This window comes from Notamacropus eugenii, chromosome 3, assembly GCF_028372415.1.
Source record: "Notamacropus eugenii isolate mMacEug1 chromosome 3, mMacEug1.pri_v2, whole genome shotgun sequence".
Lineage (NCBI taxonomy): Eukaryota > Metazoa > Chordata > Mammalia > Diprotodontia > Macropodidae > Notamacropus > Notamacropus eugenii.
In genome coordinates, this window is record NC_092874.1 from 106940775 (window position 1) to 107004112 (window position 63338).

The 63338-nt window shown below is 39.8% G+C and overlaps 2 protein-coding genes across 4 annotated transcripts; both read left to right on the forward strand.

Annotated features, from left to right (window-relative positions):
* The first annotated feature begins 19117 nt into the window (after positions 1–19117).
* Positions 19118–20085, forward strand: TAS2R38 (taste 2 receptor member 38). The gene is given in 2 exon segments (XM_072650298.1): positions 19118–19880; positions 19883–20085. Coding segments are annotated over 2 exon segments (966 nt in total).
* Positions 20086–29732: 9647 nt separating this feature from the next.
* CLEC5A (C-type lectin domain containing 5A) lies at positions 29733–46468 on the forward strand. Of its 3 annotated transcripts, XM_072652517.1 has the most exons (8): positions 29733–29863; positions 30666–30772; positions 35077–35145; positions 35645–35713; positions 37432–37491; positions 40907–41043; positions 43728–43834; positions 46001–46468. In XM_072652517.1, the coding sequence occupies exons 2-8, from the start codon at positions 30685–30687 to the stop codon at positions 46113–46115; spliced, it is 645 nt and encodes a 214-aa protein (XP_072508618.1). In that variant the 5' UTR covers positions 29733–29863; positions 30666–30684; the 3' UTR covers positions 46116–46468. The 3 variants fall into 3 exon arrangements, with proteins under 3 accessions (XP_072508618.1, XP_072508619.1, XP_072508621.1); XM_072652518.1 differs by lacking the exon at positions 37432–37491; XM_072652520.1 differs by lacking the exon at positions 35645–35713.
* The last annotated feature ends 16870 nt before the right edge of the window (positions 46469–63338 follow it).

Consider the following 63338-nt stretch of genomic DNA (forward strand, 5'->3'; position numbering starts at 1 on the left):
CTATAACTGATGGGTCTGACCATCACACCATTTCCTCACCAGCCAATATGCCTCCTCACCAGAAACTTGACGGGGGTCGGTCCTAGGCGCCTGGGCGGATAGGGGCCTCCCCGGGAGTGGCAGCCCACCAATCCGAGGGAGACACGGCTCCCATAGAGGAGTTGTGAGCCCACGGGATTGGTCGGGTGGGCTGGATCCAATCGGGTGGTAGGCCTCGCCCTCGGGGCGGGTTAGGATGGCAGCCCGGAAGAACCTCCCTATATAAGACAACGCCCTGAAGTGCTCGTGGGACTCCTCCATGCAATAAAGCTATGAACCTCCTGCGCATTGCCTGATTATTGCCTGCCGCCGTGTCCCCCGGGGTAGGTCCGGAGACGTCCGAAGCGGTGCCCACCGAAGGGAGATTTTCACTCGAAGGTCCCGGGGACAGACCCGGGACAGCTGGTGCCCGAACAGGGACTGCAGCCCCCGCCGAGTGAGGTGAGTATAACCCTACCCAGTTAAGGGTAGAAGAGTCAGGCAACCTAGATAGTCGGGGCTATCTAGAGGAAACATGGGCTCTCAGATTTCCAAGGGAATGGAACCGGAGGATGCAGGAGTTCTCGCCTGCCAAGTGTACAAGATATGTAAGCAGGTGGGAATAAAAATACACATAAAGGATTGTAGACAGTGGGTGCAGAAAATTCTAACAGTCTCCCCGTGGTTGGCTCACACAGGCTTGGATCATGATAAGTGGAGGGTAGTAGGACAGCAGATGGCTTCCTACCAAAAAGAGGATCCTCAATTCCTGAGCTCCAGAGATTTTGTTATATATGCCACGGTTAGCTCTGCACTCCAGCCTTCACCTCCTCCTTTAGAACAAGCCATAAGTACACAGATTGGCCCCTCTCTATGTGGGTCCGAGGCGGGGGAGAAGGAGCCCCCTTGGGGGGAGGAGGGTGCGCTACCGCTCCCGCTCTACCCCTGGGAGGACATGAGACATTGTAGCGCTGCCCCCCCAAAAGAGACAGATAAGGAGCAATTAGCACCCTGGAATGCTCCTGTGTTTGTTATAAAGAAAAAATCTGGAAAAGTCAGGTTCCTTACAGATGTTAATGAAGCATTTGTAAGCACCTGGCAGCAGCTATACCTAAGTAAAGAGCCAGTATGCATTCTTATCAATCTTACCTTGAAGGCGATCCTCGCTAAACAAAGAAGGGGAAAAGGTCGCCTAATACAATCAGAGCTAAGATCAAGAGGCCTAATACAATCAGAGCTAAGATCAAGAGGCCTAATACAATCAGAGCTAAGATCAAGAGGCCTAATACAATCAGAGCTAAGATCAAGAGGCCTAATACAATCAGAGCTAAGATCAAGAGGCCTAATACAATCAGAGCTAAGATCAAGAGGCCTAATACAATCAGAGCTAAGATCAAGAGGCCTAATACAATCAGAGCTTGATACAGCTGTCTCAAAAAGCGCACATACTACTCCAGCTATGAGACATTTTGTGACTTTTCCAAGACAACCCCGCAAGGAAAGTAATACCCAGGCTGGATATAAAGACACATGGGCCATGGTAAAGGATATGGCCTCAGGGAAATGGAAAGGTCCGTATAAGATACTAATATGGGGTCCAGGGTATGTTTGTGTCTCCATAGGAAAAGGTCATGCGTGGATTCCCATTAGAAGGATCCGTAAGTGGGAACCGATGTCGGAGAGCCCGGAGACCCCGGAGAAGGATCATACACCACCTGAGCCTGCTGCTGACAGCTTTAACCTTGCTGCCCAGAGAGGAAGCAGCCCTCATCACAACCGCAGACACTGCTGCTGACAGCTTCAATCTAGCTTTCTACCCAGTGGAAAGATCCCCTACTCCCCTCTACCCCCCTGCGTGCCTACACCCAATATGTTCATTGGTATGCAAGTTTGTTCCACAGGGCATGCAGTAATGGGACAGCAGTGGAACGACACCCAGCAGATCTACTTCATGGATGGAGCGCCAGGACCGTATTATGCAGCTCCAGTGCCCCACGTCCTGGCGAGAAATGGGAGCGTAGTCATCCAAAGCCATCTCTGGAAAATGGCAGCGGCCTTTGGAAACATCACCCACATGACAGACAATAGTGGGCCGCTGACGGACAATGACACCATCCGCTCCCAATGGTGGGACCTCATCATGAAGAAAGGATTTACCTGCCACGAGTGTCAGGTCTCTGGACACTGCAATCGTTTCTCCCTTGCAGTCCAGACCCTGAAAAGGACTGATATGTTTCTAATCTGTAGGGAAGGGAACATTACTCAGACAGGGGGCAAATACAATGTATCCTGCTCCAATGGGACCCTCTCTAACACCTTGACGCCCAATGATGTACATTCCAATACTACCTTTGTCATACTTCTATCCATTCCCCCAGTTACCTTTCTCCCTGTTGGGTCCGATGAGGCATTTGCCGACTCTGATTTCCTTAGGGCTGTGATGGTCAGGGAGAAGAGGGGCTTGGAAATATCCGCCATAGATATGGTAGGGTTAGTGGCTAGCCTTTTAGAGCAGGTGGAAATCTCTGCCATGCAGCGGCAGGTCCACATGATGGCTGCCGACCTGTCAGATTTCATGGCAACGTCCGCTCGGGCATGGGCACTGCAACAGCAAATTAACAGGCGGGTAGCCCTAGAGCTCAGTGTGCTGACTGATGCTGTACAGGCGATCTCGACACTCCTCCGAGTAAACGCCATATTGGAGGGACTCCCATGTCACGTCGGGCTGGCACGGCCCCTGTGCATGACGGCGCTCAGACTGAACGCCAGCCAGGAGCTGGACGATGCGATCCGGCGATTGCAGGACCACAGAAATCTAGAGGTCTATATAGAGCACCTAGATGACATTGTAAGACAGATTAGGAATGTAACTGAGATATATAAGAGGGACTTGGAGAAACAACATGGGACATTTCCTGACTGGATTTCCAGATTAGATTTTACCACATTTCTGCATACCATTGGGGTTGCTGCTGGAATGGTTGTGATAGTAATACTCTTGTGTGTGCTGCTTCCCTGCCTTATTTCTTGCACGATAAAACTTTGGAAGAGGGTCCTAGAGCAGGTAAAGGCGGATGTCCTTATAATAAAACAAAAAGGGGGAGTTGACGGGGGTCGGTCCTAGGCGCCTGGGCGGATAGGGGCCTCCCCGGGAGTGGCAGCCCACCAATCCGAGGGAGACACGGCTCCCATAGAGGAGTTGTGAGCCCACGGGATTGGTCGGGTGGGCTGGATCCAATCGGGTGGTAGGCCTCGCCCTCGGGGCGGGTTAGGATGGCAGCCCGGAAGAACCTCCCTATATAAGACAACGCCCTGAAGTGCTCGTGGGACTCCTCCATGCAATAAAGCTATGAACCTCCTGCGCATTGCCTGATTATTGCCTGCCGCCGTGTCCCCCGGGGTAGGTCCGGAGTCGTCCGAAGCGGTGCCCACCGAAGGGAGATTTTCACTCGAAGGTCCCGGGGACAGACCCGGGACAGAAACCAAGCTTCATAGTACTTTAATAAGCCTTTTAGGTCCCCAGGAGGTAGTTCCTCAGTTGCCCACTACATCTAGACTAATGCACCTGATTTTCTAGTCATTTCCTCACTAGTATACTCTGCCTCCATCTCTTCAGCTTTCCATTTCTGAAACCACAATCGAATCAACTGTCTTTGCTTGTGGAATTGAGTGTATCAACCTTTCCCTATGATTTTTCTCACCATTCCTGTAACTTTCCTAACCAAAATATCACACCCTTGCCTCCAGGTTTCCATGTGTGTTATCTCCCATAAGAACATAAATATCCCCAGAACTTAGCATAATACTTGGTGCACAATAAGTTTTTTCATTCATTCATTCACTCATTCATTCATTTTCCTACTTTGTTCCCACTTCTGTTGTTCAAGTTCCCCATCTCTCTCCTTGAGGCATTTCTAACCTAACCACTACCTGAGCATGCAGCAGCAGGTGTTCAGACCCCTTTGGGAAAAATATACACACACACACAAACACATATCCACCCCCTGCCTCTCCTGGTCTCACCTCCTGGTCTCAGTAGTTGTGCTTTACTTGGTGCTATTATGATCACCTCCTAACTGGTATTCCTACCTTAAGTATCTCCCTTCTCTATTCCATTCCCCACTTAGCTACCAAATGATATCCCTAAAGCACAGGTTTGACTAATCAATAAATACAACCAATGACTCCCTACTGACTCTAGCAGCAAATATTGGTCCATCTTCAACAATATCTATTTTAGGTAAATTTGAAAATATAATTATTATGGTTATACACATATAACATGAAAATAAATAAATATGCATATATTGGGATTATACAATTAAATTTCTTTTTTTTTACTGATAGGGTATAAGATCAAAAAGTTTGGAGAACACTGCTCTAAAAGGTAACAGCATATACCCCACTTCTTTGTAAAATGTCTCTGACTCAGGAAGTATGTGCTAGATGTATACTTGAAACTATATCTCTCCATACCCTGTTTTCTACAGCTTACAGAGAAGCAAGCAGGCTGCCACTTTTATTATTCAATCAATTTATCCATCATTTAATCAGATAGAGGGTTCTTTGGCCACCGTGTATTGCTACCCTAAGCCACCAACCCACTGGCTACATCAGAGAGTGCTCAGTTCACCAGGTGGTTTTTGTTCAATCATTCAGTTATCTGACTCTTTTCTAGGCAAAGATACTGGAGTGGTTTGTCATTTCCATCTCCTTCTCATTTTACAGATAAGGAAACTGTAGTAGCAAGCACCTTAGCACACCCAGGATGGCCTGATATCACAGGCTTTTATCTAATTTATAAAGGAAAGACAGGGTCAATGGGGCTAACAATCCTTCTTTAATTGAACGTATATACGTCATTCACTAGTTCAGGGGAATGGTTAACATCCTGAAAGTGGAGAAAATACAAACAGAAAATACAAGCAGAGAAATTAGCACAAAGATCAACAGATAAAGCTCCAAATGTCCAATAAAGTAATACAACCACCTACATACACCATGGGATGGGGAAGCACCAACAATATCTGAGTAGTGGGGTGAGGGGGGACTTTTAACAAACAGCTACTCAGACTCCCAAACAGGAAATTATTAGGTCCTTCTCATAAGCAAAACCCCCTAAAACAAAACACCAACCTCCCAGTATTTATAATTTTCAACTAATAGGCTCAGAGCCAGAAGACATCACAACCCACACAACTCAGCGCAGCTGTGAACTACCGGGGTTCAAAGGAGATTGAGCTATCAGATGTTCACAATTTAGCCTGAGTCTGGGAAACTGAATTCCAAAAAGAAAAAACAACAAAAAATCCCACTTTGTTTCTGCTTACAGAAACTGAGGCAAACAGGGTTAAGTGACTTGCCACAGATTCCAACTCAGGAACAATGAGTTTTCCTGACTCCAAAAGCCACCCACCCATCCCTCTATTCGCTGCACCACCTAGCTGCCCTTGAGTTTGCTAGGTAGGCCTGCCAACAGTTACAGTTTCCCATTGTTTACCAACCAGTGCTTGCTTACAAGCTCTTAACAAACTCTCCCTCTCCTCTTCTGTCTCCTGAGCAGTGCATTGGCCTATCCTAGATTCAGGAATATGAACTGAAACATGCTCAAAAAAGTAATTAAAACAGGAAAATTTCTCACCTCCACTGAAGCCCAACTGAAACTCCTCCTTGGGGAAACTTCCTTTTAACCCAGAACTTTATTCGAAGGACTTAGATGATGCCCCTTTAGTCCTCTAGCAGACTACCCCTTCCCTACTCTCCCTAACTGCCCCAGGGAAAAAAGGATAAAGGTAAGGAGCTAAGGTTTTAGAACTTACCCAGACTGTCTGCAAGAACTTGAACAAAACACAGGAAGAGTGACCAGGTTTTAGAACCCTCTCCCACTGATCTGATGATGACTGAGGGATTTCATGACAGCAGCCAATCTCTTCCAACCTTTCTGCTTCAGCATCTGCTGATTCCATCCTGCTGATCTAGTGTTGCTTTAGGGCCCACAGAACAACCAGCATAGTTTTTCATGATCAGTCCCAGCTCCTTTGCTGACTCACAGAGGAGGGAGAGGTTGGCCTATGTGTAGGGTCTGGGTCAGCAGCAGCCCAGGTGGTGGTGAGCCTTATTCTACTGGGAGTTCTCGTGCTGTCAGAAGCCTCTCTGCTCTTGGCCCTGTGACACAAGTTATATGGAATGACAGATTAGAGTTTCTAGCCCTAATGCTCCTGCTAATTTTTTTTGAAGGGAAGTAGAATGTCAGACTGGGAAGGTTTTCTTCAGGTCAATCCCATAAAAATAAGTCTGGAGGCAACCAGGCTCAAGGGCCTGAAAATTAAAATTTGCCCTGATTCTGAGCTGTTTGGAGGATATTAAATCAGTCCGGAACTCAGACCTGAATTGGGTGAAAACCTTGCCACCATACCTTCATGCATGCAATGAAATCCCTATGTGTGTGCGATTAGTCTTAGCTTTATAAGTTTAAAACTGCACAAAGACTATTGTGACACCTACCCTGTATTCAAACATACACACCACATTAACATATTCTCAAATAGGTTGAGTTATCTGAGTAAAAGAAATGGGCAACCTGTTCGGGAATATAGGTGTGCCTAGAGGGTGTGCCCAGAGGGCCACAGATAAGTCTAAAAAGGGTTGTTCTGTATTTTGAGATAAGGGGGAGAATTTGATTAAAAGAAGGCATTTGGAAAGATTATATTTTTAAGATAAAATTTAGTTGTTATTTTTGTTATTTCGTTAGATTGTAGTTCTTTTAGTTTATTTGAGGAATTCAATAAGTTTTCACCTTTTTTTTAATTCCCTGTGTTCATAACCTAATGAAATGTGTCTCCCTTCCATTGCTTAATGCCATTTTTCCTGTATATGTTTTAGTTGGTTGCATGTTTTCTCCCCCATTAAATGGTAAGCTTCATAAGCAGGGACTATCTTTTGCCTTACTTTGTATTCTCAGCACATAACAATGTGCCTGGCCATTGTAGGCATTTAGTAACATTCAATCATTTTTCAGTTATGACTGAGTCTTCATGACCCCATCTAAATTTTCTTGTCAAAGATACTGGAGTGGTTTGCCATTTCCTTCTCCAGTTCATTTCACAGATGAGGAAACTGAAGCAAACAGGGTGAAGTGACTCTCCCAGGGTTACACAGCCAGTAAGTGTCTGAAGCCAGATTTTAACTGAGGAAGATGACTCTTCCTGACTCCAGGCCCATCGCTCTATCCACTACTCCATCTAGCTGCCCCACTTAATAAATAATAATTTACTAACTGGTTGTGCTGCCATGAAGTAGATTGAGAATGAAGAGAAAGCCTGGTTGGAGGATAGACCAGCTCAAAAAAAAATGAGTGTGTATACATATTATACATATATGTGCATATATACCTATATGTTTATTATATATACATATGTGTATATAGGTATGCAAGTGTATATATACATATATGTGTGTTTAAATGTATCTGTATATATATATGTATTCATGTGTATATAAAACAACATATACTGCTTTACTTTTCAGAAATTTAATCTGACTTGTAATATTATTGGTGTCTCTACCCATGCATGTCAGCAACAAAGTCTTAGAGAGTTGTTTAGAATCCTGACAGGTTATACCCAGAATTACACAGCCAGGGCACGTGAGAGGGAAAACCTGAGCCCAGGTTTTCCAGACATTGAGGCTAGATCCCTGATCACTATGCTACAGTGCCCCTCAGTGCAATAGATAGATAGGTAGAAAGATAGATGATAAATATAGATTGATGGATCATGAAAGAGACAGAGAGTGATGAATGGAGAGATAGATGATAGATATTGATAGATGACAGATAGATGATAGGTCATGAGAGATGGAGAAAGAGAGGGATGGCTGTATACATGATAGATAGACAGATGAATGGATGACTAGATAGATATAGATGATAGAAAGATGGATTGATAGATCATGAGAGAGAGAAAATGACAGAAAGAGATATGATCATGTAGAGAGAGTAAGAAGAAAGGAAAGAACCTCATTTGATTCTAGAAACAGTCCTATGAGGTAGGAAGTGCCTCCTTTCCATTTATAGATGATTAAACAGGCTCAAAGCAATTGTGACTTGTTTAAGGCCACAGAGTTTGCCCCAGAAGGCAGAATCCATGCCCAGGCCATCTCACTCCAGTCATCACTCTGCATTAGGCTACTACTCATGATAATACTCATGATAATAATTTACCAGAAGGAGTTGTAGAAAGAACTATCTCTTGCTGAAGAAGATAGTAAGGCTAGAAGCTGAGGGATAAGTTACCAAGAGAGTTTCAACTCCAATTAAAATTCAGAACAAATTCCAAAGGTCAATGTATGCCATGCCGGTAAAAGCAAGTTGTAATAAGACAAGTAATGACAAACCAGATAGTTACCTATCCACACCTCTTTTTTGTTATCTTAAAGCTGCTTTTGAAATATGCCTTGACCTGAGCACACACTTTCACCCTTTACAACTGAGGGTTGGCATGTTACTATCACCTGGGAACCGTTGGCCTAAAGTACAGGGCTATCAACTAAGAGGCAAAATTAGCCTCAGATGCTGAAAATGCCCGTGAAAATTCACATGGTGGAATCTTCCATATATTTAGATATGGGACACTACATGAACATTCAACAGGAAGCAGAGATACCTGGAGGAATTACAAAGATGATCTCTCTACTACTGAAATGAATAGATTGCCAAATATGACATTTATAGGAATGTAGAGTTATTGAGGGGAAAACCACTTTGTAAACCATAAAATGCTACAGAAATATGGCATACTAGTATTAGTTGCAGTAGTAGTAGTCCTTGGCAGTACACACAGGCAGTTAGGTAGAACTGTAAGACATGAGTTCAAATCCAGCCATAAGTACTGACTAGCTTTGTGACCCTGAGCAAGTCACTTAACCTCTGTCTGCTTCAGTTTCCTCATCTGAAAACCAGAACCCTAATAGCATCTACCTCCCAGGATGGTTGTGAGAATCAAATGAGACACAGTATATGAGGCACTTAGCAAACCTTAAAGCAGTATAGTTAGATAGACAGATAGATGGATAGATATAGATAGATAAGTATGCTAGCTCTTATAACTGTTAATAATAATAAAAGTTTCTAGTGGAGATAACTTGGTCCAGAATTGCCATCCTAAGCCCTTCTATTCAAGGAACAAATCTGCATGACTCTGCTATTTGCCCCATGCTTATTTGTTGAGCCAATACTTTGCTGGCTGAGTTTCTGAAGATGTTGCCCATGTGGGGTCGTTTGATTCCACTTGTTACAGTCGAAATTAAGGTAAACTGAGACACAAAGTTCCAAGTGAGATCAATTTATTAATAAAATGCAAATTTACCAATCAAAGGGACTCAGTTTCCTCAACCAAAGCTAAGACCCCCAGTGAGGAGGATGGTTCTTTTTTTCTTGGTTTTGGGGAATAAAGAACAAAGAACAGGACTTCATAGGTGGGGAACAAGTTAGGATTGGTTAAAAGAGTTCAATATGATTGGTTACAAAGCTAAGGTGGAGATGACAATACACTTGGTTGGAAATTGGGAATGAGGGTCTAGTAACAATTCCCCCCTTCCCGTATGACTAAGAAGTATTCATTGTTTAAGTCTACCTGCGAGATTAGAGATGTTAGACCAGACTTCTTTGGATAAGAAACCAGGCATCCTTGAAAGGTAACTTGGTGGTATATAGATACTAGACTAGACTCTCCAATGTCCACCCACATCCCTCAAGGACAGCAGATTTCTTTGAGGCAAGAATAGAACAGTAATTAATCAGCAGGAGAACTAGATTTCTAAACTTAACTTATTTTGGGTTAGTTGAAATTTTGTACTAAGTTCAGACAAAGAACCATGATTTAGGCAGTTACAGGACAAGATCAATTAACTGTAAATAGGATCAATTAAAATATGATACAGAATCAAGAGTATCATTTCAAACTCTTGGATTTTTGTCATTCCATAAGTTCCATCCAATGATGAGTTATAGGCAGTTATATTTGACAAATCCAATACATTTGTCTATTATCATCCTTTACTCACTGAAGTGGTATACTTATTCTATGAGTATTTTTATAGATTTGTGATGTGCTAATTACATGTATAATAATACTAGAAATATCAAAACATCACTAAGTAGAGAATAGGGAGTGAAGAAGACTTAGGTCAAAATCAGACCTCTGCCACTTATACAAATGATGTGATCCTGAGCAATTCACTTAACTTCACACATCTCAAAAAATTCCCTAGGTCCCATCTAGACAGGGTGTAGTTTGTGCTGATGAAGGAAATTCTCTATTTTGACATAAATCATAGGCTCATAGATTTGTTTCTAGTTAAAACCTTAGGGGTGATCTAATTCAACCTCCTTAATTTATAAATGTAGAAATTCAAACTCAGAGGAATAAATTACTTATCTTATAGCCTTAAATTAGTAAATGGAAGAGCCAGGACTTGAAACCAGGTCCTCCAACTACAAATCCAGCATGGTACAAATACAGACACAAATACAGATAAATTGAAACAGGGTGCAGTTGAGGTTATGCAACATAAATTTGTAGTAGGTCCAATCAGTACAATTTCATGATTTTCATTTAGCAGCAGGTATGTAGGAGCAAAGGCAGTAGATAATGGGAGTGATATAAGTCTGAGGTTTGGCAGAGCAAGACTGGCAAAAATGATGAGGGGTAAGAGAGTCAAGAAAAGAGAACAGTGTAGAGTTGAAATGGTTCACCAAAGAGTCAGGATGGGTAAGGGAGGGGAGTGTAGCTGGTGCAGGGATGACGGTCTGGCTGATAATTGAAGGGTCAAGGGATTGGAGGTCACAGTGCTGATGAAGAATAAGACTTGGAGTTGAAGGGGAGAAAGTAGAATGCCAATAGATTGTAATCAAATATGGGAATTTCTGAGCTCATGCACATGAAAGTGGTATATTTGTGGGTAATGGCAAGAAGGGTATGCCTGTCTTTTGTGCATGGCTGAGGTAAAGTGGAGAAGTAGGTCATGCAAAATGAGTAAGTTGAGGAACTGTGATGTTAGTGTGTTTAGGAAGTTATCAATATGTATGTTGAAGTCCCCTAGTATGAAGGCAGGAGCTGGGGAGGAGAGGAAGATTATAAACCAGGCACTGAACTCAATGAGGAAAGAAGAAGAGTTTCCTAGAGATCAGTAGAAAACACCTACCAGAATTTTGATTATGTAGTAGATATAGAGTGAACCTCAAAGAACAAGATGTTACTTGGTGATGGTGATAGAGTGAGAACCTGCAAGTGGTAATGGGGAATCAGTAGTATTTCAAGTCCCTGATCTTGACCAGTGAATTGGGGGGAATGGGTGAAAGTATAGCCAGTGATAGAAAGGGTGACCAGGGAGGTTGTATCATCAGGAGGGAGCCAGATCTCAGTGAGAGCCAGAAGATGGAAAGAGTGGCAAAGGAAAACAATCTAAGATGAAAAGTTTGTTGCCTAAAAAGCAGGCATTCCAGAGAGTAAAATGGAAGGGATGAGTAGCTTTGCTTTGCATCCTACAAGCTCCAATGGGGATTCATAGTGGAACATTGTCCAGGTTGGGTTGAGGACAATGGGAATAAAGAATCAGGCAGCAGGAGATGGAGAATAGAGTTTTCATGAAGACAACCAAGGGGTCAGCATCACTAGGATGCCAAGGATATGAGCAGAGCGGTAATTTGTTAATCTCTGAGGAATCATTTCAGGTACATGTTCATTGTCCATAGAGGTCTGGCCTCAGGACGGTGATCTCTCGAGGCTATAGGCACTTCAGGGGAGGTGACAAGTGCTTAAAGTTGAAGAAGTGGTGTTATTCCACCTCCCCCAAGGCAGAAGACCATGCTTGAGACTTGGTGGGATAGCCTTTCCTCCTCTTCCCTAGAAGAGAAGAGTCCGGTTTTGGTTGCAACATGTTGTTCCTCTTTCCAAGAAAGGCAGGAAACAACATGATGGATTGATGTTTCTCCTCTTCCCCTGCAAAGCTGGAAACTAGGCAGGAGAAATTACATGATGGAATGGCATTTTTTTCTCCTTACCTCAAAGGCAGGAGACAAGTGTTTCAACTCTTCCCCTGGGAGGCTAGAGACTAGGCAACTTGGCATGGTGGAACAGCATTCCTCCTCTTTCCAAAGGGACCAGAGACAAGGTAGAAGACCCAGCACAATGGAATGTAGCTCTTTAAATTTTACCAGGGATTTGCTCACAATAACTCTGTCAAGCAGGGATGGCCGGAGCTATTATTCTCACTTAACAGATGAAAAAATTAGGGCACATAAAAGTTAAGTGACTTGACCTGGTCACACAACAAGTGTCAGGCCCAGATCTCCTTTTAGTTATTCTTTACCTTTAAATCTGTGGCCTGTTCATCATGGACTATCCCTCTGAAAGGCCTGTCTCCCTTCTCCCATTGATGAGCTACTCTGGGACCTCTGTTTGGCAAAGAAGCTCAAGGGCTGACCTTCCTCCATTGCTGTCATGGCCCTGTTCCTGACTTTCTGGACTTCATAATCATGTCCCTATGCCAAGTACCTTCATTCCACACTCTACATTCCACACACAGTCATGTGCACACACACATGCACACACATACACATACACACACACACATATACACACAGAGCTTTTCCCTTTTGTGTATCTTCCCCCAGTAAGCTCTAGGAGGGCAAGAACTATCTTTCTTTTTTGCTTCTATTTGTATCCCAAGCACTTAGCATAGTTTCTGGCTCATTTTAAGCATTTAACAAATATTCATTTCCTGACTTCCTCCCTCCCATAATTTGTTTGGCCATTCACTAATAGGGAGGTATTCTTTCACTACTACCAATGAGCTAGTACATATATTTTTATATATCTGAGTTCTCCTCATCTTTCTTTGATCCCTGCGTAGGTTTTTAAAAATAAATTGTATTAATAAATGAAAACACATTTATATAGTGTAAACTAAACTACCGTATATTTATATGACAGTTGGTGCTTAATAATTATAATAATAGGACTTAGAACTGCAAGGGAACTTAAACATCATCTAACCTAAATCAATTTTTTATAGGTGAGAAAACCAAGACTCAAAGAGAAGAAATAAATTGCTTTATAAGGTCACAGAGCAAGTCACTAGCTGACTCGGGGCTAGAATTTGATTCTAGAGGTCTTTTCTTTTTATTATATATTCTATGACATATCCTATCTCATTTGACACAACCTGATGAAATAAGTAGGACAAATATTATAATATCTATCATATAGATTAGGAAACTGAGGCTCAAAGAGGTAAATTCATGAAAGGAAGTACTTTACCCAAGAAAATAGGCTTGTCTTCTAAATCCACCTCCAGTGTCTATTACCTTCCTTCTTTCCTTTTCCTTCCTTCCTCTCCACCTTTCCATCCTTCTTTCATTCTTTGTTACTCTCTCTTTCTCTCTATTCTCTCTCTCTCTCTCTGTCTCTCTGTCTCTCTGTCTCTCTGTCTCTCTCTGTCTCTCTGTCTCTCTGTCTCTCTCTCTCTCTCTCTCTCTCTCTCTGTCTCTCTGTCTCTCTGTCTCTCTCTCTCTGTCTCTTTCCCCACCCCAAACATTAAGAAGCAAGAGAGGGTTGGGAAATATCATAAGATTATGGTTTTACAGCTTGAAAGGTCATGAGAGATCATTTGGTCCATCCCCTTTATTTTTAGTCAAGGAAACTGAGACTCAGAGGTAAGGGATCTTCCTAAGATCATGCAGATAGTAAGTGGCAGAACCTGAATTTGAAGGCCCGGGCCTTCTGACCTCCTCTTAGCATTGTTGTTAGTAATGCCATGAAAACTTTCAATAAAATTCTTTTGTGCTTTATCAATAGCATATAGAGTGATAAAAATAATACTTCATTTATCTTCCTTATCATGTTTATGACTCCTTAAATGACCTTTGGTTTCTTAATCAAGTTAGGCCAAAAACTAATTAGCCTACAATCTTGACATCTGTATATGTTGCATGTCCCTATTTTCTTTACTCAAAGAGAAGTTTCCAGGAAGATCATTCATTATCATCATCATCATCATCATCATCATCATCATCTCAAGAGTTTTGATAAACATATAGGCACGTTAGGGTTAAAATCAGTCCAGAGGAAATAGGCATGAAATGAATTTCAGAAAGGGAGAGTGAGAACAGCATCTAGAACAAGTGACAGGTTCCATATAATGTACATCTATAAAATCATAAAGCTTAGGAAGGAGCTCCAAAGTCCTCAGAGGATAGCACTAGAAACCACAGGAAAGCAGAGACTGCTGCCATGTTTCATCACAACAGTGAACAAGAACTTTTGAACAAGAACAAGTTTTATTTTGGGCTTGGATCTACTCTGTGATGATAACAGGTAAGAAATACACCTGTGCCTTGAATAAATAAGATAATATCTCCATACTTTTTTGAAAAAGAGGCCTTCATGTTAATGACTCCTTTTAGTGAAAATAAAGGGGAGAAGTAATTATTTTAAATATAATAAGCACTGAGTAAATGTTTGTTGAAATGCACTATATGAAAAAGTTATTTAGAGGCAAAGCCAAGATGGCAAAGTAAAAGCCGAGACTTGCTTGAACTCTCCCCTACACTCCTCCAAATACCAGTAAAAAATGACGCTAAATAAATTCTAGAGCAGCAGAACCCACAAAATGACAGAGTGAAACAAATTTCCAGGCCAAGACAACCTGGAAAGTTGACAGGAAAGGTCTGTTTCATCAGTCTGAGAGAGGAGCATAGTCCAGCATAGGCTGGGCTGACACAGATGGGGCCAGAGCAAGCTTCAGAGGACTGAATCACTGGCAACTGTGTCATTTTCTAGACTACTCAACCCACAAACATCAAAGATAACTTAGAAAGTCAGTAGGAAAGATCTGTTGGACCTGGTGAAAGAGGAGTTCTGTCCATCCCCAGTCTTGGGGTGGTGGAGGAGGCAGCAAAGGTAATGACTTCTCCCAAAGCCCTCAGTCCACAGAGAGTGTAGGGTTCAAGCAGCTGATCAGAGGGAGATTTCAGCGATCATTTTGCTGGTGTTGAGGCAGGATTCTCTTGCTTTGCCCTGCTTAGATCTGAGTTGTAGTGTTGGGTGGCAGTTCTGGAATAAGGGGGAGTGCTGGCATGACAGAACTTGTGGTGGTAGTGGAGAGAGAATTCTCTTCCCAGTTCCAAGGCAGAAAAAAGTACTTGTGATCTCTCACAGACCACAGCACAGACAAGGAGAGGAGCAAACACCTCTCCTTTGATCATACCAGCTTGGAAAAGCTGAAAATTTACAGGTCCTAAGGTCCCAAGGTTACAGATCTCTGAAAACAGCTGCACAAAACCCCTGATGCTTAGGACAGTACACGCTCCACACTGGAAGCAGAGTGTGACCTTGACAAAGAGCTAAAAAGTCATGTAATTGGCTGGAAAAATGAGCAAACAGCATAAAAAATCAGACTCCAGAATCTTACTTTGGCAACAAGGAAGATCAAAACATACAACCAGAAGAAGACAACAAAGTCAAAGCTCCTACATCCAAAGCCTCCAAGAAAAATATGAGAGCTCAATGGGAGCTCTCATGGGAGAGCTCAATAAAAGATTCTGAAAATCAAGCAAGAGAATTAGAGGAAAAATTAGAAAGAGAAATGAGAGTGATGCAAGAAAATCATGAAAAATGAGTCAACCACTTCCTAAAGGAGACCCAAAAAATACTGAAGAAAATAACATCTTAAAAAATAGAAACACCCAAGTGGCAAAAGAGGGCCAAAAAGCCAATGAGAAGAAAAATGCCTTAAAAAGCAGAATTGACCAAATGGAAAAGGAAGTCCAAAATCTCACTGAAGAAAATAATTCCTTGAAAATGAGAATACAGTAAATGGAAGCTAATGATTCCATGAGAAATCAAAACATTATAAAACAAAAGCAAAAGAATGAAAAAGTAAAAGACAATGTAAAATATCTCACTGGAAAAACAACTGACTTGGAAAATAGATCCCCAGGAGAGATAATTTAAAAATTAGACTACCTGAAAGGTATGATCAAAAAAAAGAGCCTAGACATTATCTTTCAAGAAATTATCAAGGAAAACTGCCCTGATACTCTAGAACCAGAGGGGGAAATAGAAATTTAAAGAATCCACCAATCACCTCATGAAAGAGATCCCAAAATGAAAACTCCTAGGAATATTGTAGCCGAGAGTTTCCAGGTCAAAGAGAAAATATTGAAGGTTATCAGAAAGAAACAATTCCAGCATTATGGAAACACAATCAAGATAATACATGATTATATCAAGGGATCAGAGGGTTTGGAATATGATATTCTGTAGGTCAAAGGAGGTAGGATTAAAACTAAGAAGAATTGAGTATAATACTTCAGAGAAAATGGACATTCAATGAAATAGAACACTCTGAAGCATTCTTGATGAATAGAAAATTTGACTTCCAAATACAAGACTCAAGAGAAGCATGAAAAGGTAAATAGGAAAGAGAAATCATAAGGGACTTGTTAGATTTGAACTGTTTACACTCCTACATGGAAAGATGATATTTGTAACTCATGAGATCTTTCTCAGTATTAGGGTAGTTGGAGGGACTATACATATACCTATACATGTATATATATATTTATACACACACATATATATATATATATATATATATATATATATATATATATATATATATACAGACAGAAGGCACAGGGTGAGTTGAATATGAAGGAATGATATCTAAAAAATAAAATTGTGGGGTGAGAGATGAATGTACTTGGAGAAAGAAAAAGGGAGAGCTAGAATGGGGTAAACTATCTCACATAAAAGAGGCAAGAAAAAGTTTTTACAATCGAGGTGAAGAGGGAGGAGGTGAGAGAGAATGAATGAACCTTACTCTCATAAGATTTGGCTTAAAGAGGGAATAACATGTACTCTCAGTTGGGTATGAAAATATATCTTGCCCTACAGGAAAGTAGGGGAGCAGAGGATGAGAGAGGGAGAGGGTGACAGAAGGGAGGGCAAATGGGAGGAGGGGATAATCAGAAACAAATACATTTGAGGAGGGACAGGGTCAAAGGAGAGAATAGAATAAATGGGAGCGGAGATAGGATGGAGGGAAATAGAGTTAGTCTTTCACAACATGACTATTATGGAAATGTTTTGCATTACTACACATGTATAATCTATATCGAATTGCTTGCCTTCTCAATGAGAGTGGGTAAGGCGGGAGGAAGAGAAAAGAATGTGGAACTCAGAGTTTTAAAAACAAATGTTAAAAATTATTTTTACATGCAACTGGGAAATAAGATATACAGGCAATAGGATATAGAAATCTATCATGCCCTACAGGAAAATAGAAGGGAAGGGGATAAGAGAAGAGGGGGTGATATAAGGGAGAGCAGGTTGGGGGAAGGGACAATCAGAATGTAAGCTGTCTTGGGGTGGGGAAGGGGAGAGATGGGGAGAAAATTTGGAACTCAAAGTCTTGTGGAAATGAATGTTGAAAATTAGAAATTAATTAATAAAAATTTCTTTTAAAAGAAAGAAATGCACTATATGGAAAAAGAAGGCACATTCAGATCTGGAAAGAAGCAAATGGACAATTAGAGGAAGGTAAGAAAATTTATTCAGAAAAAAACTGGAACTATAAAGAAGAAAGACTTCTTTGTGACAACCAGAGAGTGATCTCAGTTAAATCAACAGGAAAAGAATATCAGTTTGCCAAGGAGCTAGGCAAACAATATAATCTACCAAAAATAGATTGAATTCAAGTTGCTGAACCTTCTTTAGAACTGAAAGATTTCTTAAGAATTGTTTACATAAATTGGTATATAAAAGTGGATACATAAAGCTGAATGTCATCTATCCTGAGGTCTTGTGCTTGCTTGTCTCTGTGTAATAAGTCTCCACATTTAGGATTACAAACTTAGAATTATGAGGGCCCCCAGAAGTCATCTAGTGTAATTTCCTCACTTTACAGGTGAGGAAATTGAGGCTTAGAGAGGTTAAGTAATTTGCCCAAAGTATGTAGCAGAGATCACATTTTAATGCAGATCATCTGACTTCAAATCTTTTGGTTGCAACCAACATTGCACTGCACCACTTAAAATGTACTCAAGAACACTGTCCTTGGAGTAGCTTTTAATCTTGGTTACTATTACCACCTTTATTGCTTTAAGGTTGACAAAACACTCCTTCGCAAGAGCTCAAAAGGTAGATAAAAAGGTGACATTCTACAGCCACAAGAGGGAGCCTCAAAGTCTTCAGATGGCAGCTCCTAAAACTAGTTCTCCAAAAGTGCCCCAGAGAAAGAAAATGCTGATCTAAATTATAGAGTGTTTAACATCCAGTTAAGAAGAAAGTCCCAGACCCAATGACAAGCATGCAAATGATCAGGGATAAAGTTTCATATCAGATTCCCCCGGAGCACTTGCTTTGCATCTTGTCATCTCACATGAGAATCCATAAGCAAATTACAATCTTTTTGTAATCTCACTAGTCCGCAAGGATACGTGGACACATGCCCAGCTGGGCCTAGGAAATCAAGACATTTTCCTATTTGCATCCCTGCGCCAGGGTCTTCTGGGGAAACTATATCCTGTGTAGCATTTTGATTTGATCAAAGTCCTAACATCACCTGTGAGATGGCATCTGAAGACTTGAATACCTAGCACCTGGTGTGTGTGAAAAGAGGAAAGGTAAAACCCAAATATTTTATACCCTAAAGAAAATTCAAGAATTGTGCTTTTCCCCATCCTTGCAGGATCTTGGATTTAGAACTGAGACAGACCTTGGAAATTACCAAGTTCAAGCCTCTCATTTTATTATTGAGGGAACTGAGGCACATAGAGGTTAAAGGACTTGCCCAGCATTACATAGGTACTAGTATCTGAGGCAGGATTTGAACTAAGATTTTCCTGACTTCAAGTTGAGCTGTCTGTTCATTGTGCCACCCACGCTTACCACATCTTTTTCCCCCATTTCCAGGTCAGGAGAGAGTAAGTTCAAGTTGTAAGGAGTAGTTCCCAAATTAAACAGTACCCCCTCAAACTGTTTCATGTTGTCCTGGGAAAAGTCATTCTATTCATTCCACCTACAGAAGAAACAACATGGCCCCTCTGTCCCAGGTCATCCCAGTGTCCTATGAAACCAAGTGAATATATTTTTTCCTTTCCTTCCTGGAGTTTGCAGTGGGGATCCTCAGCAATGGCTTCATTGTGCCGGTCAATGTCTGGGACCTGGTGAGGAGGCGCCAGCTATCCAAAAGTGACCTTGTGCTACTAAGCCTTGGCACCTCTCGGATCTTCCTACAGGGTTTGCTGTTTCTGGATGTCATTCACCTCAGCTATTTCCAAGTGGCAAGAGACTCACTGGATGTCAATTACAAAACCATCCTCTTACTTGGGATGCTTGTCAACCAAACAAGCCTCTGGTTTGCTACCTGCTTTAGTATTCTCTACTGTGCCAAGATTGCACTAGTCTTTCATACCTTCCTACTGTGGCTTAAAGGCTGGGTCCTCATGGCTATGCCTCAACTGCTACTGGGCTCTCTGATTTTCCCTTGGATCAGTATCATCCCTTGTGTTTGGAAACATTTCAGTTTATTCTCCTCCAACTCTACAGTTTCATTCTCTGGAAACATTACAGAGAAAACCATAAAGAAAAGTTTTCTTTTTTCCAGCTTCTACTTTCTTTGCAATTTGGGCAGCATCTTTCCCTTCGTGCTGTTCCTGGCATCTTCTATCATTCTTATCATATCCCTGGGAAGACTCATGAGGACAATGACAGCTCAAACTAATGGTTCTGGAGACCCCAGCCTAGAGGTCCACATCACTGCTCTCAAGTCCTTGATTTCCTTCCTTTTTAGCTATGTAATGGAGCTGTAGCTGCACTAGCTTCAGTTCCCCTGACCCTATTTTTTTCCAACAAGACTGGAGTGATGGTATGTGAGGGGCTAATGGCTATTTCCTCTTCAATGCACTTGATCATTCTGATTCTCAGCAACACCAAGTTGAAAAGAGCTCTCAAAAACATTTTGCATTGCATTTAGTGCTTTTTAAAGTCATGTGTAGTCTAGTGGAAAAGGTTCTGGACTAGATTTTGATAGACCTGGGTCGCTGATTTCTACACCTGGAGCACATTTGACCTTGAGCAAGGAGTATAGGTTGGCCCTCATTCAGGTCAGTTCCTTGGTCATTTCATTCCAATATTAGAATGAAATAAGACACTGTGAGGTTATTCAATAGTTAACAAAGTATACAACACTTAGTTTTGGTAGATGACCTGCTTCCATCCCACACCATCCAAACTCTTTTTCTAAACAGAAACCTATCTGGTCAGTAGGAAAAACTATGCTCACTGCCTGATTTCACTCCAGATTTGCTTTCTTATGCCCTTAGATTAGACAGACAGACAGACAGACAGACAGACAGACAGATAGATAGATAGATAGATAGATAGATAGATAGATAGATAGATAGATAGATGATAGAAGATAGGTAGATAAGTAGGGCATTTTTTAAGTACTTACTATGTTCTAGGCATTATGCTAAATGCTAAGGATATAAATACAATTCTCTTCCTTCAAGGACCTTACAGTCTAATGGGGGAAGAGAATACATAAAGAGGAACTATAAAGCAGAAGCTACATACCTGGTAACCTGTTGAGGAGATGGCTAGGAAGTGGTATGGGGGTTTGGCTTCTGACAAGATGGCGTCTAGGGGCAGAGTCCAAAGTTGCAATGGAGGGAGATGAAGATAAAGGCAGGAGCATAAGCAGGATGGTGAGGAGATAGCCTGAAAGTGATGTGGAGGCCTGGTTCTAGACAAGATAAAGAGAAAATTTACCATATCAACATGGTCCAAGCTCACCAGAAAGCTGCACCAACCACTTTGCAGCTTCTTGGAGATGACTTCTTTGCCTTTTAGGGAAAGAATTAGTCTAGCATACATGGTAGGGTAATGAGTAATCCTAAAACAAACTGATTCTATCACAGAGAGTTTCTTCATATTTATGTCTATTTCTCCTGTATAACAGAATATGAGAATCTTCTCTTCTTACCTGACAAACATTCCAGGATGCACCCAAGGCATAATTCATTTTTTTTTTAATTTTTTCATTTTAAATTTTTAAAAATTCACCAAGCATTTATTAAGCACTTAAGATGATGTGTTAGCTGTTAGGGATACAAAGTAAAAAATAGTCTCTACCCTCACAGAGCATGGATTCTAATGGGAGACATAAAATAGTATAGTGACAAGAAAACTGAATTTGAAGTCAGAGGACTTGAGTTCAAATACCAGGTCTGTCATGTACTAGTTTCATGACCCTCAGGCAAGACACTTAACCCATCTAGATTTTATCTGTATAGTGAAGGAACTGGTTAATTTGCTTTTTAGGCCCCTTCTGGATCTAGGTCTATAATCCTATGGACAAATAAGTAACTAGCAGCTAATAGGAGGAAGAAGAGAATTCTAGGGGAATTAGAAAAGACTTGAACCAAGTAGGAGGTAAGCCTTGAAGGAAGATAGAAATCCTAGCAATAACACAAAGAAAGATCCACAGGCAATTTAAGCAGGCAGAATAATACTTGTACTCTGCATTTGCTTCTGAATTGAAAAAAAAATCAGTGGATAATATGATGTCATTTCCAGGATAGGATAGAATCCCCTTATAACATAGACTCAGACAGGCCATGGGTCAAATCATGTCTTCTGAGGCTTACTATGAAAAAAAACAATTTAATACAGCCCATCATATAGGGGCAAGTCCTTGTACCAATGAAGTGATATTTAAAAATATATGACTCTGTGGAAACTGTACAATCTTTTCTAGACCTCACCATTTTTAATAGAAGCATAAGGTTCTTCCCTTCGAAGAGTTTCCAGTTTGATAGAACAGACAGCCTAGTTGTGTACTCGTGTGCATGTGCACACACAGGAATGAATGAAAAAACAAATAAATAAGAAGCAGAAACATTCTCATGCAAAATATGTAAATATGAACATGTAACATGTCTCAGGTTCTTCCAAAGTTTTGGGTGACCACATGCTAGGTCTGACCTTGGGGAATGACACAAGGATGTTGATTTATTTGCCTCTTGGACTTTTCAAAATGTCCTCAATACAAATGGTGTCTTAAAGGAAGCTTAAATACTGTTCAAGTCTGGTTTTCCCCAAGCATCACTAAAAGGAGTGATAAATCAATAACCTCCGGAAGCATGTGAACAGGCTAGGAGGTGAACTTGAGACTTGGAGAAGTCAGGAAGTCTGTGTGTGTAGAAATGTCCACCAAACAACAACATCCATCAAAGTGGCACTGCCTGACTGCAGGAAAGTTCTTTCATTATAGAAGATCATCACCAACCAAGAAGATGATTGTTCAAGGTTGTTTTACTGGCAGACATATTTGAGAAATTGTTGGAATGGCACCAAGCTAAGATGAAATGTAAAAATCCTAACTGGCAGTCTTGAAAAGTTCTAATGCGGTCTAAATATCTGTATCCCAGCTTATTGTAACAGTAGTTGTAGTTAAATGACTGAATCTTGTTATATATTTGTTGTGGTCAAACATGCACATTGTGAATATCCTGTATTTTGCATTACTTTTTTGTGTGTAGGGATAAATTACCTGTCCCTTACTTGATTCATCTTATATGTTGTGTACCTTTTTTTTACTCACCTCTTTTGGGGAGCCATATGTGATTATGTAATTAAACATATAGGGAGTGGTACTTCAGCCAAAAAAGTATGAGTACTCTTTCCATTAGAGGCAGTTTGGCCCAGAACTGAGCATGACTCAAAGTGAATGCCTGGGGGAAGAATAGTAAAGAGCAGAAAGTAATGGTAGCTTAACCAGCCCCTGGCAACAGTTCCTGAAAGTTAGGTCTGTATACATATCTTGTCAGATGGGTGCCTAAGTGTAGAGGAAAAACAGAATAAATGATTTGGACACAGGGAAGCCCCAAAAGAGAGAGAGTCCCAGAACCTTAGAGATGTTCTCTGATAGAATTACCCAAGGGATCTTTTCTGTAAACATGGGATCTGGCTATGACTCGTCCTTTCTTCTTACTCTGATACCTCTTGTGTCTCTTCCAATCCTCCTCTCTCACAATTCCTCCTGCAATATCAAGGGGCATGCACACTCTCAGTGAGATAGCTCACAAAATTTGTTTTAGCATAGTAAGGGGAGATTTTTGTATAAAGCTTCTCCTTGTAAAAGCAGTGTTATTATTTCAGCAGAGCACAGTTTAAATTAACAAATCAGGTTGCTAACAGTTATCTTCAGGGGTACTTTCTACCTCACAATTCCTTCTGACATCAGTCCAGTTCTGAAGTTTTTCCAGTCATTGAAAAATCAAAAATTTATTCATCTGAGCTTCAGATATAATTCTAAGTATCAAGGGAAAAGAGTTTTGTAGCAACTCAAATATCAACTCTCTTGAATTCTTCCCCTGAATTTCTCTAGACAGATACTCCCTTTTTCTAGTAAAGACAGCCCAAGACGAATATAAGACCATCCCTGAGAGATGGTAAATGAATGAACAAACAGACAAAGGGACAAACAATGTATAACCATAGAAATTTATTAGAATTCGAGTTAAGTTGAAAGATCACATAGATCAGAGAAGACAGAACCAAGATGGTACTATAGCAAGAGATATAGCAAGCTCCTCTTACCCTGCCCTCCCAAACAAACAAACCAAAATAGTGCCTCCAAGCATATCTAGAAAAGGCACCTGACTGAATCCTGACCTGGAAATTAAAGAAAAAAAATACATTGAGTCATTTTTCCAGCACAAATCAGCAGAGGGGGACAGTGAGGACAGTGGTACAGGGTCTAGGAAGATGCATACCTTGCAGAGCAAGGAAGAATCTGTGCCCAGGGCAAGAAGAGGTCCCAGATCCAGTATGGAGGGCCCCAAACTTGAGTAGAGTGCAGGTACAGATGCCAGTTGGCAGGTCTGTCACTCTGCCAAATTTTGGGTCATAAATCCAAGGTGGACTGAGGAAGAGACCTGTGCTTGAGGGAGGCCTCCACAGTGAAGAGTGGATTTGGGTCCAGACTGTGAGCTGAGCAAGAGGAAATTCAAATGCAAATAGCCACAGTGTGGTTCGGGCCCCAGGAGCAGAGGAGAGTCTTGGGTTCAGCTTCTAGACAAGTTCAAAGCTTGAAAAGAAATAACCAAGACAGGAATTCCATATCAAAGGGAAGACTACAGCTCTGTTACTTGAGAACCAGGTAGCAGAACTTTGTAGGTGGCAAAAGTAGTGACTGGAAACTAACACAGTCTACTAAAATTTCAAATCGGGAAAGCCCCGCAGGCCTGTCAATCAGGCTCAAACCCATGTTAGGAACTTGAAGAATTCAGATCAGGGGTGCAAAAAGCAGACTTTGCCCTAGATCTGACTACTTTGGGAGGACTGAAAGCTTACTGGTTTAAGTCTGAACTGTACTTGAGATTCTGTAATAACAAAATATTCAATATCTCCAAGAAAATAGCAGAACAAGCCCAGATATTCCCTTTGGAAGGGCACAGAACCTGATCATAACAAAGTCTGAAGTCAGAAAGTAGACAAGAATGAGCAAATTAATTTTAAAAAAAGGAACCCTATCAAAAAAACTATTGTTTGAGGTGGCAGGGATGCTCAAGACACAAATCCAGAGAGATGACACCTAAACATCTATAAGAAAACCATCAGAGAAATGCATGGCTTGGGAACAAATTCAACTAGAATTTCTGGAAAAAATGAAGCAAGAGGTGAGTTGGATTTTTTAAAAATTATTTTTAAAGAGTTAAGAAAAATTGATAAATGAAATGAGACTGCTAGAGAAAAATGGAGGGGGAGGGAGATGAGAGCTATAGAAGGAAAATTAGAAAAGAAATGAACAGCTTGGTACAAGAGGTGTAAAACCCTGCCCAAGCAGCTAACTCCCTGAAAACAACAATGAACCAAATAGAAGTTGAAGACTCCTTGAGACAAAAAATAAACAAATAAAGCAAAGTCAAAGGACTATAGAAAGAGATGTACATAACTGACCTGAGAAACAGATCAAGGAGATATAATTTTTAAAAATTTATTTATTTAACTTTTCAACATTCATCTCCACAAAATTTAGGGTTCCAAATTTTCTCTCTATCTCTCCCCTTCCCCCACCCAAAAACGCCAAGCATTCTAATTGCCCCTATCACCAATCTGCCCTCTCTTTCAACATCCCTCCCTTCCCTTATTCCCATCTTCTCTTTTGTCCTGTAGGGCAAGATAACTTTCTATACCCCATTACTTGTATTTCTTATTTCCTAGTTGTATTCAAGAACAATACTCGACAGTTGTTCCTAGAACTTTGAGTTCCAACTTCTCTTCATCCCTCCCTCCCCACCCATTCCCTTTGGGAAGGCAAGCAATTCAATATAGGCCATATATGTGTAGTTTTGCAAATGACTTCCATAATAGTCATGTTGTGTAAGACTAACTATATTTCCCTCCATCCTATCCTGCCCCCCATTGCTTCTATTCTTTCTTTTGATCCTGTCCCTCCCCAAGAGTGTTGACTTCAAATTGCTCCCTCCTCTCACTGCCCTCCCTTCTATTATCCCCCCACCCTGCTTATCCCCTTCTCCCCCACTTTCCTGTGTTGTAAGATAGGTTTTCATACCAAAATGAGTGTGCATCTTATTCCTTCCTTTAGTTGAATGTGATGAGAGTAAGCTTCATGTTTTTTCTCTCACCTCCCCCCTTTTTTCCTCCACTAATAAGTCTTTTGCTTGCCTCTTTTATGAGAGATAATTTGCCCCATTCCATTTCTGCCTTTCTCCTCCCAATATATTTCTCTCTCACCCCTTAATTGCATTTTTAAAGATATGATCCCATCCTATTGAATTCACCCTGTGCTCTCTGTCTGTGTGTGTGTGTGTAATCCCACCAACTACCCAGATACTGAAAAAAGTTTCAAGAGTTACAAATATTGTCTTTCCATGCAGGAATGTAAGTAGTTCAACTTTAGTAAGTCCCTTATGATTTCTCTTTGCTGTTTACCTTTTCATGCTTCTCTTGATTCTTGTGTTTGAAGGTCAAATTTTCTTTTCAGCTCTGGTCTTTTCATCAAGAATGCTTGATAGTCCTCTATTTCATTGAAAGACCATTTTTTTCCCCTGAAGTATTATACTCAGTTTTGCTGGGTAGGTGATTCTTGGTTTTAGTTCTAATTCCTTTGACTTCTGGAATATCATATTCCACACCCTTCGATCCCTCAATGTAGAAGCTGCTAGATCTTGTGTTATCCTGATTGTAAATCCACAATACTTGAATTGTTTCTTTCTAGCTGCTTGCAATATTTTCTCCTTGACCTGGGAACTCTGGAATTTGGCCACAATGTTCCTAGGAGTTTCTCTTTTTGGATCTCTTTCAGGAGGTGATTGGTGGATTCTTTCAATATTTATTTTGCCCCCTGGTTCTAGAATCTCAGGGCAGTTTTCCTTGATAATTTCATAAAAGATGATGTCTAAGCTCTTTTTTGATCATGGCTTTCAGGTAGTCCCATAATTTTTAAATTCTCTCTCCTGGATCTATTTTCCAGGTCAGTTGTTTTTCCAACGAGATATTTCACATTATCTTCCATTTTTTCATTCTTTTGGTTTTGTTTTGTGATTTCTTGGTTTCTTATAAAGTCATTAGCCTCCATCTATTCCATTCTAATTTTTAAAGAACTATTTTCTTCAGTGAGCTTTTGAACCTCCTTTTCTATTTGGGTAATTCTACTTTCTAAAGCATTCTCTTCCTCATTGGCTTTTTGAGCCTCTTTTGCCAATTGAGTTAGCCTATTTTTAAAGGTGTTATTTTCTTCAGCATTTTTTTTGGGTCTCCTTTAGCAAGGTGTTGATCTGCTTTCATGCTTTTCTTGCATCTCTCTCATTTTTCTTCCCAGTTTTTCCTCCACCTCTCTTACTTGATTTTCAAAATCCTTTTTGAGCTCTTCCTTGTCCTCAGACCATTGAATATTTATTTTGGATGTTTGGGTTACAGAAGCCTTGACTTTTATGATTTTCCCTGATGGTAAGCATTGTTCTTCCTCATCCTAAAGGATGGGAGAAGTTATCTGTTCACCAAGAAAGTAATCTTCTGTGGTCTTATTTTTTTTCCCTTTTGGGGGCATTTTCCCAACCAGTTACTTGACTTTTGGGTCCTTTGTCAAGAGTAGGGTATAGTCTGGGAATCTGTAAAATCTCAGTTCCTGCAAGGTGGCACCATCAAGCATGTACTGGTCTGGATGCAGGGAGGGATTTTTGTGCCCAGAATCTTAGCAGAGTTTCCTCTCCACAGCCACCTGGCCTCCAGTTCTGCCAAGCCAGCACTGAGGGGGTGGGGGGGAAGGGCGAATTCAGTGAAGCTGTGGGGGCAGGGCCACCATTCATTGTGAGACAAAGACCAACTCCCTCAGGGCCTCTACACAGAACCAAGGCAAGAATCAGCCCCCAGAGGTTTTTACGATCCAACAATGGTCGAGGGCTGCTGTAGGGGCTGGCGTGAGAACTGCTGCTGCCTGCCCGATGTGGCCTTTGCCACTGCTGCCTGAGGCTGGAGCTATGGGAAGTCCCTTCTCCCTTCCTGGCCAGCTGAAAAAGCCCTGTCACTGACCTTTGGCGCCTGTGGGTCGAGGGATCTTAGAACCCTCTGCTACTGGGACTGGGGATTTCATGACTGGAGATTCCACCCCCAAGGGCTGTTCTCCACTCCATGTCCAGTGTAACAGACAACAGATGTTTCCCATGGGCCTTTCAGGTCACCCAGGGCTGAAAATCTCCTCCACTCTGTTGTTCTCCACTTCTGCTGCTCCAAAATTTGTTGAGAGTCCCTCTCTACAGGTATTGTATAGGCTGTGTGGGGAAAGCCTGCATTTTTGTGTCTTTCTACTCCACCATCTTGCCTCTGCCCCCCAAGACATAATTTTTAAGAATTATTGGACTACATGAAAGTCACAGCAAAAAAATAAAAAATTAAAAGCTTAGATATATTTCAGTCTATACACTGGGAGTGGGGGCAGGGTTTGGAATCACTGACACTTGAACCTCCCTCTTATCTGAACTTGTCAAAGAAGGAAAGGATGCAAATACACATACACACATAGTTGAGGAAAGAAATACATTTCACTCAGCAGAGAAATAAAAGAGGAAAGAGAGAGGGAAGGAGGAATAATTAGAGAAAAAGTAGATTAGGGCAAGAATTAGATCTAAGTAAAATAAATTGTAACTAAGAGCACAAAAATATTTATAGGTATTTTGTGGTGGCCAAAAATTGAAAATTGATAAAGTGTTCATTAATCGAGGAATAACTGAAAAAAATTATGGTATACAAATATGATGGAATTATTATTCTATAAATAATGAAGGGGATAGTTTCAGAGAAACCTTGGAAAACTTGTATGAACTCTTACATTAGGAAGTGAGCAGAACCGGGAAAATAGTTTATACAATGAAAACAATATTATAAAGATGAACAACTTTGAAAAACTTAGGAATTTGGTTCAGTTCAATAACCATACCACAATTCCAAAGAACCAATGATGAAATCTGCTCTCCACCTCCTGATAATGAGGTGAAGGGCTCAGAATGTAGAATTAGAACTTCTTTTAGACTTGATCAGTGTGAAAAATGGTTTTGGTTGACTAAATATATTTATGGCAGAGTTTTTTTTTCTTTCTTTTTTGGAAGTGAGTGGAAAAAAAAAAGGCAGATCTTGGCTTATTGGAAAAAGATAAAATTGAATTTTAAAAAGGATCATATATACCCTGAATCCTTATTATTAATTATTGTCATTAATATTACAAATAATATATTTAACTATCAAATTAATAATATTAATAATTAACATTACTGTTAATAATCACTATCATTCATATATCTGTAAGGTTTACAAAGTATTTTACTTTGCAATGTATTTCATTTGATCCTTATGATAGTGCTATTATGTTTCCTATTTTACAGCTGAGGAAACTGAAGCTGGGAGTGGTTAAGTGGCTTGTGCAGAATTAAGATATCTACTGTCTGAGGGAGGATTTGAAATATTTCTCAACTCCAAGTCCAGCACTTTATCCACTATACCATTTGACTGCCTTCAAATGAGGAAACTGAGGGCAAGATAAATGAAGTCATTTTCCCTCACTAACTCAGTCATGATTTCTAACTTCAAGATTCCCTTTTTTTTTTTTTTTTGGATTCCATTTCTCCACTTCTACACTTTCCCCATCCCACCCCCAAACTACCAGACTTCCTCAAATCTCACTGCATTCTTACTTCAAACTTCAGTGGTAGCACATTTAACACTCACATACATACATACATACATACATACATACATACATACATACATATATATTTTTTTTCAAATACTCTACCCCTGGCCAGACTGGAATCACTTTTAATTAATGAATGAATTTGGAGAAAGTAGTCCGTCATATCTCATGCGGGCAAAAGCTTACAAATCTCAGTGAATATGCCTGGATTTCTTTTCAAAGCAGTCAGAGTAAGGTTGCAACAGCGTGATTCAAGCATGTACGTCCCCTTTCTCATGATCTGGTGGGTACTTCCTCCCACTTGTCTACTAAGGTTAAAAAAAAACCTTTTGCCTCTTCCCCCCAGCTGGCCTCCCCCTTTCTTTCCACTCTCAAAAGCTAGAAGAGGAAGAGGTACAGGAAACAAGGGATATTGCCAATACCAAGAGAAGATCTCAGTGGCAGCATCCTAACAGAGGAAGATCAGAGGTCTGGAATCTCCCAGAGACACAAGACCGCCTGGGCAGGGAAAGGGTCTTTTCTGAGCACAGCCCAACTCAAGCTGCCTCTCAGGGGGAGGTACTGGGTAAGTTTATCTTTTCTTTCTTTACAAAACTTTAACTTCCTCCTGAATCTGTCATGGGCACTCTCTACAATGCAGCTAAATTTTGTTTTATAAATTTAGACGTTACGTCATTTGACATAAATATATACAGAATTGAAGCAATGATTCCTTAAACATAATGTGGTTTCCTTAACTCTCTTGATAATTTGAATTTTTGTTTTTGCTTTCTCTGGTAACCAGATGACAACTCATACTCTCTTGGAATCTTCTGTCACATGGTCAATTTTTTTCCCCATCTTCACTTTCTTACTATATGTATCTTCAAGATGTGTTTCTTGCAGACAATAGATTCTTAAATTTTGTTTTCCTATCTGTTCTACTTCAGTGTCACTTTTAGTGTTTGTATTTAAGGAGCTTTGATTTTCCAAGGCTTTGATTGTTTTGACAGGGCTGGGGTATTATTCTAGAGCCTAGGCCAGCTTTTCAAAATGTAAGTATATTTTTGAAGACAAAAATTTCAACTGAGAACCATTTAAATACTGCATACAGTGGGAATAGGAGGCCATACATGGGTTTGGGAGAGAAACCTCTACCCCCTCAGTTAGGAAAGGTGAGGTTCTGGGGGGAAAGTGTTGAAGAATGTCAGAAGCACAGTAAGAGAGGTTTAAAGGCTTTCTGTGAGGACAGAGACTCTACCCAAACTCTGGGCCATCTCTCTCCATCTATAGCTTGTTGTCCTCTATAACTTTCAGGGATCTCTATGTAGGAAAATTCCTATTAGGATAAACAGCAACCTAATGGTGCTTCTCTCTGACCCATGTAGGCCCCCTACACGATTTACTATGGCCTGTGTAAACTGGCACATGGTCATCTCTATAGCCATTGTCCTGGCTGTCAAAGCTGTTGGCACAACCTTTTTTCTCCTTTATCGTAAGTACTTGGTTCCCCTCCCACCTCTTTCTCCTTTCTCTTTGCCCCTTCCCTGGGATTGGGAGACTCAGTATATAGGTCAGTCCAGTTCTTTTCCTCTGAAACTGTCTGTGAAATTGCAAATGCGTACACTAGGCAAAATAGGTTTAGGTCAATATTGTATGGAATGAAATGTGAAGTAGACAAGAATTCAATAAATTAAAGCTATGTAGACAAAACAATCAGGTAATTCAGGTCCCAAATATTGATACCTTCTAGTCTTTCTATTTATCTGGGCAATTGGGGTTTTTCTTTCTTGAATGCTAAAGATCCAGTATTATCTAATTATAAAGCCATTGTAAGCCACTTAGGGTACCCATATCATGGTGTAAGTTAACTACATAGACTAGACCAGACAAAGTATAAAGTATAAAATCAAGTAGACAAGGGGTATGATGTGAGTCATCCATAGCATTGTTATATACCCAGAGTCATGGTATAAAAGGCATCTAAAGTGAGGGAAGATCTTAGTGTAAGTACAGGAGCAATATACTGTATCTTCCCCCTATGCCAAAGTTTCCATTCCAAACCCAATGAAGGAAGAAATGAGGAAGGAAACATTACTAGGAGTCACAAATTGTGCAAGTGACAGTCTTCACACCTTACCCAATCTGAAACTAACTTCCCTCCATCTGGCCACCCCTAAAGTTCTACAACAGTAAAGTCATATGGCACTTCCTACCCCATTCAACAAACTCCAGCATCTCCCTATCAGCTCCAGAATCCTCTGGTTGGCATTCAAAGCCTTTATATTTCTGTTCTTACACCATCAAGTACTCTTTAGTGTGGGGAGACTGGCTTTCCTGCTGTTCCTCAAATAAGGTACTCCATATCTGAGCTCCAGGAATTTGCTCTGGCTGTCCCCCCATGCCTGAAATGCTCTCCCTCCTCATCTCTGCCTCCTGGCTGCCCTAGCTTCTTTCAAGGCCCAGATGAAATCCCATCTTCTACAAGAAAACTTTCCTCATTCCCATTCATGTTAGTGGCTTCCCTCTCTTGATTATCACCAGTTTATCCTCAAGATAGCTTTCTTCATATATAGTTGTGTGTTTGCTCTTTCCCTCATTAGACTGTGACCTCTTTGGGAGCAGAGATTATGTTTGGCCTTTCCTTGTATGCCCAAGGCCTAGCATAGGAACTGGCACAAAGTAGGTGCTTAATAAATACTTATTGACTGATAAAGGAAGAAAATCATTTTATTAGCAAATGTTTATCACTATTTACGTGCCCCCATGCTAAGGACTGAGAAAGAAACATACAAAGAAATGGCCCCATCCTCAAAGAACTAAGACTGGTCTGATTTTCAAATAAGATCATGGAGATAAGTACAGAAAGCTCATTACAAAGATTTCTTAAGTTAGAGGATCAAAAATGCATATTAATTTGCAATATACATACATATATATATGTAATTTTTATACTATTCATCCTAAATTAAGAGAGGCCAGGTAACATAGAGGATGTGTAGGTGCATTCGTCCTTTGCTGCCAAAGAAGGCCATGCCATCAGAGAAATGATGATATGACTTACACTTGACTTTGTTTTGAGTGAGGGAGGGCTGTGCAGGTCACCAGCCTCACTTCTCCTCCAGAGCCATCTGAATCCAGTGACCAGATATTCATCAGGATGACTGGAGATGACCCAGGATGAGGCAATTGGGGTTAAGTGACTTGCCCAAGGTCACACAGCTAGTGAGTGTCAAGTGTCTAAGGTTAGATTTGAACTCAGGTCCTCCTGACTCCTGCACTGGTGCTCTATCCGCTGCACCACCTAGCTGCCCCAACATAGAGGATAAAGAGCCGAACATGGAGTCAGGAAGACCTAGATTTCAATTCTTCTTCAGATATTTATTAACTGTATGACCCTGGGCAAGGTTTTTAACCCTTCAGCCTCGGTCTCCTCATCTGTAAAATGAGAATAATAATAGCACCTACCTCCCAGGCTTGTTGTGGGGAATCAAATAAAATAGCCTCTGCAGAGTGTTTGCAAACCTTCAGACACTCTATAAATTTTAGCTATCAATATATTATTTAACCTCCCAAGCCTCAGGAAATTTTTAAGATTATAACTTATGGAATGTATACTATCTCTATTTGTGGAAGAAATTAGCACACCAGGAATTCCCATAGCAGGCTCTTTATCCTCTATGTTGGGGCAGCTAGGTGGTGCAGCGGATAGATCACCAGTTATATGAGTAAAATTTAGGACCCTAGGATTTAGAACTGGAGAGGAGCCTAGAGATCATTTGGTCTAATACCCTACCCCCACACCCCACATTTTATAGATGAAGAAACCAAAACCTGAAGAGGTAAAGGGACTTGCCCAAGATCATACAAGTAGTGGAATTGCAACCCAGGTCTCTCCTGACTGAAGTTCTATCATTCTTTTCACTATTCCATGCTGTGACCAGATATTCCTCAGGATGAGTGGAAATGACCTGGGGTCACGATGGGACAACAGGACTTTTTAGGCTAAGGCCTTTTCAGATTCTCACTTTGAGTGAGGTAACACTCATTCAGTGAATAGGCCTCTTTAAGAAATGAGTCAAGGAGTACCCCCTTTAATAAAAAAAATTTTAAATTTGATTCTGGAGGAATAAGTAAGGCTGGTGACTCTCTACAACCTTCCCTCACTCAAATCAAAGTCAATTGTAAGTCATGTCATCATCTCCCTGATGACATGGTCCTGTTTGAGAAGGAAAGACAAAAAACCTGCGAGTAGTCTCTGTGCCTTGCCCCCTCTAGTGTCTTGGCCCTTACCCAAGGGAGCTCTCCCCAAAGGAAGGCACATTTTGATGGCTGCAAGCTACCAGGGGTTTGTGTCTAGATTTCTTTCTCAAAGACCAAACCTTAAGCCCAATTCATTCTGGAGTTTATAGACTGGATGACAAGTCCCTGCCCTCCTAGCACAGAATGAATGTAAATACAAAATAGTAACTATTTCTCTTTTGGCCGACCAGAACCCTGAGGGTCTCCCCCTCACAGTTTGATTTTCCTTTTTTTTTAAAGGGGCCATCCCTTGACTAAGTTCTTAATGAGACCTGTTCACTGAATGGGCGTTACCTTACTCAAAGTGAGAACCTGAAAAGACTTTAGCCTGAAATGGCCAGGGTCTCCTATTGTATCCTGGGCCATCTCCAGTCGTCCAGATGAATATCTATCTGGTCGCTGGACCCAGATGGCTCAGGAGGAGAAAGTGAGGCTGGTGACCTTGCACAGCCCTCCCTCACTCAAATCCAAGTCAACTGCATGGTCCTCTTCGAAAAGAAGGATGAATACAACAACAACAATTCCATGCTACCACTTAGTAAGTAAACCAAAACCTCCCCAACCATGCAGGTCCATGGTGTCTCCTATTGTGTCAGATTGGAATAACCTATCCTTGCATGATCATATTTTAGCAGAATGGAATAACCTCCCCCAGTGCAAATCCTCAGGTTGCCAGGTTGCTGAGGGATTATATCCGGAATCTTAATCTATTGCTGCTACTTCTATAGAAACCTTGTGTCTACAGGGGTAAATGTAAGTTCCTTGAGGGCAGGGACTATTTGTTTTGTCTTTGAATCTTCCAAGTCTAGCACGTAATAAGTGCTTAATAAATTCTGGTTGCATTGAATAGAATTGAGGAAGAGAAATCCCAACCACCACCCCATCCCCAGACTCCTTCACTGGAAAGATTTCATTAGGATTGAAAAAGAAAAACATAGCCCCCTTTCTCTCATAGAAAGACTTTGCCCTACACCACTCTAGGACAGTAGCAAGACTTAGAACCTCTAGTCTCACCAACTGGCTGTTCTCAAATTTGCATTTAGAATACTCAGAATGGGAGGAAATTCAAAGGAGGTGTAGGATCTAGATCTGTCATATCCTGAGGAGACGTTTGATGATGGTCATGACTGACAGTAGTAAGAAGGACTGAATTTATTTCCCAATCCAGGATTTTTCCACCATTCTCCTGCCTTCTCCTCATTTTTCAACTATAAGATCTACTGCCAAACCTAAGAAGATGTAAAGAGAAAAAGGATGTGGCTGGCCATGTAGCATAGTAGACATCTTGTGTGGAAAGTGAAACAGGAACAGAGAAAAAATATTTTAGAGTTTCTGGCTTGTCACAATAGATCTCCAACCCCCATTAATCCTTTGACTAAAACAAAGAGGCTTGAGCTGTTACAAGAGACATATTAGGCAACAGAGTTGAGTCATGTTATTGGAGTCATTGGAGAAGATTCTTTTTGGGTTGATGCTAACAGTCAACTCTTTCTCCAGTGCCACAGATATTTCCTCCTGTCCTTGAAGAAAGCTCCAACTCCACCAGCACAGAAAGAAACACAACAGGTAATGTCTCTACCAATGGACTGACCTCTTGGTGGACTCCTCCCTTTATGCCTTTCCTGACATTCTTTTTTCCTGATTGTCGAGTTTCTTCCTGCTTTAGCCTCACTCCGCTGTCATCTCCTTTTTCTTGGATATAACTAGAGGAGAAAAACTAGAGGAGAAACATAACTAGAAGAGAAAAATCAATAAATGATAATGTGGTATTGACTAATAAAGTGCAGTGATGAAGAAATTCAAAGAAAGGATATAGCCTAGGTGGGGATGAAGACTGGGTCACTTAAAAAAGCTTTTTTATAGAAATCAGTCTTGAGCTGGGTTTTGAAAAAAATTCATAGCATTCCTAGCTGGAAGGGACATTAGAGTTCCAACCCCTCCTTTCATAAATGAAGAAGTTGAGGTTTGTAGAGGTTAGTAACCTCTCCAGGGAAACACAGATAAAAAAAACATGAGTGTCCAAAATTAAGGCAAGGGCTAAGACCAACAACTGTTGTGCTTACAGTGCCATGGATATCTACCACTCCCTTTGAAGAGAACTTCAGTTACTCCACCACTGGAAACAGCAGAACCGGTAACTTCTAGGGGAACCCTCCCCACTTGATTTTAATAGGCTGGTCTGTTGTTGACCTTTTCTTGTCACCTTCATGGTATCCTACTCTCCTAATTGTCCAGTCACTGCTACTCATGTTTTCAAATTCTGTTCTCTCTCCCCTTCCTTGCTCTTTCCTCTCTTTCCCTTCTCTCTCTTACTCCTTCTTTTCCTCCCTTGCCTTCTCTTTCCTTCCATTCCTTTCACTTCCTCCCCTGACTTCACTCTCTCACTCCTTGCCACCCTATTTCAATGGTTTTTGCATATGCGCTAGGTAAAGAACTCTACAATTTCAAATGTATGTGAAGTCTAACCTACATAATTTCAGTGACACAGACCAGCTACCATTGTTTTGGATTCAGGATGTGTTGTGGTGGAACCATCTCAAAGACTTGAGAGTCAGACCAGCTCTAATACAAGTATAGGCATTTGTTGAGATTGACGCCTCTCATGAAGCAGGCTAAGTTCCAAGAGGAACCAGCAATTTCAGAGAAAGCAAGATGGATTTTTGTAGGGTGAAGATGTAATTACATAACAGAAATTATGAATATTAAAAAGCCAGGAAAATTTTGTTAAGGGATTAGGTACTAGGGGAGGGTCCCAGACACAGTGAAACTGAGCATGCAATTACCCACAATGCATATAGAAAAACCCATTTGGGGAGATATGACTGTCTGATGATATTATAACAAGCCTCTCTACATCATAAGTTCACCTAAAGGACACTGCTATTACTAAACAGGTGCCTACTTAGGGAAAGTCCCTTCTATTGTTTTGGGATCTACATCCTGCTTGGGCATGCTGGTGGTGCTGCTTTCTGATTGGCAGGCTATTGTGCTCCTGTCTAAGGCTAGATGGATGTGGTTGTGGTTGAGTGCATGGACACACCTGTGGGAAATATGAGGAATGGATCTGGGGGGGCAGTGATTAGCTAGAGGCAGTGGCTAGTTACAAGGAATGGCTCGGATCCTATCACATGGACATACCTGATGTTCTGTGAGAAATGAGTTCATGGACACATCTGTTGTTCTAGTGATCAGGGTAGTATATATGAAAAAGTTAGGATATTGAAGGGGGGTGAGTGGCTAGGTAGGGGCAGTGGCCTGCTGTTCAGTAGGCCCTATAAGGAAGTTAAAATACTGGGGTTCCGGGAAATTTCATTAGGATTCCATCACCACCACCATCTTCACATCTTGTCCCTTTTCTGCCATTTCAAGAGCATCCTTAACATCCTCAGCCTTGTGAACCAGGGTCAGCATCCTAATCGATCTCAGCCTTGTGAATCAAAAAGCAAGGGAAGGAAATCTTGACCTCCACTTCTCAACAATTGCCACTCCCTGCTATAGCTGTAGCTACAGGGTTTATAAAAGAAGCACAGTCCAAGCGCTCAGAAACTAAGCATAAGCATGCAAAATTGCTGTGGAGTATGAAACCCAGAACCCTTGGTAAAGTGCCGAGGAAATTCAAAGCAAGATTGTATATGGGATAGGGATGGAAGTTTGCTTGAAGAGGATGAGTCTTGAGCTGGGTTTTGAAAGGCATTTATATTTGGAGCTGGGAGGGACCTTACACCTCCAACTCTCTTGTGCTAAGGGTGAGGACATTGAGGTTCGGAGAAGTTATATGTAGTAAATAGGAAAGCCAAGATTTGAGCCCTGGTCGTCTTCAGGGCCAAGGCTAACAACTGGTTCTATTTGCAGTTTCACCGACCTCATCTGTCAATTCTGCAGGGAACATCACCCCAAAGACGAGGGGAACAGGTAACTTCCAGGAGAACTATTACTACTTGGCTTCAATGGTCTGGATTGTAGATGATCTCTTCTCAGTATCCCCGTTCTGACATCCTTTTCTCCTAATGGTCAAATTACTGTCATTCCTGTTTTTACCCTTTCCTCCCTTGTTTCCTTTCTTATTTCATTCCATCTTTCCTTCCTTCTCTCTATTTCTCTACTCTTTGTCTTTCTACACAGGAAATTAGGGAACAGCACACAGGGGTGAGAAGATAAAGAAATTCATGAATAACAGTTTTAAAGAGAGAAAAACCATTGCAGAATCATAAAATGTCACCATTGGAAGGGATCTTTGAGACAACCCTTTCATTTGACAATTGAAACTGAGGCACAGAGAAGACACATGGTACAGTGTAAAGAGCACTGGATTTGGAGTCAAAGTACTTAGTTTATAATCTTGGCTCTGATACTTATTTTCTCTTTCTTAGACAAATCAACTTAACATCCTTGGGTTTCAGTTTCTCATCTGTAAAATGAAGGGAATTGGACTTAATGGGCTTTGGGTCATGTCGGACATGACTGAAAATGACTTAACAATCATTGTACAACCACTGTACTATACTGTACCTTCCAATGATATTATCAATAAAATCTCACCTTAGCTCTGCCTACTGTCCTTCAGAGGAACCAAGATCACCTCAAGTACTAAAAAGAACAAGGTTAATTTAGGCAGAGGAGGAAACTTTTTGGTGTAAACTAAAAATGTGATTTTATTCTAATAAACTCAAAAAGAGTATCCAAGTTGTTTCATCACTGTAGAATTCAATTATAATAAATATTAAGATAGAAATTACTTTCCTACTCTACCAAATCACCTGGATGAAAACAGACATACAGAAATGAATTGACAAATGAAAAAGAAAACACATTTCTTCCCAGGGAAAAGAGAGAGATTTTATGTACATACCTTAATAAACCAACCTCTCCCTCCTTCCTCTTTTCTGCTAGAGCTATTTGGCTATTTGTCAGTGGTACTTTGGGAAGTTTTTGTTGGGATAACTAGGAAGATAATCATAGATCACTTGATTTCACTTTAAGGTTCATGAAACACTTTGCTCAAAACAACAAGTCAACAAGCATTTATTGAGTGCGCTTATGTGACAGGCTCCATGCCAAGCACTGGGAATACAAAGAAAGGCAAAAGCAACTCCTGCTTTCTAAAACCTCTCAGTCTGGTGGGGAGAGAACATGCAAACAACTCTGCACAAATAAGCTATACATGGGACAAATTAGAGGTAACCTTAGAAGGGAGAAACTAACATTAAGGGAGATTAGGAAAAGTTTCTTGCAGAAGTTGGGATTTTAGCTGGGACTTCAAGAAAGCTAGAAGATAGAGTTGAAGAGGGAAATTACAAATAAAATAGTAATTTTATGATTTAGTCATTTTACATTTGAGGGAACTGAGGCAGAGAGGTAAACTGGGTTTACAGCAAATATCAGAACAAAGAACGAAGCCAGTTTTCCTAATCCAAACTCAATGCTCTCTTCATTACTAAATAGGTACCATACTGCCTATTAAGAGATGATAGATATAGTTATAGATGAGGGAAGTTTGAGGGTACTTGTTATTTGATGACTTCCTGAACTAGTGAATTAGGCCAATATTTCTATTCCCTCACCAACCAATTTCTCTTTAACTTCTTCAATCTGCTTCCATCCAGAATGTACTATTACAACTATTCTCAAAAAGGTCACCAGTGACCTCCTTCTTGTAAAATATAATGGACTTCTCTCTGAACTTATTCTCTTTAAACTTTCTATTGCATTACAAACTGCTTCTTCAAAATTTTTCCCCTTTATCTTTCCTGATGTATCCTTTTCCTTCCCCTTCATTCCTGAACCTCTCACAAAATCTCCTCTCCCTTACCTTTCTAAGACATCTCCACTTGAATGATCTATCGTCACTTCAAATGTCATCTGTTCAAAACCAAGCTCATTATCAGCCCCACAAAACCAAATTCCCTCTCCCACATGAGTAATTTCGGTCAATGTTACTGTCATTCTCAGTCTTCAGACCTCTTGCACACTTCCTTTTCATCAGTCCTATAGCTAATCAATCACTAAGTCTCTTTGATTCTTTCTGTAAAATATGTCTAGGATCTATCTATTCCTTTCCATTTTTACTTGCCCCTGTGTAAATCCAAGCCCTTAGCACCTGTGAAATACTGGGGGGGAAAGCTTTCTAATGCCTTCCAAATTATTATATATGCCACTTCCAGACTTTGTTAGATGCTGATTGATGGGGGTTGGGAGACAATAATATATTAAACAAACATTTATTTTTTAATTTAATTAATTCGTTTTCAGTTTTCAACAACACTTCCATAAGTTTTAAATTTTCTCCCCCTCCTTCCCCAAAACGGCATGCAATCTTATAGGGATTATACACACTTGCATTCTTATTAAACACATTCCCATATTAGTCATGTTGCATAGAATAATTAAAACAAATAGGAGAAACCATGAGAAAAAACAAAACAAAGCAAATCATAACACAAGATAAAATAGTCTACTTCATTCTGCATTCTGATTCCATAGTTCTTTCTCTGGATTTGGATGGCATTTTGCCTCAAGAGCCCTTTGGGAATGTTTTAGGTCTTTGCATTGTTGTGAAGGGCTCAGTCTACCAGAAAAATTCCTCACACACTGTGGTTGTTACTGTGTATAATGTTTTCCTGGCTCAGCTCATTTCACTCAGCATCAGTTCATTTGAGTCTTCCCAGGTTTTTCTGAAGTCCACTTGTTCATCATTTCTTATAGCACCATAGTATTCCATTACATTCATATACCACAACTTGTTTAGCCATTCCCCAATTGATGGGCTTTCCCTTGATTTCCAGTTCTTGGCCACTACAGAAAGAGCTGCTATAAATCTTTTTGTACATGTGGGACCTTTTCCCATTTTTATGATCTCTTTGGGATATAGCTCTAGAAGTGATATTGCTGGTTCAAAAATGTATGCACATTTTTGTATCCCTTTGGGTATAGTCTCAAATTGCTCTCCAGAATGATTGGATCCAGCTCACAGCTCCACCAACAATGAATTAGTGTTCCAACTTTCCCATATCTTCTCCAACATTTATAATCTTCCTTTAACAAGCATTTATTGAACAACTACAATGTGCAAAGCACCAAATACTAAAACTGTCATTGTTCTCAAGAAACCTACAGTTTATTTAAGAAGTTAAGACAGAAATACAGAAAAGAATGTTAATACGGAAATACTTACAATAGCAGATATATATCATAGGAATTGTCAGAATTTTCATTTATTTATTCTCTATTTGTTTCATTCATCCAATTTTTCATAAACCTAATGAATCATCCACTCCCCAAGTGACTGCTTGTTTACAGTTTCTCTTTATCATTTTTTCTCATCCTTCAGACTGCCCTGTTCGGTGGGATTTCTATAAGGGGAGTTGCTATTTCTTTTCTACCAATGAAAGAAACTGGAACCAAAGTCAAGCCCGATGCTTTAATGAAGCAGCTACACTGGCAATTATCAACAGTGCAGAGGAGCAGGTGAGAACATCATACTAGAAGAGGAAAAGAACACCATTCTAGACCCCTGGCTATAATGAAAGTATCTTCTTTTAGAGCAGGGGTGAGAACTTGCCTTCCTATCCCCATCTGGTGTGCACACCAAGTTTAGTGAACAGAGTGATACTTAGCTTTTTTCTTATTGAAAGACAGTGGCCCTGGCATTCTAGAAGAGTGTCCAGCTACCTAAAGGAAGTAAGAGGGGCATTCCAGCTAGAGTAAGAGACAAAGATTATGAGGGGAAAGAACATGAGAATCAGGTCCCTTGAGACGTTACTTGGTATAATAGAAAGAATATTAAAATGGGTGGATGGGAACAATTTGTTCCGATGGCCATGAAGGCAGCTGAAGCAGATGCTATGAAGTGCTCACAGTTTGGTCAAACATCAAATATGTCAAGGCCATCTGACGCCTCCCAGGTCATCATCAATCACTTTGACAAAGGCAAGACAAAATGCAAAACAAAATTACTACTGGACTTTTATGACTCTAGAAGAGAGAGTGAGGCTGACGACTGTGCAACTCAGTCTCACTTAAATCTAATTCAGGCACTAGTCAAGACATGCTGTTAGTGGTCCTCTTTGAAAACAAAGGATAAGCAACAACTTTGCTTGATTAAGTGTATTTGTTTTGTTTTCACATTTTTATTTTGTTTTTTCTTTTTTGTTGTTGTTTATCTTTTTTTCTTTTCCTTGTAGGGAGAGAGAAAATAAATGCTTGTTCGTTTAAATAAAATAAAAAGATTTTTTTAAAAAAAAAGAATGAAAGAACACTAACTAGTCCCATTTTCTAACACTTATTGCCTGTGTGACCATGGGCAAATCACAGCATTCCCAAGCATGAGTATTTTTCATCTAAAATAAGGGAATTAGAATAGATGGCTTCAGGGGTTCCTATACCTATGATCTTTTTTTTTTTTTTAAGTTGTGCTTCCACTCAGTCAATAAACATTTGTTAAGCATCTACTATGTGTCAGGCATGTACTAAGCACTGGGAATACAAAGAAAGGTAAAAGACATTCCCTACCATAAAGGAGTGAATAGTCCAGTGGGGGAGACAGTATTGAAATAATTATGTGCAAATAAGCAATCTATAGGAAAAATTGGAAATAATCAACCAAGGGAAGGGACTAGAATTAAGAGAGCTTGGGAAAGGGTCCCTGTAGAAAGTAGGATTTTAGATAGAACTTGAAGAAAGTCAGGGGAAGTGGACATGAGGAGGGAGAGTATTGAAGGAGTGGGAGGTCACTCAGTGAAAGTGAACTTGGGAGATGGAGTGTCTTTGGTGTCACTGGACAAAGACTACTTAGTGGTGGGGAGTATAAGGTACAAGAAGATTGAAAATGTGGAGGGGTGGGGGCAAAAAGCTACAAAGGGATTTGAATGACAGTTTTCATTCTACACTTCCTACCTCCTCACAAAGCAACTCTCAAAATCAATAATCATAGGTAGGTATTCTCACTGTCACTGGAGACTTTTAAGAAAGAACCAGATGATGATTTTGGGTGGTGAGGCAGTGAAGTAGATAAAGTGCCAGGTGTGGAGTCAGAAAGATCTGAGTTCAAATCCAACCTCAGACACTATCTGTATGTCCCTAGGAAAGTCACTTAACCTTTTTTTTCCTCATCTGTAAAATAAACTGGAGAAGGAAATGGCAAACCACTACAGTATCTTTACCAAGAAAAGCCCATATGGGGTCACAAAGTCAGACAAGACTGACCAACAAACAACAGATGACCACATGCCAGATATGTTGATCCTGGAGAGGTTGGACTCAATGGCCTCTGAAGCCCCTTGTCACTTTAAGATTCTGTGATATTGTGATTCCTAAGATAAGGTGACAGAAGAGTCAGGCAGACTAGGACGGTACAGGTCTTGGAGCGTGATAGATTAAAAGAGAGATGCCTTGTAACAGGTTTGTTTCTAAGGGTAGGAGGTCTCCTATAGAAAGAGGAAGAGAATAGACTCGGAAAATGAGGAGAGGGGAAAAGGAAAGCGGAGATAGGACCTGGATTCAAATCCTAATTCTGCTATGTACAGTGAGACTTTGAGTCAATCACTCACCTTTCTAAGCTGAGATTTCGTCATCTATAAAATAAGAAAGTATGAGCAGATGGTATTCTAGATTTGTACTCAGTACACATTCAGGATACTCATTATATAACGAGACTCTCTCCCTCATTTTACAGATGAGGAAACTGAGGTCCTGACAGTTTAATGACTTACCCAAGAGATAACTAGTCAATAGTGGACCCGGGATGTGAATGCTCTTTGCAATATATTATTGATTATCTTCTTCTGAATTTGCAAATTTTTATATCATTCCAGGCTGTCTTCTCTTAGTATATGTCCAAGGAAACATAGTTTGAACTGGAAAATAATGTTGTCATTGCTTATTATTTGTGGTTGTTTATTGTTTTTATTATTGTCTTGGTGGAGGGAGTCTTGGAGGTTACATATATCAAGATACTTCAAAGTGTGCTATTGTTGTCTTTTAAGTGATCTGAATTATTCACTTATTTGGTTTCTGTACATCGCTGGTTTCTTTCATTAGTGGGTAATTGAACTTACTGTAAAACTGAGAAATAACCCCTCAGGGTACCAGGGACAGTCACTTCTATGGGGCAGTGAGACTTTGGTGTTACATTGACCTAATTTCCTTTCTAGAAATTTCTCCGTGAGAGAGCTGCTTCAGAGATATATTTCATCGGCCTTCGATACCAACGTTCACAAAAAAGGTGGCAATGGACTGATGGCTCAGGATTTGTGGTCAAGTAAGTAGGTGGACTATAAGGGATTTCATAAGACATAACACAGAGGACATGATCTAGGATTCTGCTGTCAAGGACTACTCAGTAGACTTAGAATTGATCTTCCTGATTCCTCTTCTTCTACCTGCCCATCTTACTGAACCACCTCTTAATGGCCCTTTTCCTCCAAGGGCCTACAGACACAGCATCTTTTCCAAATGAAGAATCTCAGACATAAAATGTAAAATGCTTATCAGTGATGAATCTTTAGGTTAGACATTATTCATCTCAACGATAGCATTCCATGGAAATGAGTCAGGACATAAATGTAATCATTTAATTGTAGAGAGTAAAGTATATTGAACCAGCATGACACAGTGACAGAAGCATTTATGAAGCACCTACTATGATGTGCTAGGCCAAAGGTGAGGAACTTGCAGCCTCGAGGCTACATCTGGCCCCCTAGGTCCTCAAATATGGCCCTTTGACTGAATTCATGCTTTACAGAACAAATCCTCTTAATAAAAGGATTTTTTCTGTAAAACTCGGACTCATTCAAAAGACCACAACCAAGCAGATAGGCAGTATGCTAAGAGCTTTACAAATATTATCCCATTTGATTCTCACAATAACTTTGGAACATAGGTGTTATTATGATTCCTATTTTAACTTTGAGGAAACTGAGGAAGACAAAGCTTAAGTAATTTGCCCAGAGTCATACAGCGAGGAAGGATCTGAGGCTGGATTGGAGAACTCAGATCTTCCTGAACTCTATCCACTGTACCACTTCTGTGGATCTAAAGTCGGAGGACCTGGGTTTGGATGCTGGATTTACTATTTACTCTTTTTATGACCTTAAGCAAGCCGCTTAATTTCAGTTTTCCCACCTTAAAATGAGAGCATTGGACTATATAACATCTAAGATCCCTTCCAATTCTATATCTCTTTACCCCCACCTACAAATAATTGTTGCGGTCTCTTACATCTCTGTACTACATACCCACCCTTACTTCCTAGCTGCTGCAGCCATAGATGCCACTGGGACTTTTAAAGAATTTGTTGTTCTAAAAGCAGAAGAAATATTTTTTTAAAAAGCAGAAATTGCTCATAAGAAACAGTGGCATCACAGGCAGTGATCTTTTTTGCTTCAAATATTTAACTAACCCTGCCCCCTGAGTTTTTCCACTTCACTTTCTTATACTTTCTACAGTTCTATCAGTTAGAGATTCATATAAGCAGGGTTAAGGGGCTAATTATAACTTAATGTGAGCCATTTTGCTCAAAATGCATTCTTCCTAAAAATCTAAAGATTATGGACTCTGATGGGACAGAGAGTGCCGGGCATGGTCAGTAACTTACAAGTCAGTGACTTACAAGCTGTGCGACCCTGAGCAAGTCACTTAACCCTGTTGGCCCCAGTTTCCTTATCTGTAAAATGAAGCTGGAAAAAGAAATGGCAAATCACTCCAGTACCTTTGCCAGAAAAACCCCAAATGTGGTCATGAAGAGTCAGACATGACTAAACAGCAATGGAATGGAAGCTCTGATTGATGAAGAGGTGGATTATCTTGGAGTGTGGAACACTTTTTAGGACAGCAAAAACCTAAGTGAGGTCCTACAGGAGGAGAGAGGCAGATAAGTGCACTAGGAGCCAAGCAAGCAAGGGTCCCCAGATGGTGGGAGATGCATAAAGGGAGAAGGAAAGATGCCAAAGACAAATGGCAGTCCTTTTCTTCCTCCATTTTCATCACGCCCTGTTCCATTCTCCTGAATGACTTGCCTTCCTGAGACCCTCAAACTGAAGCTAGCATACTTACTTTACACTTCAGCTACATTATGCATAAAATAGGCTTTTGTGGAATACCCTGGGAACCTACTCACAATTTTTAACATTGTTTCTACATCAAAATGTGTTCTGAATTTCAAAACAATGAAGAATCAGCTTTTAGAACACCACTCATCATACTTTGAGAAATGTTTGTCCATTTGGACTAAAAAGGTAAGTTTTGAGCTAGGTTTCAAAGTAGACAAGGGCCATGGATTGTTGGAAAGGAAGAGGTAGGGAATTCTGTTCATGTGGAGGGGCCTGAGGAATGCTTAACAATAGGAAGTACCAAAGAATGAGACCCAGTCGTGGTTCTAGTCCCTCATCATATAAACTATCCTGAACTTCCCTTCTCTCCCCACCAGCATTGTAAATGACACGCCAAATTTTGACTGTGGGACTATAGGGCTCACTGAAACTTTGGACAAGTCATCTTGTGAGATTTCCCATCGATGGATATGTGAGAAGAAAGCCTTGTAATCACCATTATTTTGGCACAACTCCCTAAGGTGAGGAGAGATGGACATGTCTCCAGCACACACATACTAAGGCCATGGGAGAGACCTCAATGAGGGAGGTGCCTTTTAACCAGTTTCTTCACTCTTAAGCCATCCAGGAGGTAATACATCACTGTCTCTGGACCCAGAAAGGATGGTATTGGTTAAAAAGTGGAAATGCCCAAGACTTAGAGAGTTGAAGGCAGAGGTTCATGAGAAAAAAATTCAACAGATGCTTTCTATCTCTCTGTAAACTTGATCATCCTAAACTTATGTACTTTATTTTGTTTTATTTTATTTTTTTCCTTAATTGCCTGATAAATCTTTTCCATGCCACTGTGTCTTGATTGGATTATAGGGGGGAAAATTACTTTCATCCTCTTCTAAGTCACTAAAGCTACAGAAATCCAGGTATTCTGCAGAGATTGGTGGTAACAAGAGTGTTGCCACAACAGTTCTGAGATGTGGCCCATTAGATAAAGTAAGGAAAATCTCCTTCAGAGTGGTTTGAGGTTTGATTATGATTACTATGACCCGTTAGGCTTGAGATACTTCTTTGAAAGCATCCTTTAAATCTTAGTGTGGGTAACTATTCTAAATAGGACCAGCTATGAACACACACGTTTATCAACACATTGACTTCTTTCCATGATTGAGCTGTTTGTTTGTTTTTTAGTTGAGACAATCAGGGTTAAGAGACTTGCCAAGGGTCACACAGCTCATAAGTGTCTGAGGCTGGATTTGAACTCAAATCCTCCTGACTCCAGGGTCAGTGTTCCATCCAAAATACCATCTGACTGTCTCTCCATGATTGTTAATACTTTTTTTAAAACCATAATTTCCTGCACCAAATCTAGCAAAAGGAAGTTAGGAAACCAGGATATAGCTGGCCACAAGAGATAGGTTTGTGGCATGCCTAAGTGTCCCAACATCTTGACTGGACATCATGGTGCAATAAGAGATCTAATCTGTCCTCACCACCAGTATAGCCAGACAACTTTTCTAGCTTCTCTGGCAACATCTACCATCTAGCCTCACCATGAATGGCTTCAGCTCAGCTCCATGGGGTCAGGAGTGAGCTGAAGCCCATTAGAACAGCTCAGGAGAGGTGCTCAGAACAGCTCAAACTCTACAAATCAGGTCCTGCTTTATTGTTTTATTGATTATCTAGGCTCAAGAAAGTGATGGAGAAAATGTTAATAGGGCAGATTACACTGAAGAGTACCACCTAATCTTTTTTTCCTTTCAGAGAGCCAGTAATTAAACATTCATCAGCAAACTCTTATGCAAGTTTCACTGTTTAGTGAAATAGTCAGCTGAATGACTTTGTTTTACATTATTATAGACTTGCATTGTTTAGAAATGTCTTTTTATAGCCTTTATTTGTAGGTCATAAAGTTTTCTCCTAAAATAACGTGAAACTTGTAGTTTAGTTATGTCTGACTCTTCATGACCCAACTTTTTGGATTTCCTTGGCAAAGATACTAGAGTGGTTTGCCATTTCCTTCTCCAGCTCATTTTACAGATGAGGAAACTGAGGCAACCAGGGTTAAGTGACTTGCCTAGGGTCATACAGCTAGACTCAGGTTTTCCTAATCCCATACTAGGGGCTCTACCCATTGCACCACCTAGCTGTCAACTTCTATGTAGATAGAAGTGATCATGGAGGTATTAGATATCTCTCCCCAGGTAGACGGAGTATGAGGGGAAGATCTAGGGAAAAATAGCAAGTGGGTTTGGCATATAAGGATTTAGAGTTGTGAGGGATCATGATTGTTGGGGAATTGACTTTTAGGTAGAAATTTGAGAGAGAGAATGTTTTAAAATAGAAGTCCTTTTCTGATGTTTCTTGGCATTGAGGTGATCCTGAATTCTTTTTTTGAATTTTTTTCCAATTACATGTAAAAACAATTTTTAACATTCATTTAAAAAAATTTTTAGTTCCAAATTCTGTCCCTCTCTCCCAATATTACCCCCTTGAGAAGGCAAACAATTTGATAAAAATTATAAGCACAGTCATGCAAAATGTATTTCCATATTAGTCATACTGTGAAAGAAAACATAGATCCAAAAACAAATAAAAAAAAACAAGAAAAATAAATAAGGTTTAAAAAAAGTGTACTTCAGTACGCATTTGGACTCTAACAGTTCTTTACCTGGAGGTAGATGAATTATTTTAGAACACTGAATTGTTGAAAATTGCTAAATAACTTGCCCAAGGTCACACAGCTAGTAAGTGTCTGAGACTAGATTTGATTTTAGCAATATAAGTCTTCCTGGGCCTGGCACTCTATCTACCTTGCCACCTAGCTGCCTCCTTCATCACAGAGGCTAACACAACTAGAAGTCCAGACAAAGTACCTTCAGGTATCCCTTCCACAGGCACACTGAAATTTGTCCAAGGATCCTGGTAATACAAAAGGTGATTTTGCTAGAGAACTGTACAAAAGATTTCCTTGGGATAACTGAACACATAAGACACTTGAAATTTTCCCCAGTGGATCCTTGACACTCTACTAAGAAAATCCTTACTCAGTGGATAGTAAGGCAAATAGATTTAGTTGAAATGTAAAACAAAGTTGGAGGGGATGTGAGGAAAATTAGAACACTATTGGTGGAGTTTTGAACTGATTAAACTATTCTGGAGAGTAATTTAGAACTATGCCCAAAAGGCTATATAAAACCATACATACCTTTGACAAAGTAATACCACTACTAAATCTGTATCTTAAGGAGATTTAAAAAAAAAAAAAGGACCTATATATACAAAAGTATTTATAGCAGCTCTTTTAGTGGTGGCAAAGAATTGGAAACTGAGGGAATGCCCATCAATTGGGGAATGGCTAAACAAGTTGTGGTATATGATTGTAAGGGAATACTATTGTGGTATAAGAAATGATGAGCAGGATGGCTTCAGAAAAATCTGAAAAGACTTTCATGAACTGATGCATAGTCAAGTGATCGCAATCAGGCAAAGAGTGTACACATTAACAGCAACGTTGTAGGAAGATGAGCTGTGAATGACAGCTCTTCTTAAAACTTTGATGATCTAAGACTATTCTGAAGGACTTATTATGAAAAAGGTTGTCCACCTCCAGAAAAAGAACTGATGGAGTCTAATATCAGACATATCAAAGCATATTTTTTAAACATTATTTTTCTTGGGTTTTTTGGTTCGTTTGTTTTAGGTCTATATTTTCTATCACAATATGACTAGTATTTAAAAAGGCTTTGTAAGACTGCACATGTATAGCCTGTATCAAATTGTTTGAGGGGAGAAGGGAAGGGAGAAGGGGAGGGAGAAAATTAGGAACTCAAAATTTTAAAAAACAAATTTTAAAATTAGGTTTTTTAACATATAATGGGAAAAATCATTAAAAAATGATAGCCCTTTTAATATTTGAAGACAACTCATATTCCCTCTAATATTTTATTTTTTATCCTTTTTTTAAAATTTTATTTATTTTTAGTTTTCAGCAGACACTTCTACAAGATTTTGAGTTCCAAATTTTCTCCCCATCTCTTCCCTCCACCCTCTCCAAGACGGCATGCATTCTGATTACCACTTCCCCCAATCTGCCCTCTCTTCTATCACACCTCTCCCTTTTCTTATCCCTCTCCCTTCTATTTTCTTGTAGGGCAAGATGAATTTCTATACCCTATTGCCTGTATATCTTATTCCCCAATTGCATATAGAAACAATTTTTAATGTTCGTTTTTAAAACTTTGAGTTCCAACTTCTCTCCCTTCCTCTCTCCCCACCCATCCCCACTGAGAAGGCAAGCAATTTAATAGAGGTTATACATGTGCAGTTATGCAAAACACTTCCATAACAGTCATTTTGTGAAAAACTAACTATATTTCCCTCCATTTTATCCTGCTCCCCATTTATTCTATTCTCTCTTTTGGCCCTATCCCTCCTCAAAAGTGTTTATTTCTAATTACCCTCTACTCCTATTTGCCCTCCCTTCCATCATCCCCAAAACCCCCGCTTATCCCCTTCCCCCTACTTTCCTGCAGTATAAGATAGATTTTCATACCAAATTGAGTGTGCATGTTATTCCCTCCTTAAGCCAAATCCAATGAGAGTAAAGTTCATTCTTTCCCTCTCACCTCCCCCCTCTTTTTTTCCATTGAAAAAGCTTTTTCTTGCCTCTTTTATGTGAGATAATTTGCCCCATTCTTTTTCACTCTTTCTCCGCCCGATATATTCCTCTCTCACCCATGAATTTTATTTTTTAGGTATCACTCCTACCTATTCAACTCACCCTGTGCCCTCTGTCTATATGTATGTAATCCTTCCAACTACCCTAATACTGAGAAAAGTCTCAAGAGTTACAAATATGATCTTTTCATGTATGTATGTATGTATGTAAACAGTTTAACTTTAGTAAGTCCCTTATTTTGCTTTCCTGCTTATCTTTTCATGCTTCTCTTGATTCTAGAGTTTGAAAGTCAAATTTTCTATTCAGCTCTGGTCATTTCAACAAGAATGCTTGAAAGTCCTCTATTTCATTGAATGATCATTTTACCCCTGAAATATTATATTGTTTTGCTGGGTAGGTGATTCTTGGTTTCAATCCCAGCTCCTTTCACCTCTGGAATATCATATTCCAAACCCTGCAATCCCTTAATGTAGAAGTTGCTATAACATATGTTATCCTGATTGTATTTTCACAATACTCAAATTATTTCTTTCTGGCTGCTTGCAATATTTTTTCCTTGACCTGGGAGCTCTAGAATTTGACTACAATATCCCTAGGAGTTTTCCTTTGGGGATCTGTTGCAGGAGGTGATCAGTGGATTCTTTCAATATCTATTTAACCCTCTGGTTCTATAATATGAGGGCAGTTTTCCTTAATAATTTCTTGAAAGATGACATCTAGTCTCTTTTTGATCATGGCTTTCAGGTAGCCCAATAATTTTTAAATTGTCTCTCCTGGATCTGTTTTCCAGGTCAGTTGTTTTTCCAATTACATATTTCACATTATCTGATATGTTTTCATTCCTTTGGCTTTGTTTTATAATTTCTTAATTTTTCCTAAAGTCCTTAGCTGGAATTATTTTCTTCGGTGAGCTCTTGGCCCTCCTTTTCCATCTGACTCATTTTGCTTTTTAGGGCATTCTTCTCCTCATTGGCCTTTTGGAGCTCTTTTGCCACTTGAGTTAGTTTATTTTTTTAAGTGTTATTTTCTTCAGCATATTTTTGAGTCTCCTTTAGAAAGCAGGTGACTTGTTTTTCATGATTTTCTTGCATTTCTCTTCCCAATTTTTTCTCTACTTCTCTTACTTGATTTTCAAAATCTTTTAGAGCTCTTCCATGGCCTGATTCCAATTCATATTATTCTTGGAGGCTTCGGATCTTTGACTCTGTTATCTCCTTCTGGTTGTATGTTTTGATCTTCCTTGTCACCAAAGTAAGATTCCATAGTCTGATTCTTTTCTCGGTTTTTGCTCATCTTCCCAGCTATTTACTTGACTTTTGAGCTCTTTGTCAAGGTAGTTGTCTGTTTCCAGTGGGGGTGAGGGTGTCCTGTCAGGGGCTCAATCCCCCCACAATTTGTGGGCCTAGAGCTCCAAAAAAAGGCACTACCACTACCCCTGCCCCTGCTGCTGTAGACTCCTCTTCTGTAGATTTCTCCACACCCTCTGGCCCTGGGGCTGAGGCCTGATCACTCAACTTTCTTTCACAGGTCCCACAGATTTTATTCACTGACCTTTCAAATTGTCCTCTGTGTTTTGGGGTTGATGAAGTCTGGAAACCACTACAGGTGCCCAAGATTCATTCCCCCCCAAGGCCTGCTCATGTCCTGTCCATTCCTGCTGGCTGGACTGTGCTCTGCTCCCAGCATGGTGTGATAGACACTGTCTGGCGATCTTTCAGGCTTTCTTGGGCTGGAGATTTGCTTCGCTCCCTCATTCTGTGGGTTCTGCAGCTCCAGAATTTGTTTAGAGTCCTTTTTGACAGGTATTTGGCTGGGTTTTTTGGGAGAGTGCTAGCAAGTCCGTGCTGTTGCTCCACCATCTTGGCTCCACCACCCCCCAATATTTTCTTCTACCATCTTGACATCCTAATTGCTACAACTGATCATCATACAATAAGTTTATAGTCTACTCAACCTCCTAATTACTTTCTAGACATACACCAGTTTGTCTATGCCTTTTCTAAACTGGTGCCCAGAATTTAACAGAATTCTCCAAATAAGTTCTGACTAGGGCAAAGTGTGGCAGAACATTTCCCTCCCTTATTCTGGATATAATGTCTCCCTTTTGTGGCTACCAGATTGTGCTGTTGACTCACATTGAACTTTCAGTCCACTAAAACCCTCAGATCTTTTTCATAGAATTGTTATCTAGCTACACTCCTTGCCCCATTATGGATGATGAAGATGAATTCATGATTCTCATATGGAATTTTACATGTAGTTATTAAATTTTCAGTTGAATTCAGTTGATTGAACTTATTGAGACTTCTACAGATTTTGATTCTTGTCATCCAATGTGTAGCTATTCCTCCAAATTTCATATCATCTGAAAATGTAATAACCATGCCATCTATATTTTTATCCAAGTCATTGATAAAAATATTGAGCCAGCACAAGGGTCAAAGACAGAACTTTCCTAGATCTCTTCATTAGGGAATTTGACCTCATATAATTAAATGTTACTGTATTTGCCTTCTTTCCAGAATGATAAAACCTCTCATAGTTTGCACCCCATTGGTGGCGCCTTCAAGAATCCAAGGTCATTCTATGCCATGACAAGGCATTTGAAAAGGACTTTTGTGAAAATAAACCATACCCCAAATTGCAGTAGCTCAAAATAAATGTGAGATATTCAAGTTTAGAGACATCTCCATCCCAAATGTTCAAATGGACTACTTGTGCCTGACCTGTGGTAGAGTCTTCCTAGCTTGTATTCATCTGATTAGGTACAGTCGGACATACTGTTTCTGACCCTGACATCATGATGTACTTTTGATCCTCTGAGTATGAAGGACTACTAACTAATTATCTGGCATTTCAAAAAAGAGTCCAGAATCTTTTGCCCTCTTGTGTATAAAACATCACTAGCTCTAGCCATTCAGTTACTCAGAAGCAGGCCAGGAGAAACTACCAAATTCAATTTATAGAAACCTTTTATTTTTCTGAACAGGCTAAATTTTATCCCTTAACCATCCCTTCTTAAGGATGATGAAGCTCAATATTACTCTAACCTTTCATTATAGGACCTTTTTCCTATCCTTTTTCCATATCTGGGTTCATTCTAGTTTCTTCGTTCTTTTGAACATATGATTACCAAAAGTAAATATACAATGCTCCTCCAGCTTATTTGCTTAATATTGAGAGCAGTGGAAAGATTGTATTTAGACATTTGGATGTTATATTCCTTTTAATTCAACCCATTACCACCACTGACTTCTTTTCTGATAACATAGGTCAGAAAGCATAATGAAAAATTATCTTAAGGAAAAATTTCCAGATGCTTAGGATATAGCAGAAAATACTAGTATAGATGCTGATATTATCTCCAAGGAAATGGCTATCCCTGCTTGCCTTGAATCTTGTCATTGCAAATGATGGTAGCCAATACCACTTTCTAAGAAACAAGGAAATGGCAGAGTATCAAAGGCATTCTCCTAGCTGAGAAATTCCTAGTCCCTTTCCACTGGGACATGCCACAATGTGTACCAGAGAGACAATCATGAGTACTGTACTGAGAATCCCAGTTCTACCACTTGCATGGGCTTGTGTACTCTTGCCAGAGCCAAGGTGGAAATAATATCTCCTAAATATCTGAAACTTTTATGATAACCTAATAAAATGGCCCAGTAATCAAGACCCATTGTCCCTACTAAGGAACCTAGTGGTGTGAGGGTCCCACAGACAAGCCTTGGGTTCACCTTAGTGACCCTCACACCATTCATCTCTAAGTCGATACATCTTTAGGGGAGTCACACGCAGAGCACACTACCCTTTTAGTCTCATTTACATAGACATTCATCCTTCCCCTATCTGCCTAGAAGAACTAAATCTCCAACACTGAGAAGGATGGAGGATGACAATTTGCCTAATATATAATCATATATCATTTGTAATGTCAACACTTTGGTTCCATGAAAAAACAATGTTAGATGAAACATGACAAGGGGAAGGTAATTCCATCAAAGCAAAGTTGTAATGGCATATATGTTCTGAATGATCAAATTAATCCTATAAAAGAATAAAAGATTGATGTAAGTAAGAAGCTTCAATTTTCTCAGGTGATAGCTGTCTGTACAATACCAAATTGTCTTGTATGTCAGTCATTCTTGAAGAGGACCGTGACATGCCATGACATGCAAGTGAGTCGGATTCAAGTGAGTGAGAGTTGGGCAGCCTCACTTTTTCTTCCGGAGCCATCTGGATCCAGTGGCAAGATAATAGATCAGAATGACTTTAAGTGGTCCTGGATCTAGTAGGAGACCCTGGCCTTTTTAAAGTCTTTAACAGATCTCAGTTTGACTGAGGCAATGTCTGTTCAATGATTAAGACCAGGCAAGAAATGAGACAGAGAATGACCTCTATTACCTAGTCAAAAAAAAAAAAATCAATCTGGGAGGGAAAGACTCAGCATCTCTGGCCAAAACAGAAACAATTGCTATTTTACTTACTCTCTGAGCCAATCAGGGGCCAAACAGTGACTAAGTGGGGCTTGGTCTCGGATTTATAGGTGGGCAATCAATGACAGCCAAGGTGATTTGGGTTTAAGGTTTAAGGAAAAAAATTCTAGCCCATAAACCCCAAGATATCTAGTGAAGTTTCAGTGATCAAAATTTACATAACTTTGGGCAGAGTACCCACTGGTATGGATATAATACCCTATGTGGACAAAGGGAAGGTAAGGGAAAAGAGAGAAAGGCAGGGGAGGTTAAGAAGGAAGGAAGGAAGGAAGGAAGGAAGGAAGGAAGGAAGGAAGGAAGGAAGGAAGGAAGGAAGGAAGGAAGGAAGGAAGGAAGGAAGGAAGGAAGGAAGGAAGGAAGGATAAAGGACCTGTGTTGCCCAACTGGCCAGTTCTAGTTGGACCCCAATGGGACAACTCCTACTATTATAATAGGTTATAGGCCAAGCCCTGCTTGGTCTTTTTTGGGACCTGATTGACTCAGAGTGAATATAAATAACAATTGTTTCTGTTTTGGCCAGAAATTCTGAGGGTCTTCCCCTCCCAGACTGATTTATTTTTTTGACTAGGTAATAGAGGCCATTCTCTGCCTCATTTTTTGCCTAATCTTAATTACTGAATGGACATTGCCTCAGTCAAACTGAGACCTGTTAAAGATGTTAGTTTAAAGAGGCCAAGGTCTCCCACTGCATCTGGGTCTTTGGAAAATAGACTATGAAAAATCAAAATAGGTAGATAATACTATTTATTGTGTGTTTGTTGAATATTGACATCTCTACAGGGAAATGTGGAAGAAAGTGATATTGTCCCTACCGTACAATATTTGATAACTTTAGGAGGCAAAACAACAAAAATTTAAGAAAATTTCATTTATTAAGGCCACCTGGAGGGAACAACAATTTTAGGTAGCCATGAAGTATTGTTTTACCCTACCTACAACACCACCGCACCACCATCAGAAATGAGTCATCTTTCATAAGACCTTTAATAACAGTGTGCCTTAAAAATACTTATCATATTTGTTCTGCCTTACAATAATTGTTTAGTTAGTACACAGTCGTGTATGTGTTGCATCCACCTCACTATAAGCTCTAGGAAGAGAGGCTTAATGATCTCCTCCCTGGGTTAAAACCATGTTTGAAAATTTAGGTACTTAACATTGGTTATGGGGAGAATGAATGAAAGATTAATTTAATTAACACTGAGTCCTACCAAAGTTGAAATTAGTATGTTCTGAATTAGTTAAATATTGCTATTATAGGATATTATTCTAATGGGCCCCTAGGTAATGCAGTGGATAGAATACTCCACCCTACCTAGAGTCAGGAAGACTCATCTTCCTGAGTTCAGATCTGGTTTCAGACACCTACTAGCTGGTTCACCCTGGACTTAAGTCACTTAATTCTGTTTCCCTGAGTTCCTCATCTGTAAATAGGAGCTGGAGAAGCAAATGTCAAACTACTCCATGATCTTTGCCAAAAAGACCTCAAATGAGGTTACAAAGTATTTGACATGACAAACAACTGAACAACATTACACATCAATTTATATGGCAGAATCAGTGAAGAAGCAGAAGAAATAAAAGGAGTTACCAAGTTTCCACACATAGTCTCCTGAATGGATTTAAGAAATGCGTATATGTCCTTTTCTTGCACACTTTTCCTAGGTCAATTTTTTTTGACACATTTTCTCTGTAATCATAAGGGCCTTATAATTTTGCTGGAAGTTGGTGTCATTATCTGAAGGAAAGAAGACGAAAAATATTGTTGGTGCCCATGACTTCTCACTTCCTTCAAACTACAGTAAACTTGTATCTAGACATAAAAAGAAATGAGTTAAAATAAAAAAGAGAAGAAAGATTGAGTGATAAGGGGGGAACCTCTAGTTTTTACATGATGCTTTAAAGTTTAACTTGTCTTGTGACTGCAACCTCCTGCCACAGAGAAATCATAGGGTACTTCGAGTCCATTTAAGATTTTTTTGGTCAAAAAGTACATTTTGGGGAGTAGAATATGTAAAAATATGACTTAGGAGATCTATTAGGAAACTGTTTGAAATAGTGCATATGAAAGTTAATTAATACTTATCAGATTGGCTAACATAACAAAACAGGAAGATGATAAACGTTGGAGAAGATATGGGAGAATTGGAACACTAATTCATTGTTGGTGGAGCTGTGAGCTAATCCAACCATTCTGGAGAGAAATTTGGAACTATGCCCAAAGGACTACAAAAATGTGCACACCCTTTGACCCAGCAATATCAGTTCTAGGACTGTATCCCAAAGAGATCATAAAAATGGGAAAAGGTCCCACATGTACAAAAATATTTATAGCAGCTCTCTTTGTGGTGGTGAAGAACTGGAAATCGACAGAATGCCCATTAATTGAGAAATGACTGGACAACTTGTGGTATATGAATGTAATGGAAGACTATTGTGCTATAAGAAACGATGAACAGGAAGACTTCAGAGAGGCCTCAAAGGACTTCTATGAACTGATGCTGAGTGAAATGAGCTGAGCCAGGGAAACATTGTACACAGTAACAACCACAGTGTGTGAGGAATTTTTCTGGTAGACCGAGCCCTTCACAGCAATGCAAAGACCTAAAACATTCCCAAAGGACTCTTGAAGCAAAATGCCATCCACATTCAGAGAAAGAACTATGGAATTGGATCACAGAATGAAGCAGAATATTTCCTCTTGTGTTATGTTTTATTTTGGTTTGTTTTTTCTCATGGTTTCCCCCATTCATTTTAATTCCTCTATGCCACATGACTAATGTGAAAATGTGCTTAATAAGAATATATGTATAGAAACCATATAAGATTGCATGCCATCTCAGGGAGGAAGTGGGGAGGGAGGGGGAGAAAGTCTAAGATTTATGGAAGTGAATGTAGAAAACTGAAGTGAATGTAGAGAACTGAAAACAAATTAACTTTTAAAAAAGAAAGTTAATTAATTGAGGAGCTGAATGAATTGAGGAAATGGTAGAGGCAAATTTTGAAAGATATTATGAAGAATCAATGAGACTTAGCAAAATGTCTTGGATGTAGAGTGTGAGAGAGGGAGGAATCAAAGTTGATCCTGAAGTTTGGTATGTAAGTGACCAGAAGAATGCGTGATATTATCAATGAAATAAGGTAAATCAGCAGGAAAGAGAACTTTAGGAGAAAATGTGATAGGATAAGTTTTAATATGGCCTCAAGACACTAGGGACATTTGAGTACAGATTCTTAACAACTGAAATTAGTAGTTAGGCTAATGTCAGGGAAAAGCAAATTCTGAATCTGGAGATATGAGAATGATTGATACCGAAATGATAGCTGAAGCTTTGGGAGCGGCTAGGATTATATAAGAAAGAGTATAGAGAAATAAGAGATGATGTCTACGTACTTTTAAGGGAAGAAATGAGGGAGTAGAGGAGAGGATCAGAGAAGGTACCAATTAGGAAGAACAAAAAGAGCATGTGTCTTGAAATACAAAGATAGAGGCTTAAGTAGGAAGGAGATGCCAACAGTATCAAACATTGCAGAAGCCAACAGCTGGACTGGATTGATACCTTGTAAGTCTCATAATGGAGAGGGTTTTTTTGTAGATTTTGGTAGGTAGATTTGTGTTTGTGTTGTAAACTTTTAATTCACGTGATTCTGGCTCTTGTAAATAACCCAAGTCACATGAAGCACTAGAGTTTCTTAGATATTTCTTTGGAAGTCTTGATCTCAAAGGTTGGTACAGAAAAAGAGAGGAGAAAATGCATCCATCTCCCTTCTTTGCAGAGACTGGGGACTATGAGGAACATTGTATATAGGGTGAGACTCAGTTCATGCATTGGTCATTTTGCTGCGCTGAATTTTTTTCCTTTTTTTAAAATTTTTTTATTAGAAGAGTTGATTCTCTGAAGTACAAGAGCAGGAGGGATATATTTGGAAATGAAGGCAAAATTTTTAAAAATCTCAATGGATTTTTAAAAAGAAAGTCTATCCTTTATGGCATGTGATCACAACTAGAACCCAGGTTTCAGCCTTTGCAACATCTGATACTATTAGCATCTCCTTCTTTCTTGAGTCTGATCTGCATGGGAGCTTTGACCTACTTTCGGTTCTACCTAGGTCAGTTTGCCCAACAGGGTGGACTCCCCTTCTTCTTCCAGACTTCTAGGGGCTCACCATATTGATGTCAAATTTGTTATGTATTGCCTTAGCAGACAACCTATGTATTGCCTTAGCCCACCAAAGCTCAGAACTCCCTAGCTTAAGACCTACCAGCTCAGCTTCTAGGGTAACAGGGATGTGCCACTACTCTCAGTAGCAACTTCTTTTTTGAACCTTAATTTTCACCATATTCATGGTCTCTTCCGAAAACTAAAGCTATACCTGGTTTGAAACAAATTTATCTTGCCTTCTCAATGGGGGAGGGAAGGGAAGGGAAGGGAGAGAATCTGGAACTGAAATAAAATAAAATTTAATTCTTTTTAAAGGAAAAAAGGTTTCTCCATCTTTTCACATTTGTTTTCTTGATATGGTATGAATCAATTTTTTTATTAAAGGGACAATCCCTTGAGTAACTACTTAAAGAAGTGTATTCATGGAATAGGTGTATGTGATAAGACCTTAGCCTAAAAGAGCTGGGGTCTCCCATTGCATCCTCAGCCATCTCCAGTCATCCTGATGAATATCAGACCACTGGATCCAGATGGTTCTGGAGAAGAAAGTGAGGTTAGAAACCTTGCACAGCCCTCCCTCCCTCAAATCAAAGTCAAGTGCAAGTCATGTCATTATCTAGATGTCATGGTCCTCTTCGAGAATGAAGGACAAATACAACAAATGAATATTTCTAAGCATAGCTCATTTTTTCCATGTACTGCAGAAATGTTTAGAATCAGAACCAAGTTAGCATATTAGGTTCTTCAGTGGATCCCACTACTGTGTTTTGAGTAGAATGCACTTGACAGAATTCCATCATTCCCATCTAAAGCTCCCATGATCTATTTTCTGTACCATTGCAAAGTACCAATGTTTAATCCCAGGAATGATGATTTTTTTACATGCAGAAGTATTTGGCAAAATTGGTTAATTAATAAAGCTATAATCCTATAATATATAGGAGTACCTTTCACTCATCCACAGGTTCACCAGTAACCCTAAGGAGGTTTGAGGGTGAAGTATCCAGCCTCTTTGTCATTGGCTCCAAGTCCTGCCTTTTATATTCCATCTATTTTAGGGGTTCCCCATACTCCAGTTCCATTTAACCATTTACCAATCAGATTAGCTTTTACAGAAGAATCTTTACTTCTAAGATATAGCAAGAACTAACAGACCAACACATAGTGGGGGGCATAATCTCATCCATTTTACCACCACTGTCTCTTGGGAGTTGAAGGGGTATAGGTCCATAGTTTACCTCAGTTCCTCTATACTACGGTCCCAGCAAGTTCCAATTTCTTTGGGCTTAAGCCCCAGGGAGCATAGCCTCTCAAGGCTTATTTGTTAAGCTGACAGTAATATCTAACCTGAAATGCTGCCATCAAGGTCACCACGACTCAGGAAAAGAAAAAAGAACAAAACCCCATAGTATCTCTTAGAGCCACAGGGCCTGTTTAAAAAAAGGCAAAGAGGTAGTCCTTCTCCTCATCCAGTTCAGTTTATGGTGCCTTGGAATACTGTCAGAAAGGGAGACTCCCCTAGTGTGATATGTTTAAAGATATAGCCCATTTTGGTTATGCAGTCAATAGAAAGGGGGAGAAAGGCTGTTTTCATTAACACGGTAGAAGAAGTGAAATAATTTTTCCCAGCAACTGGTCTCTGGCAATCCTCACGAGTCCCTTCATATTAGCTGATCTTGCTCCATATAAAGCAAAATTCCATTACATACACATGTATGTAATGTAAATAATGTAGTGTAAATAAATAAATAAATACAGCATGTATGCCCAGAAACAAAATAGATACAGAGAAAATATGATACTATACCTGCTCTCCCAAAGTTTTTGTGAGGAAATTACATTGTTAACCCTAACATACCATACAACTGTGAAATATTATGTTTGCTAAGTTTTCATGTTAGATGTTCTCTTTCTTAACAAAGTATACCCAATTTCCTTTAACCATTGGTCATCTGACAGTTTATATACCTATCACCATCATAATCATCCTCTTTAGAACATTGCCATTACAATCAATTTACTAACCAGAACTCAATACAATACTCCAAATATGGTCTGACCAATACAGAATCAAGGGGCACTTTTACCCCCACTTTCTGGAAAGTATGCCATTCTATTGTGTATTAATGGAGACAAAGTTTGCATTAGCTTTTTTGGCAACTATTTCATACTGTTGAAACAAAAATAAAATTTAAATGAAAAAAATATGGTTCTCCTCATCCTATATTGGTAATAATAATATTTTTAACTTAAGTGAAGATCTTTCCATTTATTGCTATCAAATTTCATATTGCTAGCATCATTTGCTTAGAATAGAATATAACAATAGAATATAACAATAAAATATAAAATTAGAACATAAACTTCTTGAGGGCAAGACTTATTTTACCTTTGAATTTGTATATAGCCATAATAGTCAACCTGTCAAAATATTTGCATATCCTTAATTTTTTTAATTCAGAATATTAGACATCCTTCCCAGATATGTCACCTGACTCAAAATTTCATAACCATATCATTCATGTTTTCATCAAAGTCCTTGATATAAATGTTGAATAGTTAGACCAATAGTAGAACTTTTCCCTAGATAACTAGACAACATCCTCCAAGTTGATATCCATCCATTAATCAACATTACTTAAATGGAGCTGTGCAAACAACAACAAATTCACATGACTCATAATATCATCTATGTCAGAGTCTTTAATTCTGTTGATGAGACTAGTATGAAACACATTGCTGAATTCCCTGCTGAAATCCAGATACATCATACCTAAGTTTGATTTACCAACCTTATCCAAAAAAGAATTGTGGTTGATTTGGTATGACTTATTCTTAGGGAATCCATGTAAGTATGATTATCACTTCCCTTTATAAGTTCTCATAAACCATTTGTTTAGTAACCTCTTCTAAGAATTTTGTAGAGCATTGACATCAGTCTCACCAGTCTATAGTTTCAGAATGAATACATTTTGAGTCCTTTTAAAAACAGAAAAATATTTTCTTGTCTCCAAAGTCTAAAACCTCTCTTTCTATGATCCCTTAGAGATATTGGAGTAGTTTGCCATTTTCTTCTCCAGCCCATTTTATAGATGAGGAAACTGAAGTAAACAGAGTTAAGTGACTTGGCCAGGGTCACACAGCTAGTAAGTGTCTGAGGCTAGGTTTGAATTAATGAAGGTTAGTCATCCTGACTCCAGGCCTGGCACTCTATCCACTGTGCCACCTAGCTGCCCACTTCATCACATAGGACAATTCAACCAAAGGTTCAGACAAAATATCTTCGAGTATCCCTTCAACATACAGGGAACACTGAAATTTGTTCAAGGATCCTGGTAACACATTGGATGATCTCACTAGAGAAATGGACAAAACGTTTCCTCGGGATCGTTGAACATATAGGATGCTTGAAATTTTCCACAATAAATCCTTGCTGTTCCACTAAGAAATTCCTAACTCAACTGGCAATAGAATAAATAAGTTTAGTTTAAATGTAAAACAAAGCCAAGTGATCCTTGATCACATATGGAGGTCCCCAAAGGGATTAACATTTGGGGTTTATTGGAACCAGACCCTCAAAAATGGAAGAGTTCCCCGTAGCTAAGAAAAAGAATGTCCACTGGGCCCAGCAGGTCTGAGGCTCTGTGACCACTTCTACTCTGGACCAATTCACATAGTCTAGGCTGGATTCAGGTCTAGAGAAACCTGGCCCTGAATGAGGAGGGTTAAATCTCCCTTTTCTCCCACTCTTAAAATTTTGCTTATATCTTGGGCTCTGGCTTATGTCTAAACATTTACAAAGGAGGAAATAGAGAGATACTCAGTGGATATTCTAGAGCAGGTATCCATTTTATGCACAAAAGAAATTCTGAAAGACAAAAGACTGGCAGTAAAGCTTGAAATTGGATTCAACAACTTAACCTGCACCAACAGTTATATTCTTCCAAGGAGGTTGATACCTAAACCTCATCACAATAAAAAGCAGATGTTAGGATTGCCGAACAGCCATGGTTACATTTCACCCTAGTTCTGCATTTCAAACAATCCCATTCCATGACAGCTGTCAAAAAGAGACAGCCTTGGGCACATCTTCTTCTGAGTGTTCATCTTCTCATAGGGAAGCTGGACCTTGTCATTTCAAAGCACCAAGTCTCAGCAATGAGTCATTTGTAGCCAGAAACAGCTAGGAAGAGCAGCTTTTCACATGCCCAGAGGCAATTTTACACACACACACACACACACACACACACACACACACATATAGTTTGTGTATATATGTAAATTGCATATACATATATTTACACACACACACCTACACATACACATATATAACATTTTTCTATGTATGCTGTGATTATGCTGTAACATGTTATGTATCTAT

Bases quoted from the DNA above. Each gene is read 5' to 3' on its own strand.
- CLEC5A (XM_072652517.1), top strand. From the start codon at position 30,685: ATGGCCTGTGTAAACTGGCACATGGTCATCTCTATAGCCATTGTCCTG. The intron at 41,044-43,727 runs GTGAGAACATCA...TTTCCTTTCTAG, and splicing joins TCAACAGTGCAGAGGAGCAG to AAATTTCTCCGTGAGAGAGC. The intron at 43,835-46,000 runs GTAAGTAGGTGG...TCTCCCCACCAG, and splicing joins GGCTCAGGATTTGTGGTCAA to CATTGTAAATGACACGCCAA.